Raw genomic sequence first — 60,948 nt, forward strand, 5'->3', positions numbered from 1 at the left:
CCTAGTGGACACACTATGCATCACCTTAGGCTGGGCAGATGCTGTGGAGGAGGTGGATTGGTCAGAGAGTATCTCTATTTTGCTTCTATTGAGTGGTCCTTAGTCAACTGTCATTTAATCATAGGCATCTTACTTCAGTGGATCTGTGACTGAATTTCGTTGATACTTCCTCCACCAGGCCAAAGACCTTCCTCACCCTCTTGTCCTCTCAGAATCATAGAATCTCAGAGTTGGAATGGCCTTATCATCATCATCAAAAGAGCATCCAGCTTCTATTTGGACACCTCAAGTCACAGGGAACCCACTGTATCTAGACACAAACTTTTGGACAGCATTCATTGTTAGAAACTTTTTAGTGAGTCACAACCTGCCTCTATATTTCTGCCCATTGCTCCCAGTTCTGCCTCCAGAGCCAAACAGAACAAATTCAATTCTTCTTCCACATAAAAGCCTTTCAAATAGTTGAAGACACCCAAGTGTTCTTTTCTCCAGATCGAATATTTTGAATTTCTTCAATAGATTTTCAGATAGCTTGGTCTCTAGTTGCCTTATGCTGGTAATTCTGAGAGTATTAATTTTGTCTTTGCTAAAATGTACTGCCCAGGACCAAATAAATATGCTATTCCAGATGTGGTCTGACCAGAGCAGAAGTCAACTTTCTTTCAGTCATGTTCAACTCTTTATGACCGCTTTTGGGATTTTCTTGGTAAAGATACTAAATGGTTTGCCATTTCCTTCTCCAGCTCATTTTACAGATGAGGAAACTGAGGCAAACAGGTTGAAGTGACTTGCTCAGGGTTAAACAGCTAGTAAGTGTCTGAGGTTAGATTTGAACTCAGGTCTCTCTGACTCCAGGCCCAGTGTTCTAACCACTGCACAACCTAGCTGCCCTACTGAGGTCAACACCTCTGGTTAATCACTCCCCTCAATCTGGACATTATGTCAAGTTCGCTTTTTGGGCATACTGCTGATTCATATTGAACTTGAAGTCCATTAACCTACTTCGCCCCACCTCATGGGTCATTTCAGTTCAGTTCAATTCAAGAAAACATTTTAAAAAGTGCTTCCTCTGTGCAAAGCACTGTATTGAGCGCTGAGGATTGAAAGGTAAAAATGAAAAGTGAAAAGAGTTCCTAGCCTCAAAGTTACATTCTTACTGGGGCATATGGCATGTAAACAGATAAGTAAATACAAGGTAATTTGTGGAGGGAGTTTTTAACAATAGCAACAACAATTTGCATTTCTATTGTGCTGTATGGTTTGTAAATTGCTTTAAACAGATGTTACCTCATTGGATCTTGACATCAACCCTGCAAGGCAGATGAGGATTTGAACTTGAGTCTACCTGACCAGCTGTCTATTCACTGGGCCACCTAACTGCCTAAATACATAGAATATAGAAGATTAAAGCTAAGCATTCTGAAGGCCAGCCACCAACCCTGCCCTGTGAAGGTCTTCTCTGTAAACTATTGCTCTGAGTAATAATGCATAACTACTTTAATAATAATGCTACTTTAAAGCTTGCAAAGTGCTTTTTATATATTGCCTACTTTGTCATCCTCTACTTGTGCAGTCGATTTTTGTGAACCATGCGCTAGGACTTTACACTTATCCGTGGCAGATTTCATTTCTGTGAATTTGACTCAGTATTCTCCATAGTTAATCCTCAGGTTCTTTCCCAAATGCCTAGCCCATTGGTTCTCAAGGGCAGCTTTCTCATCCTTAACTGGCAAATATTGTAAGGAAATCTATGGCCTCTACGCTTCCCCATCTGGTCCCAGCTTTCAAAGCAACGAAAGAATAGCTTTTGAATTGTCTACTTCTTTGCATTACTCATCCTCATCTGAGGCTTCTCTTTTAGTGTAGGGGCTAAAGATTCCCAGTGTTTCAATCATAGATTTCTACCTTGAAATCCTGGGATTTCAGTTGTGGAAAGAAAGGAGATTGTCAGTTGTGAACTTTGGAGAGGGGGTGGTTGGTCTATTGTATGTCAGGTTGACTTATTCTAGTTTTTGAGGTGATGGGGAAGATGTATGTATTTAGTGCAGAAGGAGGGAAAATGCCTAGTTAGTTGAGTGATTCCAGATTTGTCTTTGCACAGGTGGTCCCTGCATGTCTGGAATGCAATCTTTGCTTACAGCTGTCTTAGAATCTCTAGCTTCCTTCAAAGTCCAGTCTTTTCAGATGTCCCCTACTCCTCCATCTCCCTCTTGAAATACTTTGTACAACTTTGCATATGTTTTTTATTTCCAAGTTGTATCCCTCCAATAGAATGCAAATAAGCTCACGGAGGCTAGAACTAATTTTTTTTTACTCTAGGTGGCAGAGTAGATGAAACACTGGGCCTGGAGTCAGGAAGACCTGAGTTCAAATGCAACCTCAGACACTAGCTATGTGGCTTTGGGCAAGTCACTTAACTTTTGTTTGCCTCAGGTTCCTCATCTGTAAAATGGGGATAATCATAGCACCTATCTCCCATGGTTGTGAGGAAAAAATGAAATTATATTTGTAAAGTGCTTAGCACAGTGTCTGGCAATATTAGGTACTATGTAAGTGTTAATTATTATTAATAACCTTATCAACTAGCTCCATGATTTGACTATAGTAGGTATTTAATGCATTCTTGTTGAATTAAATGGGATGAAATGCAAAATGATCAAAGTTGCATTTTGATGAGAAAAGTTGCATTTTGACATTCTCATCTAAGGACCACGAGAGAAGCAGATGTATCAGGCCTAGAGGGAAAGAAGGTGAACTAAGCTTGACCTTGGGAAGAGTATCAGTAAGGAATAACTTGGAAACTCCTTCCCCCCTGGTCTTTTATTTACATGTCTAGTGACTTTATTCTGGAACAACATTTTGGAATCTGTACATTTTCTTTTTCCTTAGAAATAAATCCTAGGAACATGCTGTTATGGTATGAAGTATGTGGGAAAGAAGGAAGTAGGTGCTGGAACTGGGCTACAAAAAATACTGCTAGAACTGGGTAGCATTAAACAAAATCAGGACAGGGAATTAGGGATGGGGGACAGGCTCAGAGTGTTTTGCAATGCCTGACTAAAGGGTACAATCCAATGGACTAGGTCCTGTAATTAATGAATCTAAAACCTAGGGCTAAATCTTTCACAGGTTGGGTTATTGGGAAGGGGATAGTGAAGAGAGGAGGCCTCTAAGAACTTACTGATGCCTCAGAACCATCTAAGAAAATGTACTCTTCCTCTCCTAGAGGAAGAAGATGATCTCTTCACAAACGAGAAAACCAAGAAAAAAACATCAGAACCTCTCTGGCAGCAAGATGTTGTCTCAAAAAAACAAGACATTTTTGAGGATGATATATTTACTACAGAAGCAATTAAACCAGCACAGAAAACAAAAGAGAAGGAAAAAGCCTTGGAATCCAACCTTTTTGATGATAACATCAACATCTTTGCTGACCTAACTGTAAAACCCAAAGAGAAGAAGTCAAAAAAGAAGGTGGAGCCAAAGTCCATGTTTGATAATGAGATGGATGATATTTTCTCACCTAGCGGCAGCCTAACCAAGATGCCCAAGGCAAAAAGCCAGTCCACTCAGTCAATACCTGAAACAAGATTGGAAACCAAGGCATCCAGTACATTTGATGACCCTCTGAATGCTCTGGGAGGCCAGTAGAGGACACATACATGCATAAGACCGCGGCAGAAGTGGGGGTTTCATTGTTGTTGGATCTCTTATTGGTTTATTATCATACCCTTATATTCTAACAACTGTAGCAAAAGAAGCAGATCCTGGAAAAGGCTCTTTTCTTGTTCAATGTAAACAGCATTATTTTTGCACTGATTTTAATCATGCTTAATTAATATTAAAGGAAGAAACAGATATTCTAAAAAAAAGTTCTAGCCTCCATTAAGCTAGGTTTAAATCTTACATCTGAAACACTGAGTGTATGATTCTGGGCAAATCACTTAAACTTAATTCTTTAAGACTAAATTTCAGAGAAGGTGCTGACCTGCATTAGCAGAGATAATTTCCTCTTTTGGGAGTCCTTTATTATCAATGAGATCAATGAAGGCTGTATTCGGTGTTCAGAGGACTAGAACCTCTGGTGAGAGGGCTGCTGAGTCCTTTTTGGGGCTGCTTGTCCACCTTTAGTGTCTACCTGATTCACCTAACTCTCACCTGCAGCTTAAAGAAGCTGTAGGTTGGAGAGGGAGGTGGGGAGAGAGGGGGAGAAAAATTTAAAACTCAAAAGCTTATGGAAGTGATTGTTGATAAATCAAAATAAATTAATTTTAAAAAAACAAAGAAGTAGTAGCCAGTGCAGCAACCACACCCTAGAAAAACCATCTCATCAGGCAGGCTAAACCAGGTTGAGGGTAACCAAGAAGCCCCAAACCTGTTGGTGAGTTAGGGGGATGTCTACCCGAAGCATGTGAAGACTTTCCCCAACAGAATGGGTAGATGAGAACAATGTGTACCAATGACCATGAAGGCGGCTGAAGCAGGTGCTGTGGGTGCTTAGAGCTTGATCAGACATCGAAGACACCAGGATTATCCACTGTATCCCAGGCCATCCCCAGACATCTTGACTTTTGCCTGCCACTGGACTTCAATGATTCTGGAAGAGACAGTGAAGCTGATGACTTTGTACAACTCTGACTCACTTAAATCCAATTCATGAGCAAGTTAAGACATCACCGATGATGTCATTGGTCCTCTTTGAAAACGAAGGACAAACAACAATGCTATCAATGAGATCATAGGAACAGTCCTTATTTCTATCCCTATTCCTTCATGTTCCATATGTAGCATACGTTCTGTATGTGACACATGCCCAGCCTCTTTCCTGGTTCAAGGGGAAAGCCAGTGTCCATCCTTCCCCTGAATAATGGGATTCTCCTGTACTAGAAAAATTTGCTCTCTAGGTGGCTTCTGCCACACTGGGCTGCCTACTATTCCAGCCTATCAATGGGTTGATATGTGGAGAGGACTAAGTGAGAACTCTGGCCCTGCCCATGGTAGGTCAAAGGTATTGCACACGCATGCTTACAAAACTGCCCAACACTACTTGTAGGTAGGCTTGCTAGAGGAAAGGGAGCTAGGATTGCTGGGTTTGTGGTTTTTATTTTATGTTCTGCTCTAGGTTCTGCTTGGCAACATTGTGACCACTGGGGCCTGGGCTGGGCCTTCTCCTAATTCTCTGACTCTCTTCTGTGTTATAGGCTAGATTTCCTGGGCTATGGGCATGGATGTAACCATGGGATAGGGAAGGCTTATGGGAAGTTTTGCTATCTCTGTGTGCTAGTGATGAGGGACAGAAGTCATGCTTATTATCGGGAACTTTCTCACCAGCTTGTGTGTGTATGTGTATGTGTGTGTGTGTGTGTGTGTGTGTGTGTGTGTGTGTGTGTGTGTGATATGTTTGAAGCTATGGAAGGTTGTGTTGCATGTTTTGTGTTGTGTTAAGGTATAGATGCCATCTTTGGGCCATGGATGTTTTACAGAGAACTCTGGCTGTGTAATGGAGTATGTAATGGAGGATGGGAGGTATAGTGGGCATTTTGTGGGATGTGATTGTGTATTGTCCTGGGGGTCATGTTGGACTGTGGTTGTGTTGAGTGGGGTCTTGATGGACATGAGTACATTGTTGGAGTCCCATGCTAGGTTAAGCTGCGTGTTACTCATGGAGTAGGTGGGGATTTTCATGTTTGGAGGTTCCTTTGAGTCTGCCTGGCTCAGGGTTTCCATGATACTCCCTTGGGCCAGGAAACATCAGGAGAGCCGGAAGGAAGACTGCTGAACAGCCTTGGAGGGACCTGGCCCAGAGTCCAGCAACCCAGCAGTGAGAAGGTTGGGAAAGGCTCATTCTGCTCAGAACTAGAGGAAAGAGGAGGAAGGAGCTGGGTGCTCCATGTGCTGTTCCCTCTGCCCCAGCAGGCCTGAAGGCCAGGTTCAGTTTGGGCAATATTTTGCTATTTCAGTTCCAGTGTTTTAGAAAGTTGTGCCATCTTGGCTGTGCTTTCAAGGGGCTCAGTTTGGAAAAATCACGAAGTTGATTTAGTTCACAATTCAGAAAATTAATATAAAATAAAGGTAGTACAGTGTAGTGGATAGAGTTGTTATTCAGTTGGGTTCAACTGTTTGTGACCCCATTTGAGGTTTTCTTGGCAGACACTGTAATGCTTTGCATTTCTTTCTCCAGCTCTTTTTACAGGTGAGGAAACAGGCAGAGTTAAGTGACTTGACTAGGAACACATAGATAGTAATTGTCTGAGGCCAGATTTGAACTCAGGAAGATAAAGTTTCCTGACTCCAGGCCTAGTGCTCCATCTACTGTGCCACCTAGCTGCCTAGTAGATAGGGTAGGGGTTCTTAACCTGAGAGTTTGTGAACTTGGTTTAAAAAAAATGTTTTGTTTAGTATTATAATATGATTCGTTTCCTTTGTAATCCTACATGTATCTAAAACCATTTTTTCAAGAAGGGGTTCCTAGGTTTCAATAGACTACCAAAGGGGCATGACAGAAAAATGTTAAGAACTTTTGGGATACAGTGCTACACTGAGTCAGGAAGTCCTGGATTCAAATCCTGCTTCAGATTTACTAGCTGTGTGATCTTGGGCAAATCACTTAACCTTTGTGAATCTCAGTTTACTCAGCTGTAAAAGGGGGACAATATAGGAGGGATTTTGAGAGGCTCAAATGGGATACTGTGTATAAAGCACTTTTTGAAGCTCTGGGTAAATGTCAGCCACTACTATTCTTGATCTTGGGTCTCAAGAAGGTTACTTTGTTTTCCCTCAAGAGATACCTTTATTCTAACTTTTACCCTAGAAATAACTCTTTCTATCACTGTCTGATTCTGCCTATGTCTGCTCTTGGTCTGTAAATGTGTCCATTTTCTATAAATTTCCTTTAGAGGTCTATTTATCTGTGCTTGTACATATGTCTCACTGTGTCCCTGTCTGTGCATATAAATGTCGAGGTGATTCTCTGGGTCTGTGCATTTATGCTTCTTTTTGTATCTCTATATCTTTGTGTCCATGGGTCCATGTCTGCCCTTGTGTCTGTATCTCCCTCTGCTTTCACATGTCTGTGACCATAAACATATCTGTGTCCCTGTTTTCATGTGTTATATGCCTCTGCATCCCTGTATGTGCTTGTCCATGTGTGTCTCCATGTTTTTTTATCCATATATCTGTTTCTGTGTATGTGTACATGAGGGTTGAGGTCTGATGGGAAGGGCTTGGCACAGATCCACAGAAACACAGAATCTCAGAGTTGCAAGCAAAGATGTGCTGGCCTGAGAGAGCCAATTATTAAATTTTTAGTGCCTGCATTCACACCTTGGAAATTGACAAACACTACAAATTAGGGCTTGATTTATTGCTTTTTGTGGGTTTTTTTTGGTCTAGCCTTAAGAAAATAATGGAGAAAGTGTTAATAACTCTGCTTAAAACGAAAAGTGTGTCTGGTATACTCCCCCCCCCCAACCCCCAGAGTCAGTTGTTAAACATTTACCGACACATTCCTAGATGAAAAGACTTCAGCAGCCCTCTCATCCAACCCATTTATACAAGAAAGGAATTCTTCATGTTGCTGCTTGAAGATTTCCAAGGAGGGGGAACCTACTAATTCCACTCACTTTGGAGTTTGATAGAAATAGAGGTGGGAAGATTGACCCAGATAAACAATTGTTAAGTACCTGCAATCTACTCTGAATGTATCTTGAATGTACATATTAGAAAGTAATCCCCTTGAGAGTAGGGTTTCCTTTTGTTTTTATTTTGTTTTTGCTTTTTCTTTGTGTTCCCAGGACTTAGTATCATATCTGACATGTGGTAAACATTTAATAACTGCTTGTTGATTGATTTGTTAATTGATTTTATTGCTGGGCAAGTACATCAATACAGGAGGTTAGGCATATTTATCATGGAAGGTGTCAGTGAAGTTGAGTTTTGAATAGGATTTGGAAGCAGTGGAGGGTCATGGACTGGAGTATGGAAGGGGGAGGTAGGCTGGTGAATGCCTATTCCATAGTACCACTCATGACTGACCTTCACACAGGTCCCTAATCTTGACTTTGACTGAGGATGATAATTTAATTTGGACTGCTTAGACCATTTGATATACTGCACCTAAAATATTTATGGGGAATTAAGCTCCCTCTCTCTCCTTGCCTAAAACTCCATGGTTGGGAGGTGGGGAAGGGGAACAGTTCCCTGCTCTGCTAGCCCCTTGGGGCCCTGGCTCCCTGCCCAATGGTAGGGTGGGGGTGGAATGGGGTAGGGGCCGCCAGGATGGCTGGCAGGCATCCCCTGGGAGTCAGGAGCAGGAGGCTCAATGTTTCTGGGAATTGTGTGTAGGGAGGGGAAGAAGGGGGGAGTAGTAAGTAGTGAGCTCAGGCCCCGGTCCTCTTGGGATGCCCATTCCCAGACTGGGGGTGGGGTGGGGGACACACAACCCCTATAGTTCATCCTCTCCTTCCCTCTGCCTCCCTGTTGCTGCTTAGACTCTCTACTCCTGGTAGATGAACAAAGGGCAGTTCTTAAAGCCCATTTCCATCCATTGTCTCATTTGATCCCTTGGAGAGCCCTGGGACTCAGGCAGGGCAGGTATTATTTATTATTACACTTGCCTAGCAAGCTTGTTGGAAGGAGAGCTGAGACTAGTACCCTAATCCCTAGACTCCCAGTCCATGGCTCATTCCCCTATAAGATGCTAACTGATGAAGATGATGACAATGACAATGATAATAATGATAATAACTATTACTTGCATTTCTACAGCATTTCAAGGTTTATACCGCTCTTTCTAAAAAACAACCCTGTGAGGTTGGTAATGTAAGTATTACTATCCTTCCGTTCCAAAAGAGGAAGCAGGTTCAGAGAGGCTGATGATGACTTGTCCAGGTTCACACGGCTAATTAATTTGAGAGTTGGAGGTGAAACCCAGGACTCCTGATTATAGGCCCGATGCTTTTCCCATTACACTGTTTGTTCTCCAGGCTGAGCTTCTCTTTGACCCTGGCAGAACTGACAGCAGCGGACAGGAAGACTCATTCCCCAACCACACCCTGAAGGGTGGAAAGGCCCCATGATCCAAGCCCAGAGTGACAATTTTAAATGCTAAGTAAATTCGCTGAAGTTTGACTGCAGGAGAAAGTTATCAGGGTTAGGCACAGACTGGCAGTGGGGTACTGGGGATGAGGCTCACTCAGCAGAGGGAAGAGAAGAGGGGTCCAGGCTAGAGGTGGTGGCAGTCAAGCTTTGGAATGGATTGTGAAAGAAGGGGTGAAGTGTGTGTATGTGTATGTGTGTGTGTGTGTGTGTGTGTGTGTGTGTGTGTGTGTGTGTGTGTGTGTTTTAAACCCTATAGAAAAGCCCGAGATCTGTTTGGTGGAGGGAGGTGGAGGCAAGCATAGCAGAGGTGACTTTGTGCTACAAGGCCCAGTGTGTCAGCATAGGAGCAGCTGAGATTGCTGCTCTTGGGAGGGAAGTAGCAGCTTCTCACCTCCCCCAACTCAGGGACCACGGGAAGTGTGGCCTGGGGGGACCTCCTGTGTGAGAGTTCAGCAGCCCAGTGCTTCCCACCACTTCCCACTGCAGCTTTATCTGCTGCCCAGCCCTCCCTCCCAGCTCCCTAGCCAGAAGGGAAGCGCCTGAAGCCAGCCTGCTGGGGTCAAGGGCGGGGAGGGGGCGGGGAATGGACGGTAGGCTTGGGACACAAATAGAAAAATAAATGACTTGAGCTTCCTATTTTTCACTGGATGTTAGAGAGAGAGAGAGCAAGAGAGAGAGCGAGTGAGAGAGAGAGAGAGAGAGAGAGAGAGAGAGAGAGAGAGAGAGAGAGCGCGAGCTTGAGCACAAGCATGCACTAGATGAGCACTCTTAGGCCGGGTAAGACCTGGCCCATACCTTTGGTAATTCAACTTAAACCATGATCAGCCAAACCTCTCAGATCCAAGGAAGACAGGTTAGAGCCCAGGTCTGGCATGACTGGAGAGAGGTCTGGTGGATTCTTCCTTCCTTGTGACTCAACCTCCATATTCTTCAGTGGTGTAGCTTGGAGACAACCTTGTCTCTCAGGAAGCCTTTAGTATAGGGAAGCAATCGTGGCCCTGAGTTTCATGGGCACAGATCATACACACAGAAAAAAGAGTAACCCAAGATAACATTCGTGCACTCTCATACTGAGGGGAAGGGGAAAGGAAACTGACCACAATGGGCTTAGGCAGGAAGATTTCTTGGAAGAACCAAGTTTTGATGGAATCAAGATCTTAGTGAGGTTCTCCTAGAGTGTATCTTCTGAAACTCTGAAAGGGAGAACTTTCAGATGAGAGGTTAAGCTTAGAGAAAGGGATCTGTATGGAGTTACGGCTAGAGGCTGGACTGGGCTGGACTGAGCTGAGGTCATGGGAATGGCTAGATCTGCTGGCCCTTGAGCTTCTCCTGAGGATTCCTGCCTCAGCAGGTTGGCTCCTGGAGAGGACAGGGTTTGGTTTCCTTTCCACTTTGGAGGTGGTGGGAGGAGGGTGAAAGGACTGACTGAACCTCCAGGGTCCACAGTCAGGCAAGGCTGTCAACTCTTCCCTAAAACATGGGACAGACCTGATTTTTTTCTTAGAATAAAAGGCAAGGTGGGAGTCCAGGGGATGGGGGTTCTGAGGAGTTTGGGGCATGAGGCTTCGGAGAAATCTGGGAGATGGAGGATTTTTTAAGGAGTTTGAAGGATAGGGGAGTACTTAGAGGAATCTAGGAGCCATAAGTTCTTAGAAGTCTGGGAACAGGGAAATTCTCAGTGGGAGATGAAGGATAGAGAGATCTCAGAAGGATGGGGGAGTGATTTATAGAGGAATCTGCAAAATAGACTTCTTTTCAAAGAGATGAAGGATTTAGATGGACAGGACCACAGGTCTGAAAGAGTTGGAGAGCTAGACTGAGGAGTGGCAGTTTTCTAGGGTGGTAGGAGACTCTTAATTCTTGGGTGTCAGGATTGATTGGTCTCTGTGGAATTTTAGGGTAGACCTGAGTAGAGTCTCAGGTAAAAAGTGGAATCCCACCAGAGGGAGAAGTAAGCAGAGTGGAATCCGCTTGCTTCTAGCTCTTTGTGGCCCAGGCCTCATTTCCCCCCAGACCTTAATCTTTTTTGGGTCCCTGACCTTCAACAAAGAAATAGGGGAGTTGTCTCTTCTTGTAGTCTGACTCAGGGACCTAGGGTGTGATCTTCCTTACCAGGATTATACTGGAATCTGTCTCCCATGCTCCTCACTTCAACCCACTCTAGCCCTGTCAAATCCCAAAGTGTAAAAGCACATTTCCAGTCAGCTCTCAATTGTTCAAGGACAGATTTTTCAGAAGCAAAATTGAATTCTAGGCTGTCATTCCTGGACTTCCAGGCTTGGAAATCTGATTCACTGGTATATTTGTCTGAACTATTCAGGTCAAGGAAGTGAAACCTGCTGCCTCAGACAATCAAAGAATGTCTTCCAGATTCCAGAAGAGAAAAAACTTTGGATTATCAGTATGTTACAGTGGGAAAAAAAAATACTGGAATCAGAGGGCTTGTATTCGAATGTCCCTTCTACTACTTAGCTGTGTGACAGTGGTTAAGTCACTAATCTTCCCTGAGTCTCATTTTCTCCAGCTATAAAGTGAAAGGGTTGGATTAAATGACTTCTAAAAGTATCTTCCAGCACCAAACCCTACGGTTTTAGTCTAGGGATTTTCATCAACATGGTACCTCTTCATTCCCTTGGGTAATTGAGAGTTAGACAAGAGCTTGCTGGGGATTCAGACAAGAATGCAGGAAGGAGATGGGGAGGGAGAGAGAAGGCCTGACAGTCAAAGTCTGGGACTCGATCCCCACCCCCATCATCAGTAACTGGGTGCTGAGGAATGTGAGCATGGGGCCTCAGAACAAGTTATTGGACACCCCATAAATGAGCAATGGTGAAGTGGGACTCCAAACATCCTGCAGTACAGGAGAGTGGGGTATGTGTGTGTGTCCCTCCCCAACAACAGTGCTTCCCAAACCAGGTAGTGCTTGCTGTATTTTCCCAGTACTTTGCCATGATGTCATCTCTAAGGGATCAGGTGGGAGAGAGAGTGGCTGGGATTGGGGGGTGGGGTGGAGGGTAAGGAAGGTTTTTCCTATTTTCTACCCAGACTCTCTGGAAGGAATAAGGAAGATCCTCTCCTTCCTCCTCATCCCCTTTTACCCTTTATGTGGCTCAACACTGCCACCTGAAGGCTTCTACTAATTACTGCCCTAAAGGGCACCCCTTGGGTCACTCCTAGGCCCTCCCCTTCTGGGGACCCCAAAACTCTAGCACTTACAGAGATCTCTTTGGGCACAGCCACCCCTGTGATCTTCCACCTCATCCCCAACCTGTTATTCCGGCCCCATGCTCCCAACTTCTGCCTCAGCTTGAAGGCCACTTTATCCTTTGGGAGGAAGAGGCAGGCCCTCCCATCAGTTGTTACTATGAAACCTTCATCCTAACTACCCACTGGGGGACACTGGGCAAATTTCATATTCATTCTTCCTGATCTCCTTGGCCTCCCCACAGCAGTTATTGCAGATCTTTTCTCTCATTAATTCCATCTTCCTCTCCCACCGCCCTCTACCCTCTTTCAGAGGGGATTTTTATCTGCTTTATAGAAAATAATGAAACCAGTGGAAATGAACTCCTTCATGTAACTTCTACTTCATCCCCACCCACACTGCAGTGACCCTTGGTCTCATCTCCCTTTGGTTTCAGAGAATGAGGTTCTCATTCTCTCTAAAGTTAACATTTTCCACCTTCATTCTTGATGACCCCTCTCATATTCTCTGGGATCTTGCTCTACCAATCTCCTCCCCACCATCCTCTTTCATCTCTTTCTTTTCTATAGTATTTTATTTTTTCCAATTACATATAAAGACAATTTTTAACATTCATTTTTTAAATAAAATTTTTGAGTTCCAAATTTTTCCCTCCCTTCCTCCCCTCTCTTGTCTCTAAGATGGTAAGCAATTTGATATTGGTTATGTATATGCAATCACGTAAAAAATATTTCCATATTAGTCATGTTGTCTTTTATCTCTTTCATGTTCAGTTTTTTCCTTTCCAATGACTCCTAACCCCACTGTCTACAAACTCAATCAAGTATGGCAAATTCTAAATACCTTCCCTCTCCTTCTTTTATTCTTTTGAACTCCTGTCCTGTACTCAGCGGTGCATTCATTTATACTCATTACTTCACCTTCCTTGTAAACTGGCTGCAGTTAGGATTCCATTCTCATTCAACTAACACTGTCCTCTTCAAGGTCACCAGCCACTCCAGACACTCCCACATCTAATGTTATTTTTTTTGGGCCTTATCCTCCTTGACTTTTCCAGCCTCTTTAAACAACGTTGTTCACCTAGTCCTCGACTAATCTCTTCTTCCTTGGCAGGAAGACACTGTGCCACTGTCCTGAGATGCTACATTTTCCTAGTTCACCTCCTACCTCGCTGACCTTGTCTGTCTCCTTTTTCTGGCAGCTCTTTATCCTTCTAGCCCCTATATTCTAGAGTTGCCCCAAGGCTTGGTTTTTGATCTTTGTGATGTAGGAGCAAAACCTTGAACTTTTAAAGAAAAAGACTTGGGTTTCAAGTCCTAATTCTGGTATTGTGAGCCTGGGCAACTAAATTAAGTTTTCAGAGTTTCAGCTAATCAATTTGCAAAAAAATACTTGTATTGCCTACCTCATAAGGTCATTGAAAAGAAAGTGCTTTGTATACTGCAGTTCCTTGTACAGTGTGGAGCAATGGTCCATTTCCCATCTCCAAGCCTTTGCACTAGCCCCTATACCTGGAATGCTCTTCCTCTTCACCTTAACCTCTTAGTTTCTTGGCTTCCCTCAAGACACAGCTTAAATCTCACCTTCTACAGGAGGACTTTGCCAGTCTCCCTAATTGCTGTTGCCTTCCCCTCTTAGATTGTTTTCTAGCTACTCTGTGTATATCTTTTATGGGGTCAGAGATTGTTTTTGCCTTTCTATGTATCCCCAGCACTTAGTATGGTACCTTGCACATAGTAAGCCCTTAATAAACATATGCCTCAGTTTCCTCATCTGTAAAATAGGGGTAATAATAGCATCTACCTCCCAGGGTTGCTGTGAGATAAAATGAGAATTTTTTTTCACTTAATAATATTTTATTTTTTCCAGTTACATGTAAAGATAGTTTTAAACATTCACTTTTTTGTGACTTCTTTATTTTTAAAATTAATTTATTTATTTTTAGTTTTAAACATTCATTTCCATAAGCTTTTGAGTTTTAAATTTTGTTCCCTTCCCTCCCCACCCCTCCCCAAGACCATATGCAATCTGATATAGGCTCTACATATACATTCTTATTAAACATTTTCACATTAGTCATGTTGTAAAGAATAATTAGAATGAATAGGAGGAATGACTAGAAAGAAGAAACAAAAACCATTCACTTTTATAAGATTTTGAGTTCCAAATTTTTTCTCTCTCCCTTCCCTCCACCCTCCCTAAGACAGCATGCAATCTGATACAGACTATACATGTACAATTATATTAAACATATTTCCATATTAGTCATGTTGTGAAAGAAGAATCAGAACAAAAGGGAAAAACCATGAGAAAGAAAAAAAAAAGAGAAAATAGCATGCTTCGATCTGCATTTGGACTGCATAGTTCTTTCTCTGGAAGTGGATAACATTTTCCATCATGAGACTTTTGGAACTGTCTTAGATCATTGTATTGCTGAGAAGAGCCCCATCACACAATGTTGTTGTTACTGTGTACAATGTTCTCCTGGTTCTGCTCACTTCACTCAGCATCAGTTCATGTAAGTCTTTCCAGGTTTTTCTGAAGTCTGCTTGCTCATCATTTCTTATGGAACAATAGTATTCCATTACATTCATATACCACAACTTGTTCAGCCATTCTCCAATTGATGGGTATCCCCTCAATTTCCAAATTGTTGCCACCACAAAAAGAGCTGTTATAAATATTTTTGTACATATGGGTCCTTTTCCCTTTTTTGTGATCTCTTTGGGATATAGACCTAGTAGTGGTATTTCTGGATCAAAAGGCATGCAGAGTTTTATAGCCCTTTGGGCATAGTTCCAAATTGCTCAAAATGAGAATATTTGTTAAGTGCTTTGCAAACCTTAAAGTGCCACATGAATATTGGCAATTATTGTTGACTGACTGGTGGAATTGCCTTGCCAAAGTCACATGGGCAGGAACCATCAGATGTGCATTTTGAACCTAGATCCTCTTATTCTTGGTCTAATAGGCTTTCTACCGTGTAATGCAGGCTCTTTAATAAATGCTTGTAGATTGACTGGAATTCCTACTAATGCAGACTGGTATAAGACTTCTCGAGTTACACATACATATTATTATCTCTATTTTACATATGAGAAAACTGAGGCTCGAAGAAGTTAAATGCCTTTCCCAGGGTCCAATAAGCATGAGAGACAAGACTGATTCTAGGCTTCCTGACTCTCAGCTACTACACTTTTTTTCACTGACGTATATGGTTTCTGTAGACCTACAGCTTTGATCTTTCGAATTTTTCAGGAGACACAGGAAAGATTATTGATAAAAGATAACTGTTGGAGAAGTGGATACCTAACTTTCTTTTTCTTGTTCTGGTCATTATAGGTAGTTTAGGATTATAGGGTCAGAGATGTAGAGTTGGAAAAGATCTCAGAAGTCGTCTAGTCTAACACTTATTTTAGAGATGAGGAAACTGGCCAGAGAAGATGTATAACCTGTAAAAGGTTGTGCGGTAAGTGGCAGAGTCAGGATTTAAACCTAAGCCGCCTTACTCTCATACTGTTAATGCTTCTTCCACTGCCTCATGATTATTCCTGGGTCCCTCTAATACATTTGTGACCCTAACCTTCTAAAATGATTGATGATGTCCAATGGAATTCACCACCCTGGGAAAGCAATGCCCAAATGCTAACATTAATAATAATACCAGTAATAAATAATAATAATGACAATAATAACTCACATTTAAATAGTGCTTTAGGCTTTGCAATGTGATTTACATAATTAATTAGGTAATAGTGCAGCATATCTTAAAAATGTTTTCTATGATGTCTATTACTTAGATTCAGAAAGATAAGTCCAAGGTCTGAGGAAACACAGTAGGCACTTGTTAATTTATTTACTTAGAGAACCCTTGAGATTTAACTAAAATTAAATGAAACAATTAGCAACTTTAATAAAGTAGAAGGACCTAAAATAAACTCACAAAATCATCAGCCTTTCTGCATATTATTAATAAAGTCTAGCAGAAGACATAAAGAAGAAATTCCATTCAAAATAACTACAAAATGTTACTGTGCTGTAAGAGATGATAGGCTGCCTGATTTTAGAAAAACATGGAAAGACTTGCATGAAAAAATGAAATGAGCAGAACCAAGAGAATGTTGTATACAGCAACAGCAATATTGTTAACAAGATTATCGATATTGTGAACAAGAAGTTATTCTGAGCATTATAAATTCTCAAGACAACTACAAAGGACCTATGAAGGAAGATGCTATCCACCTTCAGAGAAAGAACTGATAAATAGAAGTATGCATAATATGATTTTATATTATGTTTATAAATCTTTGTGAAATGGTGGCCTTCTCTACTGTGGGGTGGGGAGGGAAGGAGATTGTTCATAACTTAAAATGTAACAAAAAAACCAAATAAAATTAAATTTAAAAAATGAAAGCAAAACAAGAATGCCAGCACCTTAAGGGCATGGACTTGTATTTTTATCTTTCTATCTCCAATGACTAGCATGCTGCTTGAAATAGAGTAAGTGTTAAAGAAATGCCTGGCAAATTAAAGCCCTCTGTTCTAAATAAAATGGCTTGATCTCCATTTCCAAAAAAAGGCCCCAAGACCCCCCCCCAAAAAAAACCCAAAACCAAACCTACAAAATTGATAAACTATATGGGAGCCCTCCTACTAAGATATAATCAGAAACACTTCTTTACAGAAATGAAGAATAAAATAATTGGAAATAGTCTGGATGTGGCAATATGATAAAAACTATGATACTACCTTAATTAACTTACTTATTCAGTTCCACACCAATCAAACTATAGGGAGTTTCTTTATAGAACTAGACAAAATGAAAACAAAATTTATCTGGATGAAAAAAGAATCTAAAAGGATATATTGATAAAAAGTAGGAATGAAGGGGGTTTGGCAATAATATTTAAAACTATACTACAGAGCAGAAATCATCAAAACTATTTGCTACTGATTAAAAAAACAGAATAGTTGATTAATGGACCAGATTAGGTAAACAAGACTCAGAAACAATGAATATTGTACCATAGTGTTTGATAAACCCGAAGTTATGATCAGCAGAAAGTCTAATTAGACAAAATCTTCCAGTAAAATTGGAAAGCAGTCTGGAAGAAATTAGGATTAGATTCAGAGTTTACTCCATTACTCTAAAAAGCTATGTAACCAAAATATAACAGGTCATGTTATAAATAACAAAACAACTAGAAGAGAAAGCTACCATGGCTAGGGGATGAATTATTAACATTTTTTTTCTATTGATTTTTTTTATGAGCAGAGGTTAATGAAATATATCAAATTACCCCATACCACCTAAAGTGAGTGATAAGAAGAAATGCTTTGATACATTTTCCAGGTGAGAACACAGCTCTATTACTTGGGTGTTTGGAGACATTAGTTGTTTATGGCCAAGCTGGATTAAATGTCAGCCAAACAAGCATTTATTAAGTGCTTAGTATGTGTTAGGCACTGTACTAAGCCTATCCTTTGCTAAGCACTAGAGAAGACCAACATTTATAGGATATGAAACTATACAGTACATAGGAGGGCAAAAAATAATAGTTCATAGTCTTACATATATATGCTGGATAGATGTTTCTGCCTGGAGGTATTTCACACTCAGAATGTCCTTAACAAAGAAAGGAATGCTTTTATGTGTACCATCAGGGTACTTTGTTATATATTTGAGGTGTTAGAAAAACCCAGAATCATAAGATCAAGTAGCCCAACACCCTCATTTTCCAGAGGAGGAAACTGAAACCCAGAAAAGTGAATTGATTTACCCAAGTCAAGCAGGCAGTAAGTATTGGGCTTGGGATTCAAAACCCAGACCTTCTGTATTAGACTTTTGGGGATGCCCAATTTGAAAGGCAGGCAGCAATGTTTGGAGGAAAAAGAGGATCACAGCTGTTTGTGTAGCGATCAGTTTACTCCTAGGGGTTCTGACACTGTCAATTACTCTACGAGCATTTATTAATGATAACAACAGCAAACATTTACATAGTGCTTACTATGTGCCAGATATCGTGCAGCAAGCCAGTGATACAGAGGTGAGCTGGGTACCCAGGCCTTTCCCCCAGGGCTATAGTTAGGATCTAAGATGAGGAGATGGAATTATGTAATTGGCATAATTATGTAATTGGCATGGGGTGGAGGTGGGGATTGTCAGCATGCTCAGTTTGCCCAATGACTGAGACTGAGCCTATCTGTGTCACTCCAATTCCAAATCCAGATCTCTTCATTTTGTGTTTATCTCCTTGGATGAAAAGTACCATTTCTTTTCCCTTAATTGGGGGGGAGTGATTACTTAGCAAGTTAGTGATTAATGTAGCAACAGGACTCTAGTCCTATCCTTTGCTATTGTTCTAATAGAGCTTGACATGACTGTAATGGATTATGGGTGCACTTCACATCGCTACCCTGGAAGCTATGGTTGTTCAGTCATTTCAGTCATATCTGACTCTTCATGGCCCCATTTGGAGTTTTCTTGGCAAAGATACTGGAGTGCTTTGCCATTTCTCTCTCTAGCTCATTTTACAGATAAGGAAATTGAGGGAAACAGGAGTAAGTGACTTGCCCAGGGTCACACAGCTAGTAAGTATCTGAGGCCAGATTTTAATTTAAGAAGATGAAGCTTTGAGATGCTAAGCCTCTATACACTGGACCACCTAGCTGCCCTGGAAGGCCATGTGACATTTTCTCCCATGACAAACTTTGTGGTTTTTAGGCAGACCAATGGAAAACTACTTTCCAATCTGATGTAACTATATCCTGTTAACATATTGCTTTTTCACAGAATATTCCAACTGCTCCCAAATCTATGCTATCCTCATCTGTCTTTCTGTCTTCTCAGTCTGGTACAAAAAACTATATACAATGTAGAGATTTTGCCCAGGGTGGAGAAGAACCTGAATATGGTACCCATTTCTATGTTTATGGTCTGGCTGCTGAAATAATTTGTGCACTACAAGAAATGTAAAATGCCTTAGCTAAACAAGAAAACAGAGTATTGAATCAATTCTTAAAAAAATGAGAACCTGATTTCAAAGGCTGCTTCTTTTTTATATTTATTTTATTTTTGTTATATGAGTTCCAAGCTATTTCCTCCCCTTCCTCCTCACCCTGCACTAGAGAAGGCCAACATCTATATAGATGTGAAACTATACAATACATAGTTCCATGTATCAGTTCTTTCTCTGGAGATGGATAGCATCTTCCTTCATAGCCTTTGTAGTTGCTTTGAATATCCACATAATGCAGAATAGCTTAGTCATTCACATTTACTCTTCAAACACTATTGCTGTTACTGGATACAACATTCTCTTGGTTCTGCTTGTTTCACTCTTCATTACTTCATGTAAATCTTTCCATGTTTTCCTAAAATCAACCTGCTCATCATTTCTTATAGCACATTAATATTCTATCACAATCACATACACAATGTAGGCAGCTGTTCTCCAACTGATAAGCCACCACAAAGAGAGCTCTATAAATATAAGCATATGAGGTTCTTTCCCTTTTTTTCTCCAATTATTTAAATCTCATTTTATCTGTATGAAAATGTTTTATAATTATGTTCATATAGTTCCTGGGTTTGTCCTGGCAGGTATACTCCCAGGTATTTTATACTGTCTATGGTTATTTAAAATATTTTTTTTTTTAGTGAGGCAATTGGGGTTAAGTGACTTGGCCAGAGTCACACAGCTAGGAAGTATTATGTGTCTGAGGTCAAATTTGAACTCAGGTCCTCCTGACTCCAGGGCCAGTGCTCTATTCACTGCACCACCTAGCTGCTCCTGTCTATGGTTATTTTAAATGAACTATTTCTTACTATCTCTTCTTGCAGGGTTTTATTGGTGATATATAGAAATGCTGATGATTTAGGTGGTTTTATTTTATGTCCTGCTACTGCTTTGCTAAAGGGCTTCTTCTTTTGGACTTAGATTCCCCAGTTTGATCCCAAATATTCCTGGAAGTAAGGAATGGTTAGTACTTGATTGGTTTATGGTATTTCTGAGTCTGAGGGATAGGATCATAGATTTAGAGCTGGAGGGAGCTCAGAAGTTATCTAATTCTCCTCTATGGGCCCTAATGACCTCCCTGGCTTCCTTTAAGTTCCAACTAAAATCCCCTTTTACTGGAAGACTTTCCCTACCTTTCTTAATTCTAGTGCCTTTCCTCTGTTAATTACTTCCTATTTATCCTATATATAGTTTACCTGTATATATTTGTTTGCACACGTTTCTCCCATTAGATTGTAAGCTCCTTGAGGGCAAGTATTGTCTTTTGCCTCTTTTTGTTATCTCAAGGGTTTAGCACAGTGCCTGGCATATAGTAGGTGCTTCATAAATTTTGATTGATTACTTCAATCCCCTCATTTTACAAATGAGAAGACTGGGACCCAAAGAAAAGTAAGAGAGTTGCCTAAGGTTACAAAGCAAAAAATTGGCAAAGGAAAATTTTAACTCAGGTCTTCTCACTCTAAAGCCAGTACTCTTTCAACTGTACCACAATGTAATGAGACTGAGCTGGACTGTCTAGGAAGGGGAGGGGTAAGCCAATCTTCCTGGAAGGTTTTAAAAATAAAGGTAAGCAAAGAACTGGGAGCCATCCTGGCCTGTTAGGCAGGAATAGAAGGGAGCCCAGATATTTTAATGTAGCTCCGGGAGACTAAGGGAATCATAGTGGGACAAAGATTTTCATCTTGATATGACAGATTAAGAACCTTGGGAGTCTGCCAGTCTCTTCTGATTACACTCCTTTGTAGGAATCCTTGCAGTTCTATTCTCAATAGTTCTTTAAGTGTATCTTTTCCCATTTGAGTAACTTCTTGAAAAGCAAACCCTAAACTTCCTTGGGGTATCAGCTGGCAGAAGTGGAGAAGGAAAAGAGGGGAACAGAAGTTTCAAAATTCAGTGCTAAACATAAATTCCAGAAATTTGAAGTTGACATAGAATAGAGAAAATTGAAACTGAAGGTTCAGTGCTTAAAACTCAGAATACTTCATAGATCAGGAAAAATTTGGGACTTGAGAATCTATCTTGGGGAACTTTAGTTCCTGTTGTGACGATTCCCTGAGTAATTCGGGGTTCCTGACTATGGGATTATTCATATTTCCAAAGCTGAGCTTTTCATCTTTCCGCAACAAAACCAGTTCCAGTCCTTAACCACCTTATTTATGTACCTGATCACTCAGGCTTTAAACTTCAGTATTCTCTGACTTCTCCCTTCTCTCTCCTCTAGCCCAGTGTAATCTGTGGCCAAGGCTTGTCCTGTCTTCTGAAATGTCTTGAGATCTGTGTCTTTCTATTCCCAAAGTCCCCTCTAAATCCAGGCCTAGGTCAATTATTCCATCAGCTTCTTAGCTTGTTTTCCCTGCTTTGGGCCTCTCACCAGCCCTGAAAAGGCTGCCAGACCAATCTTTTTTTAACTAGTTCCCAACCTCCAAGTCCCACCCTGTCATTCCCCTTTGCAGATAAAAATCCAAACTCTTTAATCTGGCATTCTCTTCTTCCCCATCCTTCCAACTACAGTCTGGCTCTAATTTACTTTATCTATCAATAATAATGTCTTACATTTGTATAATGTATCTATTCCAGCTCCTGCAAAGCCTTAGCTTCATTCCAGCCCTACATACTTTGTTTTTTTATTCTTTTGCTGGGACCTTCCCACAGACTGTGAGAGCTCTAGGCTGAGAATGGTGATGGGGATAGTAACAGGGTTGGTGGTGGTTAATGGGAAGGTGATGTACCGTGTGCTACAAGATGAGGCAGAGTGTCTCTGTCATTGAGAGCTCCGGGACGGGAAGGGGGGGGGGTGTCTGCCTCTGGGAGCTCCGGGACCGGAGCGGGGTGTCTGCCTGTGGGAGCTCCTGGACGGGGCAGGAGGTGTCTGCCTCTGGGAGCTCCGGGACGGGGGGGGGGGGGGGGCGTCGTCATCCCTTTTCTTTCGCCAGCCTGCCTTTCTTCCTTCACTCACTTTCTTGTCCAGCCCCGCCTCCTTCCACTTCCCTGTGTCCCGACTGTTAGCCTGACTCTCAGGACTTCCTTTCTAAGAGATGTTACCACCATCCCCCTCCCAGAGTTGCACGTCCAACCCACCCGAGCAGTAAAGATTCCGCAGCCTCAGTGGGTTCCCACGAGTTAAAGTTTCCTCTACGGAAGCTTCTCCGAGTGAATTGTGGGGCTGGGAGTCTTCCCGTGATGCGGAGAGGCGACAGATGGCAGGCCAGAGACCACGCTTCCCACAACGCCGTGCGAGGGCAAGCTCGCTTGGTAGGCGCGAGCCTCGGGCGGGGCGGGGCGGGGGAACCACACGTCCCAGGATGCAGCGCGGCGGAGCCGCTGAGCCTGAGGCGTTTGAACGGCTGCTCTCCCGCCCGGGCGCTCACTGGCAGCTGCGGCTGCGTGGTCGTTGCTGGGAGCTGGGGGCGGGACAGGACGAGCAGCCCAAGGCCCGGATTGCGGCAGCGGGAGGAGGAGCCCCGGGCCAGGCGGTGCGGCGGCAGCGGCGGCTGGGACAGGGCCTGAGCGAGCCGCCCCCGGGACAATGATGGGGAAGGAGGAGGAGATCGTGCGGATCGCCAAGCGTCTGGACAAGATGGTGACCAAGAAGAGCACGGTGAGGTCACAGCCCCCCGAGCGCCTCGAGATACCCCGAAATTGCCCTTCGAAAACGCCCCTTATTCCCTCCAGAGATATCCCTCCTCAGAGAGTTCCCCTAGCCGCCACCGCCTTCAGGGACCTCCAAGAGGGACCCCTCCAGAGGCCCCCAAGATTTCTCTTGCGCCCAGTAGTGCACCTCAGAGACCCTCCCCCTTTTCCTTGATGGCCCCGAGATCCTTTTAGAGACTCCCCTAAGAGACTGTGATTCCCCTGAGAGATTCCCTCCAAGACACCTTACCGAGTCCCCTCTCCCACCGCCCACCAAACCAAAACTGAGCCTTGTGACTTCACCACAGAAATACCCTTCAGAGGTCTCCCACACTGATACTTGTCTCAGAGACCCAGAGACAAAAATCACTGAGATAGCCACCCTTGACATCCCCAGAGACTCCACTCAGAGAGCCTGATAGCCACCCTTGACATCCCCAGAGACTCCACTCAGAGAGCCTGATAGCCACCCTTGACATCCCCAGAGATTCCACTCAGAGACCCTCTGATAGCCACCCTTGACATCCCCAGAGACTCCACTCAGAGATGCTCTGATGGCCACCAGTGACATCCCCAGAGACTCCACTCAGAGACCCTAATAGCCACCCTTGACATTCCCAGAGACTCCACCCAGAGAGCCTGATAGCCACCCTTGACATCCCCAAAGACTCCACTCAGAGACCCTCAGCTGACCACCAGTGACATCCCCAGAGACTCCACTCAGAGAGCCTGATAGCCACCCTTGACATCCCCAAAGACTCCACTCAGAGATCCTCTGATGGCCATCAATGACATCCCCAGAGACTCCAATCAGAGACCTTCACTCAGGGCTTCTGCTCACAGATTCTAGGATAGAGATGCATGTCACCTGGGACCCCTCAAATCATCCTCCACTTAAAGGTTCCTTAAGGAACCTCCCCCATCAGAGATTCCCCTAAGACCTTGGGAACTCTTCCTCTCTACCCAGACTCCCCTCAAAGATCACCAGCTTCAGTCAATAGACATTTGTTAAGTATCTGCTGTGTGCCAGGCACTGTGCTAAGCTTTCCTCCCCAGAGACCTGAGGGACCTCCCCTCCACCCCCCAACCGAGGGTACTCTGATTTACAGGCACCAGGAGGGGACCCTGCTCCCCACTCCTCACCTTGAAGTGGCTCTGCTACCTACTACTTGTGTAACCTTGACCAATTCTCTTCTTTTTACAGTTTCCTTCTTTCTAAAATAAAAGCAGTTGGTCTAGATGATCTCTAAGAGTTCTAAATCCTACAGTCCAGGTATTGGACTGGCTCTCTGAGATCTCTGCTATAGGTCTTCCTGCCTCAGCTGCCCCGTCTTAGTTTCCTCATCTGTAAAGTGGGGATAATAACACTGGTACTTAGATTTGTTGTGATTAAAGTACTTTTTAGCATATTGTAGAGTTACCTTGTAGAGCTGATGTGAGGGTCAAATCAGATGAGATAATATATGGAGACTTTAAAGTGCCACATAAATGTTAGCTATTATTGTAGCTATTTGTAATCATTGAAGTACTAAAGAAATATGAGAAATTATTTTTTCTGCCTTGAGTCTTTTCCTAGAGCTGTATGCAGACCAGAGCTAGAACTGAGACTTGTAAGCCTTGTTCTACCCTTCAAATAAGACCTTCTCAAATTAAGCTTTCTCACTCCAAGGTCCACTAAGACCCTGATCAGAGACATTAATCTTGGGGTAGTTTATAGGTCTGGAGACTGAGGACTTGAGTTTGAATCCTGCAGTTGCAACTTTACTAGCTATGTGAACCTGGGCAAGTCACTTTACTTCTCTGTCTTCAGTTTCCTTACCTGCAAAATGAGGGACTTGGACTAGTTGATATCCTACTGTAAATTCTTTAATCCTATAACTGTCCTTTCAGAGGTCACTTGAGCTCCTGTAAATATTCCTGCTTCATAAATATATATTTAGTGGTTTTTTCCATTGACGCTGTGATCCTTGATTCTCTGACTCCCTTTCTCCCCAACTTTTGGCCCTTGTTTATCTTATCTGAGGCTCCCCTGGCCACACTAAGAGGCAGCCCCTTTCACATATGACTCTACCTGTGTCTATGATCCTCCCTTAAAGACTCTTTCATGGGAGCTGTCCACAAACCCTATCTTTCGGATTCTCATAAACATTTTAAAAAACCTTATTTTTATTGATTTGATTTAATTTTTGTGTTAATATCACCTTCATGTCCTCTCCTTTCTCCTACCCAGTGAGCCACCTCTTGTAACAAAGAATAAAAAAAAAAGAATAAATAGCAGTTCAGCACCACCAACACGTGAACCAAATCTGAGAGTACATGGAATATTCCACAATCACAGTCCTCTTTCTCTGCAAAGAAAAGAGGAAAGCACAGTTTACCTAACCCTTCTTGGGTACCAGGCTTGGTCATTATAATTACATACTGTTTAGTTTCCTTTTTTGTTCTCTCCATTTACATTACTGTAGTCAGTGTCTCACAAACATTTGTTAAAAATCTTCTGTTTGCAGAGAACTGTGCTAAATGCTGGGTGAGATGGAGAATTTAGATAAGACATGAAGTTCGCCATTCTGGGATTTTTCTAGTACATACACAAATAGCATTAAAATTATGTAAGTGCATAAGAGAACTGCAGACCAAATGTGATGCATCTTCTTGGGGGTGGGGAGAGGGAAAGATCATTCCTGACTAGCCTGATCAGGGAAGGCTTGATGGAAGAGATGACGTTTAAGTCTTAAGGGATAGATTAGATTTCAGGGGCTAGTGATGGGTTAGGGAGCATAAAAAGCATAGATAGTATGAGCAAAGGCATTCAATTTGGGCAGTATTTGGAGGAGAGTACTATGGAAGGTTAGGATGATGAATTTTTGTGGAGGGTTTCACATGCCAGGACTAGGGAGTTTGAATTTTATTTAGTAGGCAGTAGGATTTTGTGCAGAAGTGTGATATAACTGCATTTATGCATAAGAAAGATAAATCAGGCAGATGTATGAAGGATGATTTGGAGGATATATGTGGGAAGAACTGTTAGGAGGCTGTTAGCATTTCAGGCAAGTAGTAACGAAGACCTGCACTAGGGTCATGGTATTGGAAATAGAAAGGAAGAGATTAATCTGAGAGGTACTTTGGAAGTAGAGTTGACAGGTTTGACAACTGATTGGATGGGAGGTTGGGATAAGGGAGAGAGAAAACCCAAAAGATGACTCCAGAGTTTATGAACATGGGTGACTTGGTGAATGGTGAGATCACTGACAGAAATAGGAAAGTCAGAAGGGGGAGAAGGTTTCTTGGGGAAAGCTGTTGAGTTTGAGGTGACAGGAGAATATCCAGGAAGAAAGAATCTATTATGTTGTTGGAAATATGAGCATGGAACTTGGAAGAGAAGTCACAGTTAGAGGTACAGATTTGGTGATGTTGAGGTGATAATTGAAAGTAAGGAAATGAATGAGACTGCCTAGGGTGAGAATATAGAGAGAATTATATCTTGAAGAACATCGAAATTAAGGGATGAGAAAGAGGACCCATTATAGGAGAGACTCAGGGTGCCTCTTAAAACAAGGCTTTTGGGACACCCTGTATAGTAAGAGCAATAGGAGGAAAACTGGAAGAATTCTTCCCCAGGTCAGGGCAGCTGGGTGGCGCAGTAGATAAAGCACTAGGCTTGGAATCAGGAAAACTCATCTTCATGAGTTCAAATTCAGCCCCAGACACTTACTAGCTATGTGACCCTGGTCAAGTCACTTAACCCTGTTTGCCTCAGTTCCTCATCTATAAAATGAGCTGGAGAAGGATATGACAAATCACTGTTATTATCTTTGCCAAGAAAACCTCAAATGGGGTCACAAAGAATCAGATATGACTGAAAGTGACTGAACAACTTTTCAACTTAGAATATCCAGGAGGAAAGTAGTTAATAGTGTCCAAAGCTGCAGAGAGGTCAAAGAGGATGAGGACTTAGGAAAGACCTTTGGGTTTTGCTTTGGAGATTGTTGGGAACCTTTGAGGGATGTTTCAGTAGAGTGGTGGAAATGGAAGAGAGATTGAAAAGGGATGTTTCAGCCTATGTATGGAGGCTTGTATGGAAGCCCCTTAAGGGCAAGATCTGTTTTCTCTTTGGTCTTCATATTCCCAGCACCCAGTAGGTGCTTAATAAATGTCTATTGGTTGGTGGACTAAAGGACCCAAGGTAGAGAGATTAGTTTTGTCTAAGATTAGGGGTATTTCTTCCTCTGAGATAGAAGAGGAATAATGAGTGTGATAATGCTGAGAGTCTTTAAGTGAACTATGGGAGTGTCTGTTGCATGCCTTGGTCTTTTTAGTGAAGTAGGAGGCCAAGTCATCTGTTGTGTCAGAGTATGTTGGGGGTGAAGAGTTAGGTGGCTGGTGGAAGAGCTGGAGGTAGATCTTTGAGGATAGAGGAAAAGGTTTGCAACAGTCACTTTGGTAAATGAGCTACGGAATTCCAGAAAGTTTATTGGAGGAGGGGTTGCTGAACAGCAGTGAGAGTCTAGCTTATGCTATATACCATCTATTTATAGTGGGTCAAATCAGTATGGTTTCAATAAAATAGCAAATAGTGATTAAGCACACAGTGTTTATAAACCACTTTTTTTCAGTGATGCTCAGTAGCTTGGAAGTAGGAGTGGTTAAACTAGATGAGGTAAGTTACCCAGAGTTAAAGATTAGCAGGTTGGGAATAATAATAGGTCATAAGGAAGAAATATTCTGGTATATTGAGAGTAAATCTCTCCTTGGGTTTTTCTTAGTCCAGGTCCCTCTTCTGAGGGCTATCAGTGAGAGGGAACAGCAAAAGGGGTGGAATCTCCACTTCAATTAGATATATATTTTTAGGTGTGTGTCTGATTCTTACATTACAACTGAAGGCCAGCATACATTAATGAAAAGAATATGCCGTGGCTAAATTATTCCTCACTATTTAAAGTTCACTTTGGGAGTGGAGCAAGACCTCCACATAACTCCGCTGTGTGATAATGAGAGTCAACATGATGTATTGAACAGAGAACAAAGCTGAAAATCAGGAGGTGAGGGTTCTTTCTAGTCTTGGCTCTATCACTCAATACCTGTTGCCTTGAGTAAGTAAATCAACCTCTCTCCTCTAGTAATCACTTTCCAATAATATTTTCCCTGACTAACTCACAAGGCCCTTTGGGATCAAGAAATGATTGATGTGGAAGTCCTCTAAAATATTCAAAGTTCTATGCAGATGTAAGGCATTTATAATTAATCTTTGGAGGATTTGGACAGTAGTTCATGAAAGAAACTCCAGATTTGGTTTTTGAGAGTAGAAAAAGGGGGAAAAATGCATATTTGTCTTGGCAGTGATCCTTAAGCCAGATTGTTATAGGTAGTAAAATTTTTCAAGGTCAGGAAATGGCAATATAGAGTGTTTCACATAGTTTGTTCTCAGAGCTAGAAGAGCCGTTGGGGATCATCTAAGAGGGCAAAGTTCTCTCATTTTATTGGTGAAGAAGCAGCCTCAGAGAGGCCATAGGATCATAGATTTAGAGCTGGAAGGGACTTTAGAGGGCATCTAGTTCAACCTCCTCATTTTACTGGTGAGGAAACTTAGGCTCTCAGAGGTGAAGTGATTTACCTAAGGCATATGGGTAGAGTGGCAGAACTGAAATTTGAACCCAGGTCATCTGACTCCATATACTCCATATTCTTTCCAGTTTATCATACTGCCTGTGTCTTGATCGATTTTCTAACATTATATACCCAGCACATGAGGCAGGTACAGTAATATTATTGGACTATTAAAGGTGAATTTAGAGCTGACCAACCACTTTTGGACTATAGCAGCATGAATTCCCTCCTTTGCTCTGGTATGTTTGTTATGCCAAGTATAGGAGCAAGATCAGGAAGAATTGGTTACTGTAGGCCTAAGTGGACTGGTCTTGTAGAAGAGCAAGGTCTTATAGACTGACTAATAAAAGCTGAGGAAGGAGTAAGATAAAGTAATAATTGTTCTCTTTCAGAGGGTGTGAAAGAAAATACATAGGCTTTGTGTTGGGGTCATTTTAGTCCTTATGTTTTGAAATTGCCTGGCCATTTCAGGAGAATGATCTTGGATTAAATTTTTTTTTTTTTGGTTAGGCAATTGGGGTTAAGTGACTTGCCCAGGGTCACACAGCTAGTAAGTGTCAAGTATTTGGTCTGAGGCTGGATTTGAATTCAGGTTATCCTGACTTCAGGGCCAGTGCTCTATCCACTGCACCACCTAGCTGCCCCTCTTTTTTTTTTTAATGATACAAATGATAAATTATATTTATACAGTAAATAGTGTTAATAGTCAGCACAAATTCAAAAAAGCAGTCTGCTCCAGGATTATGAAAACAATTTGGTAAATATTTCGTTGTAACACTTGTAAAAAGTAAGCAAGGTTTGTGTGAGATTCTACTTGTGAAAAATAAACCATATAATTTTTCCTCAATCTGTGCAGTATTAATACATACAGTACACATTAGAAATAGTAACAGCAAAAGGGAAGATGGAGAATATCATGAGCTCTACTTTGTGTGAGCTCAGAAAAACTGTGAACAGCACAAGATGTCTCCCCTGACCGGCAGGGTCCCCTTCCCTTTCCCTCTCCTGTCCTAGGCCTCCTCCAGCACATACTGTGATTTCTATAGAGTATAAAACTGACCAAATAAATAATTGACCACATGCTTCAGGGTTCAAAGTCATACCAAGATTTTTTTTTTGCTTTTTGTTTTTTTATACAAAAGAATTACTAACGGTATTTGAACTTGGGTCAATTTGACCAATAAGGCTATTTTTGGGTTCCTAACATATCTGACCAAAGCACCTTATTGGGAAAGTTAAAATTGGATTAAATTTCTGAAAAAACAAACAACAGACAAACAAGAAACTGAGACCAAACAGAACAGAAGATCCTCTGCATAGGCTTCATGTAGTCTACAAAATAAAGAGGCCAAGTGGCAGAGAAAGGACCCAGGTCTTCTGATTCTAACTCTAGCATTCTTTTCCAACTGTTGATGACCTTCACTCTTTCTCTCCCTTCGCAAGTGAATAAATGTACTTTTAAAAATTTCTTTTGGTTCATAGACAATGTGAGAGCTGGATTTAATCAACTTGTGATTTTCGATTTTCAGAAAGATTAAAGGGAAGTATATTTTGAAACACAGTAAAAGCCATTTCAGGTATGTTTCTGTTGGTTTCCAGCATACTGAATTGCAGATGTGTGTTGGTATTTGGGCTCTGATTCTGATTTAAGTTTGGCCCATGGCCTCTGTCCTACAGGATGATGTTGGCAGTTGATTCTGTTCCTGAGATGAATTGGAAACAGTCTGTCTGCAGAAAAGGGAGTGGGGAAGAAACTTAGTCCTTTGAGCCTGATTCCCACCACTTTAATTATTGTTACTCCAAGACTCGTATTCCAAATGGCTCCTTTATGAGCTGTATTTTTAATGAGCGGTTAAACTTTTAGGCTAGAAAGAATTGTTTGGTGGATGGGGAAAAAGACTTGCAGTTCAGAATGTAGATTAACATACATATAGTTCTATAGTATAAATGTATGCTAGTAGAGTATTGCAGAGATGAGGTTTTTTGCTCATTTTGTTCCTTGTCACTTGGTATGAAATTTTCTTGGTAGGGTGTTCAGGATTTTTAAAGCTCTGCTACCTAGGTTTTAAGATTTACCAGTAGAATTGTCACTTAATGAAAGTGAGTCAAAAAAGTGAGTAAAATCTCTCATGAAGAGAGAGTCCAGAAATTGTCCAATTCATCTCTGCTACTAGGATTACATTTTCAAAATTGGACAGATAACATTTTTGAGAGCGACTTCCAAGGGAAGGGATTGTGCATCTTACTGGGTTTGTAACTAAGTGCAAAGGCCTCAGCACAATCAAACTGGTCTCAGTTTGTGGTAGCAAAAATAAATATTACTATTTGGAGGATAGTGTGGTTTATAATTGTTTGGTGTGCTTCCTGTACATTGATCTTTCTGTAGGCCAAAATAACAAATTTGACCACTTGTAAGCTGGACTTTGGAGAGGGACCTTTTACCAAGATGATCCACACCAAAGTGTAGACTCAGTACCTTGAGAATATAAATTCCATTCCCCTCAGTGTTTTGCATAATTAATTAGATTAGATTATTGACAAAATGTTTGCTAATTAGAAAAATATAAGGAAGAGTTTTCTGTAGTCTGATTAAGGACTGAAAAATACTAAATTTAATAAATGTCTTGTGTTACATCTATTGAATAATTAAGCTTTCATTATTTTTCTTTTGGCCCTTATCTTTAGAGGGATATTGCCTTGCATCGTAATTCTGGCAGTATTAGATGGCTCTGATAAGCACTGCCTGAAATTTAAGTACAGAAAACGATTGGGTGATAATTCTTACCTTCCTTCTGTATCTCACAGGAGCTATAGGATGTTTATAAGTTTTCTCCTAATACCTACAAGACTCATTATCATGTTATATTTTCACATATTTAGAGCTGGAAGGAATCTATTCCAGTCCTTTCATTTTACAGGTGAAGAAACTGAGGCTAGAGAGGTTAAATAGCTTGCCTTAAGTGACATGAGTAGTAGGTAGCAGAGCCCAAATTAGAATGTAGACCCTCTGCTAACCTAGAACTCTTTTCCACTATACCATGTGGACTTCCTCCTGGATTAAATTCACTCCTTAGTCTGTTTTTTCGTAGAGCTATGTTGGAAGAGAGAGAGAAATTACCCAGTTTTGTTAATATTTGCTTTTTTAGTAAATCCTGCCTTTTCTTTCTTTCTAGGATGGAGCTATGGATCTGCTTAAGGAACTGAAAAGCATGCCAATTACTCTAGATTTGCTTCAGGTAAGTCTTTCTGCCTTCCCACTAGGAAACTGAAAATCTAATTATAGAAACTTCCTTTTGAGTAAGGTTAATTATTCAGTTAGATAAACATTTATTACTCTGTGCAAGCAAAGCCCTGTGCTAGGTGTTGGAGTTATAAAGATGAAAGTTGATAATGGCCTTTTCCTCCAAGAAGCTTTTGTCTAATAGAGTAGAATGTGAACGTACACAAGTAAGTATGATATAAGATAGAATGAGACAAGGGCAAACATGTGGTCTAGATACAATGCTCTAGGAAAATTTGAGGAGGGAGAGAGAGCTTTTAGCTGGTAGAGTGAAGTTTCAGGGAAGGGTTCATAAAAGAGGAGGCATCTGGGCTAAACTTTGGAGGAAGGAGGAAAGAAAGACTTTGACAAGCAGAAATGAGAGTGAGTTTTAGGAATGAGAGATGACTAGTGATCACAGGATCATAGAATTTAGAGATCATCGAGTCAGCTTTTCATTTAATAGATAAGTAAATTGAGGCCTAGAGAAGTTGGGACTTGTCCAAGGTCTCACAGCTGGTAGTTGGGACTAGAACCCAGGTTTCCTAGCTCTGAGCCTGTGCTCATTCCACTGTATCATTCTGCCTGCTCTGTATATGTGTTAACCTATGTGTGCTTACCAGCAGTAGTGACTTAAACTTTGACCTTAACAAAAGTCACTAGTAAACTGAGATGGTTCTAAACTCTTAACGATAATGTCACTCCTTTGGAGATTTCATCTACCATAAGTGACTGTTCAAACACAGTTCTGTAATTTCACAAGGGAAATGGACTTCTTCCTCTCCCCCTTATTCTTTTTTTCTCTTGGTACTATTGAATTTTTTGAGTATATTATTGTAAGAATTCAAAAATAGTAGGGTAGAAGATGAACTAACATCTTTTTCAGATTAGGATGCATATTTCTCAAAATCATACTGACAAGAACTATTGAGAACATTTAGTCAGAAGTGATCCTGAGGCTTTTTGGGGTACCTCTCAGCAGGCAATTGGTCATTAGACCCTATATACTGATATAATAATGATAGTAGGCTGAATGAGATGGAATACATGTGAATTGAATAGTGAGCCTCAGATTTGAGTCCCTGGTTTTACTAAGGTGAGAGGTTTGCATAGCTGGGTCAGACCACTCTTTTAAAAAAATATAAAAATATGTATGTGTGTGTATCATTAAATATTTCCCAATTACGTGTAAATATTTTTAACATTTATTTTTGATTATTTATTATTTAATTATTTTTTATTTAACCAAACAAAAAATATATTTAATTATTTAAAAATTTTGAATTCCAAATACTCTCCTTCCCACCTTTTCCCCTCCTCGAGAAGGCAAGCAATTTGATACCAATTATACATGCAAAACATATTTGTCAAGTTTTGGAAGAAAACACAGACAAAAAAATTCAAGAAAAATAAAGTAAAAAGCTTCAATCTGCATTTAGAGTTCATCAGTTCTCTTTCTGGGATTGGGTAGCATTTTTCCTCATGGGTCCTTTGGAATTGTGGATTAGACCACTCTTAAAAAATTTTGTGAACAATTTCTCTCTTGAATGTTGATTTATAGTCTACTCGGATTGGGATGTCTGTGAATGCATTGAGAAAACAGAGTACTGATGATGAAGTTATCTCACTTGCTAAATCTCTCATCAAGTCATGGAAAAAACTGCTAGGTAAGTGCTCAACCTCTGTTTGGTTAAATGAGAGCTAAGGCATTTAGTAAGAATAGTAATTAATTTATTATGGTAAAACAAAAGTCTCTAGGCCCTATTTATATAGCACTTAAGGTACTGAGGAAGAGAGAAAGAGAGAGAGGTGACTCACTTTTGGAAGGTGCATTAATTTTTAGGTCGTCAAGGACAAAATTCTCTCCTCTCTTGCGTTTTGTGGTTCTTATGCCCCTCTCCAGAGTAGAACATTTTATTATGATCTTACCTGTAGCATATGATCTACTCTGTCACTTTTTCTGCAATGTAAGTTTACGTGTGGTTGGAGTCTGTTGTTGAGAATAAAGGGACTTCATAAGTGAATTATTATGAGCCAGTCAGTGCTGAAAGCAATGGGACCTTTTATTTGAGATGTATAAGAGAAGGGCCCAAAGGGAGGGCTGTGTAGCTTAGACATCTAAGAGAATTGGACATAAGGACAACAAGAGAGGGCAATTCACTGACCTCTTCCTTCAACCTGGGACCATAACATCTCCAGACTTGGGTAACTTATCACTTACACTGAGACTCTCGCTTCCAAAGTGGAAGTAAGAAGGGACAGGGAAGGGGTACAGTCACTCTTGAGTGCCATAGTCTTCAGGCCATGTCAGGAAGAGATTGTTTATGATGGTCTGCTGAAAGGCTTATGTAACCCAACGTTTGGTTTCATGAAGTTCCAACGTAGAGCTCCTGAGTCCATGTTTCAGGGTAGCTCTGGCAGTTGAGTTGCTAGGAGGGTAATGATAATTGCTCAGCTCACATCTTCTGAATAGTGTTAGAGGGAAGGAGATAGGTACTACTCATGCAGGTGGGATTTGTTTTCCACCCCTGAGGTGATAGTCAGAGATATACCAATCAGCTAAGAAACTGAAAGTTTCTAGCCTGGAATAGAAGATCTAAAATAAAGGATGTTCCAGAGAAGAGATAGGACAGAAATAAGGGGTTACCAGAAAGGAACTTAGCTAGGCAGTTGGACAGAGAAACACTAGACAAGGAGGAAATCTCTGATTTTTCTGAATAAGTTTATTCCTAATTATTTTTGATAAATTATTATTAGTCTTCTTCACTTAAGTCTTCCTCTAATGCCTCATATTTATATGGAAGTGAGTGCAACCCTTGGTGATGGATTATATTCATCCAAGTGAGAAATAGTCTAGCTAAGTGCACAGAGGCTTATCACCAGAGGGTTGGCCACTAGGTGAATCTTTTTTTTTTTTGGCAGTAGCCATTCATGAAGACAATCTATTAAAGTGTAGAGGTTGCCATTTTTGTGGGTGAAGAAGTCCCCATACTAATGAAATCACAGGTCCTTGAAATGTACATATATGGTAAGCACCTTGAAAACCTTAAAGTGCTATATAAATGCTAACTAGATATTAGTCTCATTAGGAAAAATATTGGACATCCTTATGTATTTGTGTATTGGGTAACTTCCCTTATATTGCACATATAGTTAGTTCCTGAATGTTTCACCTAAGAATGATGGCTGTAATGTTTTAGTACATGCTAGTATTTAGCTCTCACCCTCAAAGAGACTAGGTGGGGATATTTCCATGTGTAAGTTAGCCAGAATGAACCTGGTAGAGGATGTCAGTGGGACAGGAGATAGGGTTTGGAAGGGGGTGATTCAAACTGAAAGAGTTCAGCTACTTTAGTCAGAATCTGCGCTCAGAATTTCTGAGCCTTGATTTGTCATGGCATTTTGAAAAGGACTTAAGTGTTGATGTTGCACACTTCTGCTAGACAATGTTATCAGTATGCCCTTCAGTCCTGAAATGCAAACCTCTCTCCCCGAAATTCTGCTTAGAATTCTCTCCTACAGGTGCACTTACCCTGCTTGTTCTGTCCTTTAAACTGAACTCTAAAAATGAATAAAGTTAATTGGCAAAGAGCTAGATTTACAGAGCCTTCTTTGGATGTACCCATCAAACTGTTTTACCACTTAGCTAGGGAAGTATGACAATGTTAAAAGTTCTCCTATCACTCAGTGTAGTTAGCCAGGCTGGTGGTGAGTAGAAATCATTACTGCTTGTAGGAATACCACTTGGGGAAAATTTTCTATTAAGAAGGTCTTGTCTTTTTATACAGTTTGTGTTTCTCATATCTTCATGTTTGGTTAGATAAAAAGTTCTTTAATGTTACTAGCTTATACTTCTTTAGCACCATATGACTTAGAGTGTTTTTCTCACAATCCCCTATGAGATAGATAGTGCAGATATTATTATTTTCATTTTACAGATTGAGAAACTGAGGCTCAGAGAGGTTGAGTGATTTAACCATAACCACACAACAAGTAAGTGGCAGATTTGGGCATCAAACTCAGGCCTCCTACCTCCAAGTCTGGTGCTCTTTTTGCTGTATGATGCTAGCTATGCAATCTGTTTTATAAACATTGAATTACAAAGAATTATTGAGAATAACAACATTCGCAGTATGGTAGGCGGTATGACTTTTGGCTTATTTATTCCCCATAAAGTGAAAAGATCAAATTTATATGTTAGCAGTCAAACTGGAGCTGTATCCCAAAGGACTGGCTCTCAGTAGAAGTGTGACTGTAATCCTAATTGAGACTCCTGGGTTAATCAGCTGGAAAAGATTTCTTCACCCTACGGGCCTAGATGAGACCCTCCCTCTTAGGATTGCTGGGTATCTGGCATTAACGGCAAGACACGCTACTATGTGCTATTACTGCTGTAATGTGGTATAGAGGAAAGAGTGCTAAACTTGGAGTGAAGAGACTTGGGCTTAAGTCCTGACTCTCTACTGCTTACTAGCTATGTTTTCTTGGTCAAGTCACTTGATCTTTCTTAGCTTAAATTTTCTCATCTGTAAAATGGGAATATGTGTACTTCTTATATAGCTGTGAGAAAACTGCTTTGTAAATTGTAAAACACCTAAATGTGAGTCATTATTACTATCAGTACATCACAGGTCTATGTTCTTATCATCTGTGTGTTCCTTATGTTGATGATACTGGCTAAAACTCCTTCACAGTGATGATGTGACAAATTGCTGTGCCTCAAAAAATTCCTCACCTGTTGGCTGACATCTTTGCACTTAGCTAGGCTGGTGCTTGGACAGAAAATATAAAATCCATTAGTGGGCCTATACTTGAAGGCTTTCTAGTTTAGTGAGACTTAACAGAGCTTGTCTTGTGCTGGAAGAACCTTTGAGGACCCAGAATCATCTCTCTGCCACGATGAAGCATTGGAGGAGTGCCTAAGGAGAGATTTATTATTCTTATGATTTTTAAATTGCTTGGAGTCTGCACTTTCATTCTTCCCAAGCAGAATACTCTGGAGAGTATAGCTGAGATTGTTTTGTGTTTTAGGCCAAGGTGTCCATCGATAGATTTGGCCCAAATAGTGTATGTGCTTTGCTAACTAGGCTAGTAGAAAAATAGAAAGGATTTGTGGTTTACTTTCAGATCATTTCTCAATTTAATTATAATTCCACTTGGCCTGCCATTATGTGTGTTTCCATTCTTTCCCTATTGAATTTAGATGCCTCAGAAGATAAAAATGATGAGAAGAAAAGGAATTCTTCCTTGGCAACATCTTCGAAGGATGCCTCTGACACAAAAGATCAAAGGTGAAATTCCAGCTGACAGAGATGCTCAAGGGAAGTGTAGACTGGGAATCATTCTGATGGGGGAGGGGAGACCAAAGGCATCTTTCTTTCTGACTTTGTGTCTCTCTTTGTTTTGGGGAGCAGGCCCCTATTTCCCCATCAGTAAAACATGGATAAGAATCAGTGCATTTGCTTCAGAGGGATGTTGAGGACTAAAATAATGTCTGTAAATTACTTGTAGCTGTTTGAAAGGGAAATTGTGGTAAATACTATATTATATACAAGCAAGTCACCAGTCTAACCTAATCTGAAATTGGAAAGGATTTTTTCAACATAACTCTTTTGGGACATGTGCAAATTTCTGATTATCAGGTTGGAAGCACATGCCTTGCTTATGGGCATGAAATTATTTTCAGCTACAGAAAATGCAAAATATTAGGACTTATTATTTTATTTTTGCTAATCCTACTTTGCTAATTGGAAAGCCCTTTTTGGTTTTTTGGCATGGATGGTTTTCCTGTTTGCAAGAAAAACTCTTGTCTGTTCATCAACATTTTATGAAATGATCATGGGATTTGGAGTCGGAAGAACTGGCATTGAATCCTGGCTCTCCTGTTTACTAACTGTATGACCCTGAGCAAGTCATTTTTCTTCTCTGAGCCCCAGTTTCTTTATTTGTAAAATAAAATGATTGGACTGATTGTTCTCTAAGGCCCTATTCATCTGTAATCCTGGAGTACATGTGTTAGGATGATCCTTTTCACTTATTCTTACTTTGCTCTATGAGGAACTTTTCCTTTGGGTTTTTAAATGTATTTTCTCCTGTCGACTGGGCTTGGTTTATTTTAACTTTGTTTTGGCCATTCCATACATACTTGTTTGGCTCTGGTGTTTCTCTTTTTTGATTGTACAATTAGCTTGGATAAAAGTTATTCCACATGCAGCTGCTTGAGAATGATTGGCCTGGCATCGGATGCCCTTGAAATGCATTTTTCCAAGGCTGAAAGTGGTGAGGTTTTCTTTCCTTCCTACTAACGTTATTTCAAACGAGAGCTGGCAGGAAAAGTGACTATATTTACTGCCTCTGTCTCTCTTTGAGTTTTTCCTGTTATCTGAAGAAAAGGAGTCTGTGAAGCTTGGGCATGAGATAAATTATCATTGGGGTGTCTATATAGACTGCATAAGATCATAGGACATAGAACTAGAAGGGACTAGAGAAGTTGTCTAGTCCAAACCCTTCATTTTACGAAAGGGGAAGCTGAGACCTTTGGTTACCTAGATTATTAATTGTAAAGTATGATCTGGAGCTAGCTTCTCTGACTTCAATTTATTAAAAAAAACCAAAACAAAACATGCTGTTAGAATTTCCCATCATTTTAAAACTCCTGCAGAAGTTCATTAAGACTATCTCATTCATTACAGATGTCCCCTTCTTTAAGGAAAACAGGATGAGCAAGGATGACTCTATTGGGTTCCAGAGTAATGTGGGGGAGGAGCACTTTGAGAGTGGAGAAGAGCAGAGGATTTAGAGCTATAAAGGAACCTTAGTATCTAGTGCAAATTCCTCATTTTATAGATGAGGAGACTGATTTGCCCTGGTTATACAAGTGGTTAATATTGGAGCCAGAATTTGAAATCAAGTCTTCTGATTCCACATTCAGAGTGTTTTCTACTATCCCACACTACTTTATGTTAGACTTTATGTTTTGGGGCTGATTTAGGACCTGTCAATTACATAGTTATGAGAAGCTAAATAAATTGGGCTCAATCCCAGAAAATTTTCTTAAGGAAAGAATGGAAGGAAGGAGGGAAGGAAACAAGTATTTGTGTGCCAGGCACCGTGCAAAGCTCTGAGGATATAAATATAAGCCAAAATACATCTATTGCCCTCAAGGATTTTACATTCTTTTTAAAAAATTTTTAAAAAAATTATTTCAATTTATCAACAGTCACTTCTATAAGCTTTTGAGTTTTAAATTTTTCTCCCCCTCCCTTCCCCACTCCCTTCCCAATATGGTGGGCAGTCTGATATAGGCTATACATATATATTCCTATTAAATATATTTTCACATTAGTGATGTTGTAAGGAAGAATTAGAACCAATAGGAGGAACCATCAGAAAGAGGAAACACAGCAAAACAGAAGAAAAAAAATAGCAAATAGTATACTTTGATCTGCATTAGTTCTTTCTTTGGATGTGTATAGCATTTTCCATCATGAGGCCTTTGGAGATGTCTTAGGTCCTTGCATTGTTGAGAAGGGCTAAGTCTATCAAAGTTGGTCATCTCACAATGTTGCTGTTACTGTGTACAACATTCCCTTGGTTCTGCTCACTTCACTCAGCATCAGTTCATATAAGTCTTTCCAGGTTTTTCTGAAGTCAGCCTGCTCATCATTTCTTATAGCACAATAGTATCCCATTACATTCATATACCACATCTTGTTCAGCCATTCCCCAATTGATGGGCATCCCCTCAATTTCCAATTCTTTGCCATTTTACATTCTTTTTGGGGAAGCCAACATACAGAAGGGAGCTGAAAAGCAGAGGTTTGAAAGGGGGTGCAGGACCATGGTTTTGAAGTACAGAAGCCAAGGACAAGTCTGGGAAGGAGTGAAGGCCAGCCTGGCACCTTTCACAAAATGGAGACTTCTCTAGGAACTCACCAGTGGGTGAAGGAGGTGGGCCTAGCAGAGGGATGTTCCAGTATGGAGAAGGGGCAGCAGGCATAGTTGGATGTTCAGGGGTGAGAAGATCCCAGCATCAGGAGCATGGTTTTGAAGTCTGGAAGCCAAGGGCAGGGCCAGGTTTGTTGTTCATTTGTTTCAGTCACGTCTGACTCTTCATGACCTCATTTGGGGTTTTCTTGGTAAAGATACTGGAGTGGTTTACCATTTCCTTCTCCAGCTCATTTTACAGATGATGAAACTGAGGCAAACAGGGTTAAGTGACTTGGCTCAGGGTCACACAGCTAAGGAGTGTCTGAGGCCACATTTGAATTCAGATCTTCCTGATTCCAAGCCTGGTGTTCTATACACTACAACACCTAGCTGCCCCAACAGGGCCAGGAGTCCATGAGAAATATGGCTAGTGTAGGGAGGAACCTTCCCATTAGAATGTGATAAGTAAGTGCTGTCCCCCAGTTCCCTCAGGAGTGACACTTTTCTCTATACTCCCATCCCATTAAGAGCACACAGTGAGAAATGTACACTGGAAATCTCTGCCAGCAGCATAGGTAAGCCCTGCATGTGATTTGACAGAGCCCTGCATGTGAAATGAGTTTTCCCCAAGTGAGAAGTGCAAGCTAGTAGACCTTTCTACAACTTGGTGTATTGAAAAATGTGCTGGGGCAGCTAGGTGGTGCAGTGGATAGAGCACTGGCTCTGGATTCAGGAGGACCTGAGTTCAAATCCGGCCTCAGACACATAACACTTACAAGCTGTGTGACCCTGAGCAAGTCATTTAACCCCATTGCCTAACCAAAAAAAAAAATAAATAAAAATGTGCTGGACTTGGAGTAAGAGGGCTAAGGCTCAAATTCAGTTCTAACTGACATTTGCAAGCTTTGTGACCATAGACAAGTCATTTAATCTCTCTGAGCCTCATCTGTAAAATGAGGATACTATTTGTACTACTTACTTCACAGAGTTGTTGGGTAGAAAATGCTTTATTTACAAACTAAAGTATTTTACCTGCCCAAGAATGGAAGATCACATAGATGGTAGATGATGTCAGGCACAAAGTGAAATTGTCCTCAGGAATAAATGTGTTCTGTCATAATCTCTAAGCCAGTCAAGGTCATGGGTCACTGTAGACATAGCTGAAGCATTGGAGAGAGTTCTAGACTTCCAGAGATGAGGACCTTGAGGTCCAAATAGCTTTTTGGCTCTAGACAGTCTACTGAGGGGGTCTAAACTTGATGTAGACTCAGATGATTTCTTACTTGGAGGGATGGTAGTTGCTGGGGGGTTGGGAGGGAAGACAAAGGGCGTGGGAAAGGAAGACTTAAAATAAAACAACAATAATTTCAGAAGTTAGTGTGGTGCTGGGGAAATGAGCTCATTTTCTACACCTGTGTGTTTTTTGCTTTTCTTTTTTCTTTTTCCCTTTAGGAAGTCCTTCTGTTTCCCTTTAGTGCATAGACTTGAATCTATAAATCTCACCTGACTAAATACAGTAACAGCTGCTAGGAATGTTTCAAAGGACTTTACATAGGATCTAGTGCTGAATCATGGGATCCACTTTAGACATATGAACAGCAGTAGCTGACCTTGTAGTCTTAGAGATCATCTCCTTTTACAGAAGAGGAAACTGAGGACCAGGGACAGTAAATGACTTGCCCGAGTTCACACAGGTAGTAAATATCAGAGCTGTGACTTGAACTCAGGTTTTCTGTCTCAAATCCTCTGCTCTTTCTGGTCACATCATACCACTTACATGTTCTTTCTGTGAATGCTGTAGTTCAGATTTGGAAGATCTGATCTTAAAACAAGGCTTAAATTAGGGGACACTGCAGACACATTATAAACACCCTTCCTTTTTCTCCTTTCCCCCTCTTATCCCCTCAGATAATGAGTGTCTTACAAGACCACCCAAATCATGACCAATTTTTCAATATCCTGAGTAGAAAATAACCTAAATTAGTGGATTATGATTTATGAAATAGGCTAGATCAACAGATTGAAATTCTCTATAATTTTCCAGAGAGTTGAAATTCTCTATAGTTTTCCATGGAAAGTTGGGAAAAAATTTTTTTCTGTTAGAGATTTGTGGATATTGATGACATCTCTCAAAGTTCTGTGGCCAGAGCCTCTTTATATCTGACACAGTTACACCCGAGAATTGGTAAGGGCTCACAAGTAGTTGTCAAGGACTAGACCATGTGACATAGAATTATCACCACCCAGTCCTTTGGTATACTCTGCCTAAGACCCAAGGCAGGTTACTTCACAGCTCAACACACAAGACTTCCCCAGGAAGGACTTGCACTACATTGAATGACAAACACTCACATATAGGGGAAACCATCCCAGTGACCAGACTCCCTTGAGCCACTGCAGTGTTACAAGGCAGTCTTTCCTGGATCTTTTGCTTTCTTCCTTGAAAAACACACAACTCAGCCACTGTAGTATGATGAGCCACCAAATACCAGCCCAGAGACCTGGGTTCTCTGCTTGCATGTGGTACCTACAGGTAGACTCAGAGTGGGAGTAAAGTTGGTGGCATTGTAAGGGTTACTGGCAACAGACCCCTGCCTCCCAGCCTCATGGGTGTATTGCCTTGTTTTTCTGATTTGTGGTAATATCTTGTTTGGGGGACAAAATATTTCATAAGGCTTATAGGATTTTTCAGATAGCCTTCTCTGGTTTGTCCAGCAGAGCTGTTTACCAGTTACCTTATTTTTGTGACCCTATGAATTCTCAGCCCTTTTGCTAAAGGAATCACGTAGGGCAAGTGCTATGTTTTTAAAGCCTATCTTTTTTGGTTTCCTTTAAAAAATGATCTCATGGGGCAGCTAGGTGGCACAATGGATAAAGCACTGGCCCTGAAATCAGGAGGACCTGAGTTCAAATCTGGCCTCAGACATATAGCACTCACTAGCCATGTGACCTTGGGCAAGTCATTTAACCCCAATTGCCTTAAAAAAAAAAGATAAAAAGATAAAAACAAGTGAAAATGATCTCATCACTAATCAGGACATTCTTATAAATTAGACCTATTTGATCATGAGAACCCCCCTTTTTTTTTAAACATCAAAAAAAAAATTCACAGACTCCCTCCCTCTTCCCAGTTATAGTTTAGGGACTTTTTTGGGGCATAGTTCCAAATTGCTTTCCAGAATGTCTGAACAAATTCCCTTCAAACAGTTGTCATCTTTCTTTTCATCATCTTTGCCAATCTGATGGAATGAAGTGGAAACTCAGAGTTGCTTTAATTTGCATTTTTCTAATCAGTGATTTGGAGCATTTAAAAAAAAGTGGTCATTGAGAGCTTGGATTTCTTCCTTTGAAAGCTAACTGTTCATATCCTTTGACTGTTTTGGATGGCAATATTGAACTGGAAATAGCTTAGGGGTGCTTTCATTGATTTTTGGGCAGCTATGTGGCACAATGAATAGAGCCCTGGGCCTGGAGTCAGGAAGACTCATCTTCCTGAGTTCAAATCTGGCTTCAGACACTTATTAGCTGTATAACCCTGGTCAAGTCACTTAACCATGTTTGCCTCAGTAAAATGAGCTGGAGAAGGAAATGGCAAACCACTCCAGTATGTTTGCCAAGAAAACCCCAAACAAGGTCACAAAGAGCCAGACATGACTGAAAAATGGCTGAACAACAGACATTAGTTTTTATTTAACTCACTTGGTATTATGCCTTAAGTCACACATCTCTATCCCATTGAATTGTCTGTGGTTGCCTCAACCAGAACATTCTGACAAAGTTTCTTCTTCTTTTTTAGCTCCAACAAAAAACAAGACCCACCAAGGACTCTATCCACTCCGAAAATTACCACCTTTCCTCCTATTCCCATCACCTGTGATGCTGTTCGTAACAAATGTCGAGAAATGTTGACAGCAGCCCTTCAGACAGACAGTAAGTGAAAAGAAGCAGATAATCAGAGGGTGTGGCCACAGAAGGTTCCGTAATATGATAGTATCCTAAAAAGTCCTCGTTCCCCCTAAACACAACAGGGAAAGGCCTGAATCCTGAGACTTATGCATCTGGGAACTCCTGGCATTTGGTGAATAAAATCCTTGAATAACCCAGTGAGACCATGTAAAGGTGTTTAATTCTGTAAAGTACTTTGAAGTTCTTGGTTGGAAGCTCCAAATAAAGTTTTTATTATAGAGGATCCTACTTTCTAAAGATGCCATGATGCCAAATCCAATTTAAAATATAATGACTTTGGTCATATTTCATTTTAAGTGCCAAACTAATTAGAAGAGTTGATTGTATTGTGGTCATTTTTGTTTATGACAGATGGAAAGAGTCAAGGGAGAGGACAACATAACCCTGAGAGAGATCTGGGTTGTGGAAATGGAAAAGGACTCAAAAGTAAATCAGCTGCACAGTTTGAGTTTGGCGTCTTATTTCTGGCAGATGATGAATTAACTCAATTAGCATCTCACAATGAAAAAGTTAGTGTTTTTTTTTCTTCCTCACATTGGTGGTTGTTTAGAACTCTCTTTTGTTTACAGATGACCATATTGCGATTGGTGCAGACTGTGAGCATTTATCTGCCCAGATTGAAGAATATATCCTTTGAAAGAAGGCTTGCCAGAAAGAGGCTGAGTAGATGAGTACTTGCTTCACAGCTTGGGAGGGAGTCACAAATGGGCTCAATTATGTCTTAAGAGAGATGTTATCAATAGCTCAGGCCATTCCTATCTGGGGCTGTAAGACTATAAAGTTAACATACTGTATAAATCTTTTAGTTAATGTTTCTTAAGTTCCCAATATATTCAGGACCCAGTGCTACCAAGATGAAAAATGGATTAGTCCTTATTCTCAAGAGCTTACAGTCTAAAGGAAGGTGGTGGTGGACACAAGATGAATACAGAGAAATGTGATGCAAAGTAGAATGTGATATGGTCAAAGGAGAGATCCAGACAAAGAACTCTAGGGAAATTTGAGAAGTGATTGATCATTTTTGGCTGAGAGGAGTGGGGGATGAGAGAGAATGACATTTATTGTGGAGCTTGAAGGAAGAGGATTTCAATAAGTGGAGATAAGGAGACAATGCATTTTAGAAATTGATGATGGCCTGTGGCAGGTGCATAGAGATGAGGAGGACAAGCTGAGAAGAGTGGAGTGTAGTTCATATCCTGTATCTAGTCAGTTGCCAAGGCTTGTTGATTTTACCTTCCAGCGTCTCTCTTATCACTCCTCTTCACTAACCAGCATTTACCTAGAAGCTCTGGATTTGGGGTGTAGTGTTCTTGGGAGTTTTCATTTGGAGGATCAAGTCTGATTGTTGTCCGCCTGGTCTGAACACTTTGAGTTCTTTACCTGGGTTTGGGTCTGAGCAACAGTAGACTGGCTCCTGGGCTCAGTGCCAGTCAGCCAGCTGAGAAGCTCTGCTGGCCAAGACTGACAGAATTGTAGACTTCCTTTTGGTCTGACATTCCTACCCTATAGACTTCAGAGCCACGCTGCTGCTTCTTGCTTCTGAAGCTTTTCCTTGTTTGATATGTAGTCCACGGTCTGTGCTTATGGAATAGAGGTGGGGCAGCGGCAGGCTGACTCCTCTCTTTAGTCCATACTGGATCTGTGACCCAGAACTGGCTAATGGGTGACAAAAATTACTAGTTGGCACCATTAAGGTGTCCTGGCATGGCTCTGGCATGCCCCAATATGGGTCTGGGATCTCCTTTTGTTCTGGCACACAGCCAGACTGTCCCCAGTGTTCAGAGACTTCTCTGTCTCACTGTGCTGATCTGGGCTGGAAAGATGACTCACTCTGACTTTGCCTTGAACTTTTCTATCAAGATTTCATCTGGTGTGCTTTGTGGATCTGTTTGGAGAAGGTTTGGAGGAGAACTTGCTGTCCTGCTACTCCAACATCTTGGTTATACCTCTAGCAGTTCCATTTAAAAGATGCCATAAGTCCCACAAAAACATTGATTCACCTGTAGGCAGGGGGTTGTGAGGTTTAGTCCGTGATGTTTCACGCCTGTTTCTCCATCATCACTTCTGCTTGACTTCTTTCATTCATGGCTCCTTGTGTACTTTTAGAATGCAATCTTTTAATTCTCTTTCTCTTGTTATTTTGTTGTTCTTGGTTGCTCTGTTCGCCTACCTTTCTTGTATTTCTGTTGTTGGCAGTGTTTGCAAAACAAATAATTTATTCAGGTCTGGTTTTCTTTCTAGAAATGCTTCAAATACCTTTATTGAAGTCTGTCTTTTTAAATTAATGGTTATATCCAGATTTGCAGGGTATATTACCTTGGGCAACATCTTGAATTCCTTTGCTCTTTGGAACATATTATACCATTCCCTCATGCAGTTTCTGGTGAGTACAGAATAATCTTGTATTATTCATATTTCTTTTCCTTTATTTTTGAAAGTCTGTTTGTTAGTGGAATTGCCACATTTAACCACTATGTGCCTTGGACATTGCAGCAGAGGGTTTTTTTTCACCTTCTGGAGGGCATTTTTCTGTGGGTTCTTTCTATTGGCATTTTGTATTCTGTGTTCAGAAGTCCTGGCCAGTTTTCTTGTATTATTTATTTTTTTTTTTGCTAGGCGATAGGGTTAAGTGACTTGCCCAGGGTCACACAGCTAGTAAGTATTAAGTGTCCAGAGCTGGATTTGAACTCAGATCTTCTTGACTCCAGGGCCAGTGCTCTATCCACTTTGCCACCTAGCTGCCCCTCTTTTATTATTTCTTCAGGTTTTTTTACTTGACGTGTTCTTTTGGGAGATCTATAATCCTTAAGTTATCTCTACACATCCTGTTTTTGAGTTCATTATATTTTGCCTGTATGGAGATCTTGTTTTCTCTTAATGTTTTTGCTTTTGACGTCTCTTCTAGATTATTTTTCACTCTTTGCATTTGCATTCTCAATCATTTATTCTCTTTTGTTTCTTTGGTGAGACTTGGCACTGCAGATTCAAGTTTTTCTATTCTTCCAATTATTTCTGCTGTGTAGGCCGTAAATTCCAATTTCATATTCCTTATTTCACTTTTAAACTTCAGGAACATTTTGCTATTATTCCATGTTTTCTTGGGAATTCACAGGTCCTCTGACTCATCACGTGTTGATTCATTTTTCTTTATCTTGCAGTATTTTTCTTAGCTCTTTGGACTCTTTTGGCCAATTTGGAGGCTATATTCCCTTCTGTTATTATCTTCCCTGTGGGTTTATCTCATAATGCTTAAGGTCTTTAATTGAGTTTTCTTCCTCCTAAGATCTTTGGTAATTTCAGCTGTTTATTTTTCTTTTATTATTCATTTTCTAACTCCCCTTTGATGGTGGTTTTCCTGGGAGCTGGATCTCAAAAAGCCTCAGCTAGACATTTCTCATGCTAGACAATTAACATTTCTTCATTCTCAGTCTCTGTCCCAAGTAACTTTGGAGGGCAGCTAGGTGGCGCAGTAGATAGAGCTCTGGCCTTGGAGTCAGGAGGACCTGACTTCAAATCCGGCCTCAGACACTTGAAATTTAGTAGCTGTGTGACCCTGGGCAAGTCACTTAACCCCAGTTGCCTCATCAAAACAAACAAAAAACGAGGTAACTTCTGGAGTTACAGAATTGGTCCCAGCTGGATACTGGACTCTTTCTCTCAGGTCCAGTGGAGTACCACACAGCCACACACAGATGCCCCAGTTTTCTCTGTTCCTTAGTTCCTAGCTGAGCTTTGTTGCACAGAGCACTGTCACATTGTTGTTTCAGCCAGGACATACTTTTGCCTTATATCTTTCTGTGGCACTGGGGAAGGGAAGGGTTTTGAGTAGAGTTCTGCTGCAAGCCTGTGGTTCAACTTGTGCATCCTTTCCATAAGCATGGTGCATTTTGGGGTACGGAGTGCTGAATGAGTGGTTAACTTTCTCCATTGTTAGTTCAGTGGATTACTACCTCATTAGGTGTCCCAGGTGGTGGAGGCAGCTGAAATTCCTTTATCTCTTCCATGTAATTCTTATTTTGGAGAGTTTTGAGAGGTTTTGAGTCTTTGAGAAAATATCTAGTCCTCTGTCTTAGTTACACAGGAACTCTGATGTTTAAAATCCTTCATAATATGGTTCCAACCTATTTGTCCAGACTGATTTCCCATTATTCCCCCTCATACATATGGGGGTGGGGTGTAATTCTAGTCAAATGGGCCTCTTTGTTGTTCTCCATACATGACAATGTAACTCTTGCCTCTCTGTTTTTGTGCCTCATGCTTAGAATGCCCTCCTGCTCTTGTCTCTGCTTCTTCAGGTTCCCAGCTCTCTTCAAAGCTTAGCTCAGGTTACCTTCTACATAAAGCTTTTCTTAATTTCTTCAGTCATTAGTGCTCCACCTTCTCTTAGAATTACTTTGTATTTATATTGGATGTATTTTATATTTGCTTATCTTTGAACATATTATTTCCCTCAGTAGAATGTAAGCTCATTGAGGGCAAGAACTGTTTCCTTGGTGTTTTTGTATCCCTAGTGCTTTGGATAATGCCTGATGCATTATAGTAATGTTTGTTAAATTGTTGAATGAAATACAATAAATCTGGAAAGGTAGGTTGGAGACATTATAGATGACTTTGAACGTTAAGCTCAGAAATTCCTGTTTTATCCTATAGACAATCTGGGGCCATGTATGATTTTTGATTTGGAGAGTAACATTGTTAGATTTATCTGTTAGGAAGATTATTTTGTAGCAATGTCAAAGATGGATTGTAGAGGGAAGATGATACATGCATTTGGCTCTTTGGAATATCCACCTGAGAGATTTTGTATTTAGTTGTATGATGGATAGAATTTCTCCCTACTATTGATGACTATGCTTGATGCACATACAATATCTGCAGCAGGACCTTTTGGTTGGTAATGAGGGATTAGAGTTAACTGTATTAGCCTCTTGTGATAACCCTATACATTTAGGATTGTTTAATTCTTCTTCAAAGCCTTACCTTTTTGTTTAGTGTTTTACATCACAGGATCATAGACTGCTGCCATAGAGAAGAATCTCATTGTTGATTCATGTGGAATAGAGCATATCTAGAGGTTGATCAGGTTGGTGAGAGGCCTGGCGGCAATACCAAATGGGAACTGATTGAAGGAATCTGAGGGTGTTTACTCTGGAGAAGAGAAGATTTAGGGGACATGTGGCATCTGTGTTCCAGTAATTGAAGGACCATCATTCTGTCTGGATCCAGAGAGCAAACCTAGGAACAGTGAGTGGAAGTTTCAGAAAGATAGATTTTGGCTTAATGTATGAAAACACTTTCTAATAATTAGATCTGTTCAAAAGTGAATTGATTTCCTAGGGATGGAATGTGTTCCTCCTCACTAGAAGTCTTTTAGCTGGATGATGATTTGTTGAGTTTCAAATCAAAGTGATATGTGTCAGCTGTCATTATCCTCATCCTCATCATGATCATTATTGTTATAAAGTTTTTATCTTCTCAGTAGAGTTTAGATGGAAATAGTCCCATATTGCTACTACTGTTATTCTTTATATTTAATGTTCTATGGAGTATTGCACGTGCCGAAAAAGTAACTTCCTTCTGTAGTTGAGTAGAAGTATCAGAATGTAAGCTCATCTTCTTTAGGCTCAGTGAAAACCTCCTTAGTTCAACTTCAACAGCAGACAAGATGATGAGGAAGTCTACCTTCTCATTTCCTCATGATTTTGCTAGATTTCTGCATTTTGAAAGCTTTTTGCTCTGTATAGCTTGAGATTATGAATATTGGTATAGCAACTTCTATTAAAATGTTTTTTGAGTTTTTATGAATCAGAATCATAGTTGGGTGATTATGGACAATAGTTCAGTCTGTGATGAGGTTCCAGTTCCAGTACAGTTTATTAGTTGCGTTCTCAAGGATATAGGGATTTATAGTTTGTCAGTCCATGAAAGATAGCAAGTTTCTAATATCTAATTCTATCCATCATTTCATGTCTTGCTAGGTATTCACACAGTTGGATTTCACCTACTTTTACCCATTGTTTCTAGATTTGCTCTCTGGAGCCAGACAGAATGATGGCCCTTCAGTTACTTGAAGACAATTGTCATATGCCCCCTAACTCTTCTCTTCTCCAGATTAAATACTTGAGTCATATAATTTCTACTACTTCTTTATATAGTTTGAATTGATCATTAAGTCTAGTCTCCTTAAAGCTAACTTTTCTATAATTTCTGGTGGCGATCACTTGGTCCTGAATTGCTATCATCAGGTCCTCCATTTCTATAGACAGATCCCCATGACTTGGCCAGTTATTTTACTCTTCCTTGTCTGTGTTATTATTATTTATTTTCATTATACTAATATATTATAATATGCCATTATTATTCTAAATATATTGGTGGTTATGAGTGTTTGGTATGGGAACATCTGTTAAGAGCATTGTTCTTGCATTTGGGGGTTGGAGTTATGTCTAGGTGATTGTGGGCAAAAGTTTTGACTGTGGCAAAAAGGTATTGCATTTATTTTTAAGCAGGTTATTTTTTGAATTCTCAAAGGTGTTTGGGTATTTGTATTTGTAGTGCAGGCATCTGTTGTCTGCTAGTTTTTGAAGGATGGTTTGCTTCTGGTGTTTATTTCAGCCACTTGATTATACCTTTTTGGGTATTTGTTACATGTTAAATTTTTGAAGCTTATAGGAATATGTTGCTCGGTGTCTTACTATTCCTTGTGTCCTGAAATGCCATTCTGAAGGAATTTGGACTTACTGATTAATGCATATTTTACAAGGAAACTATGTGATATATCACTGCAGGCTACAACAATTAGCATCTGCTGAATACCTAGAAAGAAATCAAACGGCCAGAATTACCCACTGGAAGTTTGTTACCCTTCATAACATAGCAGACAACAGATCCCTATACTGCAAATACAGACACCCAGATATGTTTGAGAATTTATCACAAACTCTCCTGGAACCAGCACAATATCCCAGACAAAAACTTTCCCCCAAATTGCTGATATAACTACTGATCCCACAGATTTAAGAAGTGTTTTTTTTAAGAAGTATTTTTAATAGATACTGCAATACTGGAATGTCATTTCACTTAGTCTGAAGATTATCAGTAACTTTCAAACTATAAAGACCTAGCAGAAGAACTCAAAACCCTGTGGGAACTGGCTGCGGGACATAGCATTCATGGCATCCTGTCTGCTGTACTAAAGAGTTGTACTAAAGATGCTTTCAGTGAACCTACAGAATACTTTTGTTCAATAGCAAAAAGTAGTCAGTTTATCCAACAAGGCAAGAGTCTGCAAAATGTCAAATGTAAAAGAAAAAGAGGATATTGACTTGTCCCAGGACTGTTTCTGTCTGAACTCCATTGAAATGGATAAGAAGAATGACGTATTATTACCATTATTATTGTTTTGTGTGGTGGGTAAAGCAGGGTCTTATGTGACTCTTAGATGCCTTTATACGGGTACTTTAATATATGATCAATGAACATCAGCAATATTTTTGTCCCCTTCCTTGTTGGCAGAAAGTGTATCAGCAGAGCCTAAGGTGGAAAGAACATATTTTGTATTGTAGACTATTTATTTTTGCTGCTTTTCTTTCTCCAGTTCCTAAGTAGGCTGTCATGGGAGTAGACATGTCCTTTCTTTTCCTTTGCTTCTTGACCTTAAACTGACTTTCCAGAAATGTCTTTACTGCTTGTTTGTGGCACATCCTTTTTGCTTCCAGTAAGAGTCTGGGATGATGAATTATCTCCTATAACCTTGATGCTGGTGTATAATACTGTCCCTGTGTTAATGCAGTAGGTTTATAGAAGATTTTGTTAACATTTTGAATATCAGATACACCAAAGAGCATTTGGAAATTCTTATGCTAGAAGGCATTGATCCTCTGATTGCCGAGGGAAAAGCAGGAAGCTTCTCTTCACCTTATAAATCCTTAAATATGCTATACATATCTACCAAGATGTCAAGAATACAGATATGAAATACAAAAACCGAGTGAGAAGCCGGATCTCCAACTTAAAGGACTCTAAAAACCCTGACTTGAGAAAGAATGTTTTATGTGGAGCAATCACACCAGAACAGATTGCTGTGATGACCTCTGAGGTGAGATACTAAACTTTCTCAGTTCCACCTCTCCCCGCCTTGAATATTGGCTCTATTGCTGTTCAAATAAAATAATACTTGATAGATTATCCACAGAATTCCTATTGCAATAGAATCAGCCAGACTCTTAGTTACTGTGAGAGTTATTAGCCAAGTAGGCCCATTCCCCAGGTTTTTGAGAAAGGATCCTGTGGAATTCAGAGAAAGTATTATAGCGTGTTTTTTTTTTTTGTAATGTTGGACCATGAAATTTAAGACAAGCCCATTAAGACAAGCTAGCACTGGGTTTTCTTTGCTAACTCCCAAAAGTGCCTAGCCTAGGGTGGTATGAAGCTACTACTATTAACATGAATAGCATTGATGTGGTATTTAGAGGAATAATTCAGTATGTATTCCTTGAAGTATGGAATACATAGCAGCAGGGAAAGGGAATTTCACTTTTTTCTTTTACCACTGAATCTTTTTTTTAAAGGATTTAGTGATGTCTCTTTACCTACTCTCTTGTTTTAGACCAGTGGTGTCAAACTCAAATAGAAATTGATCTCCATGGACCTCGTATTGACTTAGAAAACCACAAATTAATATTATTTGAGCGCTCAGGGCATGGAGTTTGACAGCTCTATTCTGGACCATTTTGCTCACAGAGGCTGGAAATGTAATAGTAGTAAAGAAATTTAATTTGGCTACTTATGCATGTATTTGGTAAAATAAGAGGCAGTGGAATGTCCTAGAGTTTGCCCTTAGCTATGTGCTGTTCAACTTTTTTTTAAAATTATTGACGGGGATGGAGAAGTATCGATAGTATGCTTACAAAATTCAAATATAACACAGTGCCAAGAGGGATAGCCAACACATTGAATGACTGGGTTAGGATCCAAAAGACTCTCAGTAGGCTATAGAACAATGATCTCCATCTAATAAGATGAATTTTAATTGAGATAAATGTAGGAGTCTGCATTCAGGTTAAAAAAAAATCAGTTGCACAGGTATGAGATAGCAGAGGCATGGCTAGATAATCAAGGGTTTATTAAGCATCTACTGTATGCTAAACATTGTGCTATGTCAAAAAAGATCTGGATATTTTAGTGGACCTGTTAAGTTCAACATGAGTATGTGACATGGTAGCCAAAAAAGCTAACAATCTTGGGCTGTTTTAATAGAGGCATCAGTGTCTACTAGGAGAGAATTGAGTCCTATTATACTCTGCCCTGGGCAGAATGCATCTTAGTATCCTGTTCATTTCTGGGAGCCATATTTTAGGAATGACTTTGCAAACTAGAGTTTGTACAGAGGGTGACCAGAAAACTGGGGCTTTGTTAAAGGAAGTGGTATTGTTTATACTGAAAAAGGGAAAATTGTACCTGTCTTCAAGTCTTTGAAAGGCTCTCACGTGGAATGGGGATTAGAACCCTTCTGCTTGACCTCTAAGGGCAGAACAAGGATCACTGGGTGAAAATTGCAGACAGAACTTTAGCTCCTAACAATTGGAGCTGTCCAAAAATAAAGGCTACAGAGTGTCCTTCTTAATGGAGGTTTTGAAGTGGAGGTTGGATGACCATTTGTCAGTATAGTTGTTGATGTGATTTCCATTCAGCTATGTTGGATTAGATGACCTTATGGGGGAGTCCTTTCCAACTCTAAAATTCATTGTATTTCTGAGACCTTTGTATTTTAAAATTCTTTTAGCAAAATTTGTAAATATTACTAGGTTGAAAAGGAAAAGAGATCACCTCTTGCCAAAGAGGTGATGAACTTAAAATGTAGAAAAAAGAGACATGCATTTTCAGGGATGGCCAATGTGGGAATTTGTTTTGCTGGACTATGTATACTTATGAAAAAGGTTTTATTAGGGGCAGCTAGGTGGCACAGTGGATAGAGTATTGGCCCTGGAGTCAGGAGGACCTGACTTCAAATCTGGCCTCAGACACATTAACACTCACTAGTCACTTAACCCCAATTGCCTCACCAAGGAAAAAAAAAGGGTTTTATTTTTGTTTTTCCTGTTATTATGGTTCAATGGGGAAGGTTGGTATTGGGAGGGACAGATAAATGCATGAAAAAATGAACAATTAAAAAAAAGGAAAGTAGAGTCCAATAGTTATTAAAAGTTCATAGCAATGATTGCTGATCCTGGGTTTAACACCTCCAGAATAATGTCAAGGATCTCAAGAAGGGTTGTTAAATTCTCAAAGATGTCTCAAAATTAATTTTTAGTCTCTAGATATTAAAAACAAAACCATGTCACATAGCTCTTTGAGAAAGAACTAGGGGAGGGGACTTTGTGAAATTAAACAGATGACAATGGACTGTGATAAAAAGTGACTGGGAATTGCTCTCTATCTTTTAGTGCTGCTCAGTTGCTACTTGACCTCATTCTGGTAGGTTTCTGGATCTCTGTCTCAATGTCCTTTAATAATTTTAGTGTTATCATGCATTATAGACTGCCCTTTCTAAGCAGCTTATTAAATATATTGATTTTCTTTGTAGACTTTGTATATTCCTTGATCTGTAAGTTGGAGATTGTAAAGCAAATATTAGGAGAAGTGTAGAATAATTCACATAGTGAGTAGCCTGCTCTTAATGGATGCTTCTTAAGAATGAAGGGTTTTAGACTATGCCATATGAAGACTGGTGGAAGAAACTGGTAGTGTTCTGGAAACTGGAGAAGAGAAGATTTGCGGGAGGTGGGGTGGGGGGGGTGGGGAACATGATAGTTATCCTTACATATCTGAAGGGCTGTCACATGTCACAGTTCAGTTTGGTCCCTGCGGGCACAACTGAAAACAGTGAATGGAAGATGAAGAGAGACAGATTTTGACTTGATTTAGGGAGAACTTTCTAATAATTAAAGCTATTTGAAAGAGCAGTAAGCAGTAAAAGGAAGATGGGAGTTCCCCTTCCCTAGAGGTCCTCAGGCAGAGGCTGATAGAAGATTTGTCAGTGGTATCAGAGGAGGAGGTTCTTGTTCAGGGCCAGGTTAGCCTAGATTACTTCTAAGGTTCCTTCCAACTCTGAGAATCCGTGATTCATAAGATTTAGGGCTAGAAGGGGCTTTAGGAGATCCCCTTGTCCAGTCTCTATGTGTTATTGATGAGGAATCTGAGGCCTTAGAGAGGTTAAGTAACTGACAGATTCAGGATCCCACAAGTAATAAGTGGCAGAGACCAGATCCTGTGACTGGAAATCCATTGTTTTTTTCTGTTATACCACAGCTGCCTCCCCAGGTGCTACAAGTGATTTGCTATGTTGTGACCAGTCTGGCTGAAATTAGTGCAGAGATAACCTTTTTTCTTCCTTAAAAGTTAGCATGGTGAATAAATCTATAATGCCCAGGTTTCAGCTAAAAATATTGGGGTTTTTGTAGCTATAGTGTTATCTTTTGCATACAGAAGCATATAACCTACAATTCATTTCATGTTATTGGAACTTGGATTCTAGAGCTGCTTTAGGCAGTGATGTTTTTCTTGCCTTACAGGAAATGGCCAGTAACGAACTAAAGGAGATCAGGAAAGCCATGACCAAGGAAGCCATCCGAGAACATCAGATGGCAAAGACAGGGGGCACCCAGACAGATCTTTTTACCTGTGGAAAGTGCAAGAAAAAGAATTGCACTTACACTCAGGTCAGTATCTTTGTTCTTGGTACAAGTTAGCAAGGCTGTGATTGGATGTGGCTCTTGGAACTGAGTGGCAGATGTAACGGGGCAGGGCCTTACTACTTTACTGATGGTAAACGCAATAGATTAATCTAGCTTTTAAGAATGCAAGTGTGTGATACTATCATTTTAAGCTCTTAGAGTTTTGATAGCTTTGGTAAAATTGCTCTTATCTGTTTTGCAGGCTCATAGTCTCCTGCTCAATTAGGATCTTTTTTTTCCATTAAAGGATTTGGGGGAAGATCTGTTGTTATAATATTACATTCAGATCTTGTCCTTCCAATCATAGTACTGGGCTGTGTCCTTAGGAGGGAAAGGGGAATTGGAGCTGTCACTATGTGCTTTTGGTCTGAACTAAGGGCTTACCAGAGTGTCTAGGTCCTTCCCACCTTTTCTTCTCCTCCCTATCTCAGGAGTCCTCCCTTCTGCTGCTCCAGAGAGCTAGCTCAGGAGGACAGCTTAAGACTCCCTTGCTTTCCTGAGTAGGTCCTTTGTTCCCTGTATGGCAGGCATACAGTACCTTCGGTTCAAATTCTTTCCACAGCATAGACTTCCAGGTAAGACGATTATTGTACCTGGTAGCCTGTGCTGACCTTTATGGCATAAGTTTTTACAAAGAAGTGGTTTATGTGCAGAAATACTATTTTTAGAACCCAGGTTGTAGCTGAATTGTTGCAGATATTTTGTTGTATCCAAGATGCATAAAAGGAGAAGAGAAGAAAAGTAGGGATAAAAATACTGTACCTTTGGACTCTTCAGAGTGAATGTCACATGGTGAAGTGGCTAATGCAACGATGTCTTGATATGGCTTTGTTATGCTTACAACTTTTATTCAATCAAATTTGAACCTGGTACTTAGGTGAGTCATCTGAAACTTCTGAAAAGGAGAACCCTTATTCCACTCCCCTTCTAGAATTAGGTGGCCTTGTGTCATTTTCCATTCAATTTAATGAACATTTATTACACTTTTAAAATGCCTTCTATTGCCAAGCATTGTTCTAGGCACAGAGTATACAAAGACAAAAGATGGTCCCTGCCTTCAAGGAACTTGAGAGATGGTGAAAAGAGCACTGGACTGGGAGTCAGGAGACCTGGGTTCTAGTCCTGGCTCTCCCACTAACTTGTCTGTGTCACCTTGGGCAAGTCACTTACCATCTCAGGGCTTCATTTTCCTCATCTATAAAATGTGGGAGTTGGACTAGGTGACTTCTAGGGTGCTTCTAGCTCTAAAATAGTATGATTTTATGATTCAAGTTCTGTGGTTATTTCCTCAGGTGAAACTCTTAGTCTCAAGTAAACTGTGGTTCTTTGGTTGGGGGGTACATAAATGCCCCGTTGTTTTGAAGGTTGGGTGCATTGTAATAGGAATAGTGTTCAACCAGTAGGGGTGCACATGGAAGAGTGAAGATGCTGGCAGGGGAGGCTAGAACCTGCAGTATGGCCTGCACAAGAGGCCATGCTGAGCTCCCTGGTGCAGCGGCAGGAGGGGAGAAAGAGAACCCTCGAACACAGAAGTGGAAGATGCTCGTGGTCAAGAGGTTGGGGGAGCTCAAGAGAACATTTGGATTCCAAAGAGATGTTGGGAGGCCCTTGAAAGCACAAAGGTAAGAGACAAGAGTGTCAGGGCAGCAGCAAAGGCAGAGAAGTATGATATAAGCCTATATCAGGCAGTGTGGAAACTAAGATGTCAGTGTTTGTGCAAGTACTTAGAGATTTGCTCTTCCTCCTTCCCAAGACAGCCTTCTCCTGCCTGTTGTTTATACTTGGGAAATTAACATTTTTTTCTTCACCCCTAGAGGATTCAGACAGCTTCATTAGCAGTAACTAGGTTGGTTCGGTTTATGTTACAATGGAATAACTGGTTGCTTTTGAGGCTCAGTGTTTGAGTGGGAATACTAAATTTACTTATTACCTTGTTCTTTTTTCCAGCAAGAAGCTTGACTCATGTGGGTAAAGGAAGGTACAAGGGCCAAGGGGCCTTCAGGAGGGAGAAATTTAGGGGTCTCTATCCATCTTCCGATTTCTAAAATGGGAAGAGATGGCAGACAGAGAATTTATTCAGATGGATCTTTGTCATAAAAAAATGCAGATGTCAGCTCTTTCATCCACTGAAGTGGGAATCTGAGGATATGTTGAATGTCTGAGTATGTTCCCAGTCTCTTCTCCACATTCATTGCAGTTCAGATTTAGATTTTAGAACCTGGGGCTATCAAACATGAAAATCCCTCATCTGTAGGACTCATTGCTAGAAATTCCCATTAAGAGCTTTTCAGGACTGAAGTTGGCAGTTAGACCAGCCTGATCATAATACCAAACATTTCTAGCATACAGAAATATACCATCCCCTTTTCTTTTGCTCTCTCAGAGCTCCAGATGATGAAATAAATGCAAGCTTGCCTTCATATAGCATGACTTTTTCAAAGACAAGATGAGTGTCTTGTCTAGTTGAATTTTCCCGGCCTGGAAGGTCTTACTGTCATTAGAAACTAAGCTCCCCCCTGTCCACAGCAGAATGAGAGTAGAGGATAAATCAGGGACTAGGTCAGATGTATTTTTGAGCTTAAGGGGGATTAGTACCCAGGGACAATTGTTTTTTCTAGCAGTGATCTTAAATGTCTTGATTTATAGATCATTTTTCTTCCAGAAGAGCAAAGTACTTTGCAGACATTTTCTCTGTGATCCTTTCAGCCTTCCTGTGAGGTGGGAAAAGGCAGAGATCTGCAGTACATTTTACAGTGGGGAACTTGGGCAGAGAAATGTCAAGCAACTTGCCCAGGGTAACACAGCAAGCCAGTGGCAAAACCAGAATTAGAAATCCAGTTTCCTTTAATTAATTTCCCCCTTGTATCATAGCTATAGTTTTCTGTTTCATGTTAGGTGGGAAGGAGGAGGGTGGACATGGTACTGTGTATTAATATTAATTGCTAAAATTAAAGAGTGAAGCTCTTTAATAAAATTATGACCTTCAGTCAAACATGGTCCTCCCTTTAGCAAATGTGACTGGCATTTTGTCTGCTAGTGCTCTGCCAGCCTACAGGGCTCCAGAGTGATGACCTGGGGGAAGTATTGTATGTGTGAGCGGGGAATGCATTGTGATTCTCCTTTCTTTCTCTCTATTCCCATAGGTTCAGACCCGAAGCTCTGATGAGCCTATGACCACCTTTGTTGTCTGCAATGAGTGTGGAAACCGTTGGAAGGTAGGACATGTCGCTGTATGTACTAAGGTCCTGGAGGTCTCTGAGATGGTAGGACATGAATGATCTGAACAATTTGTACATCCTGCCCCCCCCTCCCCCCCCCCTCCCCCGTAGCAGGGATTGTAGACATGTGCCACTACACCTACTTCCCCAGAGTCCTTTTCACTGAGGAATGGTAGAGATCATTTTCCCAGAGAGGGGTAACCAGTCCTCAGGGGTAGGTCCATTGATGTGGGTCCCCCTGTCTCACTCATCTGGGTTACTTCATAATAGTATTTTTTAAATATAAGTTTTTATTGGTATCTTTTGTTTTTACATCATCTAAATATTCCCCTTGTATTTACATTAGTATTTGTGTGTGTGTGACGTGTCTTGGCTACAAAAGGCATTTTGTTCTCTTTTGCCTGTATAGCTGGGAGTGGGGTGGGGTGGGTGAGTATGTAGGAGGGCCAATAATTAAGAGCTGGAAGTTTCCCTAAGAGCCTGGCCCTGAAGGTCAGGATCTAGTGATGCTGGCCACCCTCTCTCTTCAGCTTGCCCTGGGCTCTCAGCTTCACAAAGTCTAGTGGGGATAACTAAATCTGTATGACTGTGACTGCTGTGGAATACCTCCTAATCATATACATTTATACATACACAAACATATACACAAATGCACACATATCTCTGTCTATACACACACACACACACACACACACAGAATGGGTAACCACATTTTGTTTCCTGGGCTGGGTTGCATCCTTGTAGTCATTCTTCCTGGAACCATATAGTTGAAAACCAGAAACTATTTCTTCTAGTGTCGTATCCAGCAGTGGTGTTCTTGCATTGACATAGACATATGCACGTTACACACGCAAATACTCTTTCTCATTCTTTTCTATAGATTAGACCCTGCTTTATTCCCTTTCCTCTCTTCTCCCTGTTGTTACCCAAACCTTGTCCTCCGGGTTCTTATCCTTCAACTACCAGAGCCCCTGGTGTGGCAGCTTGGTTTGTCAGGGCTAGCTCACATTTGCAGGGTGGCTAATGTCCACACGTTAGCCTTTACCCTGGGCCTTTACCCTGCTCTGACCTGCAGTTTCCAACTGCCCCCAGGGAGGCCCCCATTTTTAGGTTGTTACTGTCATAGCCAACTTCTCAGAAAATGGGTAGGAATTTTACACGTGTGATTAGGGTTGTCCATTCCCAAATGGCAAGGACCATGTCTTTCTGGTTTTTTTTTTTCCCTTCTTCTTGCTTTTGGCCAGTCACCTTAGTCAGTTTAAGGTTTGACTGGGGATTAATCACATGCCTCTTTTCCCAGTTGTCTCAGTAATTTCCCCCTGTGGGATGGAGCCAATGTACTGCCTCTAATCAAGGGGATCACTTTTGGCACTTGCCACTCCTTGTGCTGGGGTGTGAACTATACCAAATCATCCAGTGAAGTGTGAAGTTTCCCTCAGGCTTGGGCCTGGCTACTCTGGCTATGGAGAGACTTTGGGTAAGATGGCATTGACATTTTCTTAATTTCTTACAGTTCTGTTGAGACTTTGCAGAATGGGACAGCAACCACTGAGCCAGGATGGGTCCACCCTCACGTTCTCTAGCTTCTAAAGCAGTTCTGTGCTGTCTTCCCCAAGTTTCCTTTGTCATGAACACATCCAAGAGCAGGGCGCTGCTGTGCCCAAGGCTTAACCTCGACCTCCACATGTGCTCCACTGAAATCCATCAGCTGTTAGGGGCCCCAGGAGGGCAGGCAGAGAGCCTGTCTACATGGCCTGGCCATTTCAATGGTCTCATTCCAGTATGTATCATTATTTGTTTGTTTTCTTCCAAGTAATAATAAATATTTCCTTTTTGTCACTTTCTGCCATTACTTTGCCCTTTTGCAATTCCTTGATGTGTCTGAGTCTGTGATTCTAGGAGCTTTTAAAGCACCTCATCTGGGGCATAGTGTGTACTGCAGTCATGGCATGCCAGCTTCCCCATTTCTAAGCCTAGAAGGCCTGTGACCAGGCCCTGCTGCCCCAGTTCTACATCACATCCCAGCAAGCTTTGGGCAGAATTCTTGTTAATGCAGAAAAGATTGAATCCCCAGGACTCTCAGTCCAATCAGAATGAATGTGAGGTAACCTGTCTAGCGGTAGAGCTGCAGCCCGAATGGGTGGCTTGGATTCAAGGAGTCTTATTCTGGGGTCTAAGAAGAGATTCTGTTGATTCCTTGTATAAGGTCTGTTTGGACATACCAACCTGGCAGCTGCTCTGGATACTTATTTTGGCCTTTCTGCTCATGTGAGAACACATGTAC

The 60,948-nt window shown here is 40.8% G+C and overlaps 1 protein-coding gene across 3 annotated transcripts; it reads left to right on the top strand.

The window, feature by feature from the left end:
* The first annotated feature begins 22,738 nt into the window (after positions 1-22,738).
* TCEA2 (transcription elongation factor A2) lies at positions 22,739-60,503 on the top strand. 3 transcript variants are annotated; one of them, XR_002323529.2, is made up of 11 exons: positions 22,743-22,921; positions 31,731-31,793; positions 33,378-33,483; positions 37,020-37,107; positions 43,542-43,675; positions 44,281-44,337; positions 51,655-51,809; positions 55,285-55,431; positions 56,850-57,068; positions 58,590-58,661; positions 60,178-60,193. XR_002323529.2 is itself a non-coding variant. In XM_020981668.2 (10 exons), the coding sequence occupies exons 1-10, from the start codon at positions 22,850-22,852 to the stop codon at positions 60,184-60,186; spliced, it is 903 nt and encodes a 300-aa protein (XP_020837327.1). In that variant the 5' UTR covers positions 22,743-22,849; the 3' UTR covers positions 60,187-60,503. The 3 variants fall into 3 exon arrangements, 2 of the variants coding, with proteins under 2 accessions (XP_078006046.1, XP_020837327.1); XM_020981668.2 differs by lacking the exon at positions 56,850-57,068 and having other exon boundaries at positions 60,178-60,503; XM_078149920.1 differs by lacking the exons at positions 44,281-44,337; positions 51,655-51,809; positions 56,850-57,068 and adding an exon at positions 44,063-44,220 and having other exon boundaries at positions 22,739-22,921; positions 60,178-60,503.
* The last annotated feature ends 445 nt before the right edge of the window (positions 60,504-60,948 follow it).

The sequence above is a fragment of the Phascolarctos cinereus genome, unplaced genomic scaffold (assembly GCF_003287225.1).
Source record: "Phascolarctos cinereus isolate Bilbo 61053 unplaced genomic scaffold, phaCin_HiC Scaffold_2;HRSCAF=192, whole genome shotgun sequence".
Lineage (NCBI taxonomy): Eukaryota > Metazoa > Chordata > Mammalia > Diprotodontia > Phascolarctidae > Phascolarctos > Phascolarctos cinereus.

Bases quoted from the DNA above. Each gene is read 5' to 3' on its own strand.
- TCEA2 (XM_020981668.2), top strand. From the start codon at position 22,850: ATGATGGGGAAGGAGGAGGAGATCGTGCGGATCGCCAAGCGTCTGGAC. The intron at 44,338-51,654 runs ATATCCTTTGAA...AATATGCTATAC, and splicing joins ATCTGCCCAGATTGAAGAAT to ATATCTACCAAGATGTCAAG. The intron at 51,810-55,284 runs GTGAGATACTAA...CTTGCCTTACAG, and splicing joins TTGCTGTGATGACCTCTGAG to GAAATGGCCAGTAACGAACT.